General features: G+C 35.8%; 6 protein-coding genes across 12 annotated transcripts; 3 read left to right on the forward strand and 3 right to left on the reverse strand.

The window, feature by feature from the left end:
- The first annotated feature begins 23,284 nt into the window (after positions 1 to 23,284).
- LOC128265691 (uncharacterized) lies at positions 23,285 to 25,775 on the forward strand. Its single transcript, XM_053001882.1, has 3 exons — positions 23,285 to 23,651; positions 24,125 to 24,289; positions 25,106 to 25,775. Exons 1-3 carry the CDS (start codon positions 23,285 to 23,287, stop codon positions 25,738 to 25,740), a joined length of 1,167 nt encoding a protein of 388 aa, XP_052857842.1. The 3' UTR covers positions 25,741 to 25,775.
- Positions 25,776 to 26,040: 265 nt separating this feature from the next.
- LOC128265693 (uncharacterized) lies at positions 26,041 to 26,813 on the forward strand. Its single transcript, XM_053001885.1, has 2 exons — positions 26,041 to 26,172; positions 26,223 to 26,813. Exons 1-2 carry the CDS (start codon positions 26,152 to 26,154, stop codon positions 26,697 to 26,699), a joined length of 498 nt encoding a protein of 165 aa, XP_052857845.1. The 5' UTR covers positions 26,041 to 26,151; the 3' UTR covers positions 26,700 to 26,813.
- A 2-nt stretch (positions 26,814 to 26,815) lies between these two features.
- On the reverse strand, positions 26,816 to 30,346 carry LOC128265692 (mucin-5AC). Its single transcript, XM_053001883.1, has 3 exons — positions 30,118 to 30,346; positions 29,891 to 30,049; positions 26,816 to 29,190 (listed from the first exon to the last, which is right to left on the reverse strand). The coding sequence occupies exons 1-3, from the start codon at positions 30,344 to 30,346 to the stop codon at positions 26,816 to 26,818; spliced, it is 2,763 nt and encodes a 920-aa protein (XP_052857843.1).
- Positions 30,347 to 31,106: 760 nt separating this feature from the next.
- LOC128265694 (uncharacterized) lies at positions 31,107 to 32,937 on the reverse strand. The gene is made up of 3 exons (XM_053001886.1): positions 32,695 to 32,937; positions 31,467 to 32,569; positions 31,107 to 31,400 (listed from the first exon to the last, which is right to left on the reverse strand). The coding sequence occupies exons 1-3, from the start codon at positions 32,927 to 32,929 to the stop codon at positions 31,107 to 31,109; spliced, it is 1,632 nt and encodes a 543-aa protein (XP_052857846.1). The 5' UTR covers positions 32,930 to 32,937.
- Positions 32,938 to 33,961: 1,024 nt separating this feature from the next.
- LOC128265687 (calcitonin gene-related peptide type 1 receptor) lies at positions 33,962 to 53,927 on the forward strand. 7 transcript variants are annotated; one of them, XM_053001874.1, is made up of 11 exons: positions 45,744 to 46,032; positions 46,107 to 46,415; positions 48,943 to 49,161; positions 49,892 to 50,192; positions 50,867 to 50,957; positions 51,020 to 51,111; positions 51,175 to 51,301; positions 51,859 to 51,960; positions 52,233 to 52,351; positions 53,013 to 53,086; positions 53,147 to 53,927. In XM_053001874.1, exons 3-11 carry the CDS (start codon positions 48,954 to 48,956, stop codon positions 53,524 to 53,526), a joined length of 1,494 nt encoding a protein of 497 aa, XP_052857834.1. In that variant the 5' UTR covers positions 45,744 to 46,032; positions 46,107 to 46,415; positions 48,943 to 48,953; the 3' UTR covers positions 53,527 to 53,927. The 7 variants fall into 7 exon arrangements, with proteins under 7 accessions (XP_052857836.1, XP_052857839.1, XP_052857834.1 ...); XM_053001875.1 differs by having other exon boundaries at positions 46,107 to 46,368; XM_053001876.1 differs by lacking the exons at positions 45,744 to 46,032; positions 46,107 to 46,415 and adding an exon at positions 33,962 to 34,152.
- LOC128265688 (mucin-5AC) lies at positions 41,520 to 43,201 on the reverse strand. The gene is made up of 3 exons (XM_053001880.1): positions 42,927 to 43,201; positions 41,758 to 42,608; positions 41,520 to 41,690 (listed from the first exon to the last, which is right to left on the reverse strand). The coding sequence occupies exons 1-3, from the start codon at positions 43,198 to 43,200 to the stop codon at positions 41,682 to 41,684; spliced, it is 1,134 nt and encodes a 377-aa protein (XP_052857840.1). The 5' UTR covers position 43,201; the 3' UTR covers positions 41,520 to 41,681.
- Positions 53,928 to 54,130: the final 203 nt, after the last annotated feature.

Genomic DNA, 54,130 nt, shown 5'->3' on the forward strand with positions numbered 1-54,130 from the left:
TTTGACCGATTTTTGCATTTTTGATAAGGGTGGGGGTCATCAATTTTTACGAAAATTTGAAAGTATAAAAAAATTTTAACTGGGAACGCCATTTGATTGGGAATTTAATGACGAATTCACAGAGGTATAACATTCCATATTTTGGCCATTACTTCTCAGCGTTCTGATAGAAAAACTGATATTTAATGTTTTTTTTTGGGGTTTTGGAGACTTGTCAAAAAAACATAATCCGAAAGAGTCCTTTTGTTGTAACTTGGCCAAAATTAGACGTAAAGCCATAAGAGTGACAGTTTTGTAAAGCTGGCGACCTATACTACCCATCCACATTCGGTTTAGATAAATAAATTTTGTTTTGATGCAAAAACCGATTTTTAAAAATCAATTTTTTGAAAAAATTAATATTTTGACCGATTTTTGCATTTTTGATAAGGGTGGGGGTCATCAATTTTTACGAAAATTTGAAAGTATAAAAAATTTTAACTGGGAACGCCATTTGATTGGGAATTTAATGACGAATTCACAGAGGTATGACATTCCATCTTTTGGCCATTACTTCTCAGCGTTTTGATAGAAAAACTGATTTTTAAGTTTTTTTTTGGGGTTTTGGAGACTTGTCAAAAAAACAAAATCCTAAAGAGTCCTTTTCGTTGTAACTTGGCCAAAATTAGACGTAAAGCCATAAGAGTGACAGTTTTGTAAAGCTGGCGACCTATACTACCCATCCACATTCGGTTTAGATAAATAAATTTTGTTTTGATGCAAAAACCGATTTTTAAAAATCAATTTTTTGAAAAAATTAATATTTTGACCGATTTTTGCATTTTTGATAAGGGTGGGGGTCATCAATTTTTTCGAAAATTTGAAAGTATAAAAAAATTTTAACTGGGAACGCCATTTGATTGGGAATTTAATGACGAATTCACAGAGGTATAACATTCCATATTTTGGCCATTACTTCTCAGCGTTTTGATAGAAAAACTGATTTTTAATGTTTTTTTTTGGGGTTTTGGAGACTTGTCAAAAAAAACAAATCCTAAAGAGTCCTTTTCGTTGTAACTTGGCCAAAATTAGACGTAAAGCCATAAGAGTGACAGTTTTGTAAAGCTGGCGACCTATACTACCCATCCACATTCGGTTTAGATAAATAAATTTTGTTTTGATGCAAAAACCGATTTTTAAAAATCAATTTTTTGAAAAAATTAATATTTTGACCAATTTTTGCATTTTTGATAAGGGTGGGGGTCATCAATTTTTTCGAAAATTTGAAAGTATAAAAAATTTTAACTGGGAACGCCATTTGATTGGGAATTTAATGACGAATTCACAGAGGTATGACATTCCATATTTTGGCCATTACTTCTCAGCGTTTGATAGAAAAACTGATTTTTAAGTTTTTTTTTGGGGTTTTGGAGACTTGTCAAAAAAACAAAATCCTAAAGAGTCCTTTTCGTTGTAACTTGGCCAAAATTAGACGTAAAGCCATAAGAGTGACTGTTTTGTAAAGCTGGCGACCTATACTACCCATCCACATTCGGTTTAGATAAATAAATTTTGTTTTGATGCAAAAACCGATTTTTAAAAATCAATTTTTTGAAAAAATTAATATTTTGACCAATTTTTGCATTTTTGATAAGGGTGGGGGTCATCAATTTTTACGAAAATTTGAAAGTATAAAAAAATTTTAACTGGGAACGCCATTTGATTGGGAATTTAATGACGAATTCACAGAGGTATGACATTCCATCTTTTGGCCATTACTTCTCAGCGTTTTGATAGAAAAACTGATTTTTAAGTTTTTTTTTGGGGTTTTGGAGACTTGTCAAAAAAAACAAAATCCTAAAGAGTCCTTTTCGTTGTAACTTGGCCAAAATTAGACGTAAAGCCATAAGAGTGACTGTTTTGTAAAGCTGGCGACCTATACTACCCATCCACATTCGGTTTAGATAAATAAATTTTGTTTTGATGCAAAAACCGATTTTTAAAAATCAATTTTTTGAAAAAATTAATATTTTGACCAATTTTTGCATTTTTGATAAGGGTGGGGGTCATCAATTTTTCGAAAATTTGAAAGTATAAAAAAATTTTAACTGGGAACGCCATTTGATTGGGAATTTAATGACGAATTCACAGAGGTATGACATTCCATCTTTTGGCCATTACTTCTCAGCGTTTTGATAGAAAAACTGATTTTTAAAGTTTTTTTTTGGGGTTTTGGAGACTTGTCAAAAAAACAAAATCCTAAAGAGTCCTTTTCGTTGTAACTTGGCCAAAATTAGACGTAAAGCCATAAGAGTGACTGTTTTGTAAAGCTGGCGACCTATACTACCCATCCACATTCGGTTTAGATAAATAAATTTTGTTTTGATGCAAAAACCGATTTTTAAAAATCAATTTTTTGAAAAAATTAATATTTTGACCATTTTTGCATTTTTGATAAGGGTGGGGGTCATCAATTTTTACGAAAATTTGAAAGTATAAAAAAATTTTAACTGGGAACGCCATTTGATTGGGAATTTAATGACGAATTCACAGAGGTATAACATTCCATCTTTTGGCCATTACTTCTCAGCGTTTTGATAGAAAAACTGATTTTTAAAGTTTTTTTTTGGGGTTTTGGAGACTTGTCAAAAAAACAAAATCCTAAAGAGTCCTTTTCGTTGTAACTTGGCCAAAATTAGACGTAAAGCCATAAGAGTGACTGTTTTGTAAAGCTGGCGACCTATACTACCCATCCACATTCGGTTTAGATAAATAAATTTTGTTTTGATGCAAAAACCGATTTTTAAAAATCAATTTTTTGAAAAAATTAATATTTTGACCAATTTTTGCATTTTTGATAAGGGTGGGGTCATCAATTTTTTCGAAAATTTGAAAGTATAAAAAAATTTTAACTGGGAACGCCATTTGATTGGGAATTTAATGACGAATTCACAGAGGTATGACATTCCATCTTTTGGCCATTACTTCTCAGCGTTTTGATAGAAAACTGATTTTTAAGTTTTTTTTTGGGGTTTTGGAGACTTGTCAAAAAAACAAAATCCTAAGAGAGTCTTTTCGTTGTAACTTGGCCAAAATTAGACGTAAAGCCATAAGAGTGACAGTTTTGTAAAGCTGGCGACCTATACTACCCATCCACATTCGGTTTAGATAAATAAATTTTGTTTTGATGCAAAAACCGATTTTTAAAAATCAATTTTTTGAAAAAATTAATATTTTGACCGATTTTTGCATTTTTGATAAGGGTGGGGGTCATCAATTTTTACGAAAATTTGAAAGTATAAAAAAATTTTAACTGGGAACGCCATTTGATTGGGAATTTAATGACGAATTCACAGAGGTATAACATTCCATATTTTGGCCATTACTTCTCAGCGTTCTGATAGAAAAACTGATATTTAATGTTTTTTTTTTGGGGTTTTGGAGACTTGTCAAAAAAACATAATCCGAAAGAGTCCTTTTGTTGTAACTTGGCCAAAATTAGACGTAAAGCCATAAGAGTGACAGTTTTGTAAAGCTGGCGACCTATACTACCCATCCACATTCGGTTTAGATAAATAAATTTTGTTTTGATGCAAAAACCGATTTTTAAAAATCAATTTTTTGAAAAAATTAATATTTTGACCAATTTTTGCATTTTTGATAAGGGTGGGGGTCATCAATTTTTCGAAAATTTGAAAGTATAAAAAAATTTTAACTGGGAACGCCATTTGATTGGGAATTTAATGACGAATTCACAGAGGTATGACATTCCATCTTTTGGCCATTACTTCTCAGCGTTTTGGATAGAAAATCTGATTTTGTAAGTTTTTTTTTGGGGTTTTTGAGACTTGTCAAAAAAACAAAATCCTAGAGAGTCTTTTCGTTGTAACTTGGCCAAAATTAGACGTAAAGCCATAAGAGTGACAGTTTTGTAAAGCTGGCGACCTATACTACCCATCCACATTCGGTTTAGATAAATAAATTTTGTTTTGATGCAAAAACCGATTTTTAAAAATCAATTTTTTGAAAAAATTAATATTTTGACCGATTTTTGCATTTTTGATAAGGGTGGGGGTCATCAATTTTTACGAAAATTTGAAAGTATAAAAAAATTTTAACTGGGAACGCCATTTGATTGGGAATTTAATGACGAATTCACAGAGGTATAACATTCCATATTTTGGCCATTACTTCTCAGCGTTCTGATAGAAAAACTGATATTTAAAGTTTTTTTTTTGGGGTTTTGGAGACTTGTCAAAAAAACATAATCCGAAAGAGTCCTTTTGTTGTAACTTGGCCAAAATTAGACGTAAAGCCATAAGAGTGACAGTTTTGTAAAGCTGGCGACCTATACTACCCATCCACATTCGGTTTAGATAAATAAATTTTGTTTTGATGCAAAAACCGATTTTTAAAAATCATTTTTTGAAAAAATTAATATTTTGACCAATTTTTGCATTTTTGATAAGGGTGGGGGTCATCAATTTTTCGAAAATTTGAAAGTATAAAAAAATTTTAACTGGGAACGCCATTTGATTGGGAATTTAATGACGAATTCACAGAGGTATGACATTCCATCTTTTGGCCATTACTTCTCAGCGTTTTGGGTGAAAATCTGATTTTGTAAGTTTTTTTTTGGGGTTTTTGAGACTTGTCAAAAAAACAAAATCCTAGAGAGTCTTTTCGTTGTAACTTGGCCAAAATTAGACGTAAAGCCATAAGAGTGACAGTTTTGTAAAGCTGGCGACCTATACTACCCATCCACATTCGGTTTAGATAAATAAATTTTGTTTTGATGCAAAAACCGATTTTTAAAAATCAATTTTTTGAAAAAATTAATATTTTGACCGATTTTTGCATTTTTGATAAGGGTGGGGGTCATCAATTTTTACGAAAATTTGAAAGTATAAAAAAATTTTAACTGGGAACGCCATTTGATTGGGAATTTAATGACGAATTCACAGAGGTATAACATTCCATATTTTGGCCATTACTTCTCAGCGTTCTGATAGAAAAACTGATATTTAATGTTTTTTTTTGGGGTTTTGGAGACTTGTCAAAAAAACATAATCCGAAAGAGTCCTTTTGTTGTAACTTGGCCAAAATTAGACGTAAAGCCATAAGAGTGACAGTTTTGTAAAGCTGGCGACCTATACTACCCATCCACATTCGGTTTAGATAAATAAATTTTGTTTTGATGCAAAAACCGATTTTTAAAAATCAATTTTTTGAAAAAATTAATATTTTGACCAATTTTTGCATTTTTGATAAGGGTGGGGGTCATCAATTTTTTCGAAAATTTGAAAGTATAAAAAATTTTAACTGGGAACGCCATTTGATTGGGAATTTAATGACGAATTCACAGAGGTATGACATTCCATCTTTTGGCCATTACTTCTCAGCGTTTTGGGTGAAAATCTGATTTTGTAAGTTTTTTTTTGGGGTTTTTGAGACTTGTCAAAAAAACAAAATCCTAGAAGAGTCTTTTCGTTGTAACTTGGCCAAAATTAGACGTAAAGCCATAAGAGTGACAGTTTTGTAAAGCTGGCGACCTATACTACCCATCCACATTCGGTTTAGATAAATAAATTTTGTTTTGATGCAAAAACCGATTTTTAAAAATCAATTTTTTGAAAAAATTAATATTTTGACCGATTTTTGCATTTTTGATAAGGGTGGGGGTCATCAATTTTTACGAAAATTTGAAAGTATAAAAAAATTTTAACTGGGAACGCCATTTGATTGGGAATTTAATGACGAATTCACAGAGGTATAACATTCCATATTTTGGCCATTACTTCTCAGCGTTCTGATAGAAAAACTGATATTTAATGTTTTTTTTTGGGGTTTTGGAGACTTGTCAAAAAAACATAATCCGAAAGAGTCCTTTTGTTGTAACTTGGCCAAAATTAGACGTAAAGCCATAAGAGTGACAGTTTTGTAAAGCTGGCGACCTATACTACCCATCCACATTCGGTTTAGATAAATAAATTTTGTTTTGATGCAAAAACCGATTTTTAAAAATCAATTTTTTGAAAAAATTAATATTTTGACCAATTTTTGCATTTTTGATAAGGGTGGGGGTCATCAATTTTTCGAAAATTTGAAAGTATAAAAAAATTTTAACTGGGAACGCCATTTGATTGGGAATTTAATGACGAATTCACAGAGGTATGACATTCCATCTTTTGGCCATTACTTCTCAGCGTTTTGGTAGAAAATCTGATTTTGTAAGTTTTTTTTTGGGGTTTTTGAGACTTGTCAAAAAAAACAAAATCCTAGAGAGTCTTTTCGTTGTAACTTGGCCAAAATTAGACGTAAAGCCATAAGAGTGACAGTTTTGTAAAGCTGGCGACCTATACTACCCATCCACATTCGGTTTAGATAAATAAATTTTGTTTTGATGCAAAAACCGATTTTTAAAAATCAATTTTTTGAAAAAATTAATATTTTGACCGATTTTTGCATTTTTGATAAGGGTGGGGGTCATCAATTTTTACGAAAATTTGAAAGTATAAAAAATTTTAACTGGGAACGCCATTTGATTGGGAATTTAATGACGAATTCACAGAGGTATAACATTCCATATTTTGGCCATTACTTCTCAGCGTTCTGATAGAAAAACTGATATTTAATGTTTTTTTTTGGGGTTTTGGAGACTTGTCAAAAAAACATAATCCGAAAGAGTCCTTTTGTTGTAACTTGGCCAAAATTAGACGTAAAGCCATAAGAGTGACAGTTTTGTAAAGCTGGCGACCTATACTACCCATCCACATTCGGTTTAGATAAATAAATTTTGTTTTGATGCAAAAACCGATTTTTAAAAATCAATTTTTTGAAAAAATTAATATTTTGACCGATTTTTGCATTTTTGATAAGGGTGGGGGTCATCAATTTTTACGAAAATTTGAAAGTATAAAAAAATTTTAACTGGGAACGCCATTTGATTGGGAATTTAATGACGAATTCACAGAGGTATAACATTCCATATTTTGGCCATTACTTCTCAGCGTTCTGATAGAAAAACTGATATTTAATGTTTTTTTTTGGGGTTTTGGAGACTTGTCAAAAAAACATAATCCGAAAGAGTCCTTTTGTTGTAACTTGGCCAAAATTAGACGTAAAGCCATAAGAGTGACAGTTTTGTAAAGCTGGCGACCTATACTACCCATCCACATTCGGTTTAGATAAATAAATTTTGTTTTGATGCAAAAACCGATTTTTAAAAATCAATTTTTTGAAAAAATTAATATTTTGACCGATTTTTGCATTTTTGATAAGGGTGGGGGTCATCAATTTTTACGAAAATTTGAAAGTATAAAAAAATTTTAACTGGGAACGCCATTTGATTGGGAATTTAATGACGAATTCACAGAGGTATAACATTCCATATTTTGGCCATTACTTCTCAGCGTTCTGATAGAAAAACTGATATTTAATGTTTTTTTTTGGGGTTTTGGAGACTTGTCAAAAAAACATAATCCGAAAGAGTCCTTTTGTTGTAACTTGGCCAAAATTAGACGTAAAGCCATAAGAGTGACAGTTTTGTAAAGCTGGCGACCTATACTACCCATCCACATTCGGTTTAGATAAATAAATTTTGTTTTGATGCAAAAACCGATTTTTAAAAATCAATTTTTTGAAAAAATTAATATTTTGACCAATTTTTGCATTTTTGATAAGGGTGGGGGTCATCAATTTTTCGAAAATTTGAAAGTATAAAAAAATTTTAACTGGGAACGCCATTTGATTGGGAATTTAATGACGAATTCACAGAGGTATGACATTCCATCTTTTGGCCATTACTTCTCAGCGTTTTGGGTGAAAATCTGATTTTGTAAGTTTTTTTTGGGGTTTTTGAGACTTGTCAAAAAAACAAAATCCTAGAGAGTCTTTTCGTTGTAACTTGGCCAAAATTAGACGTAAAGCCATAAGAGTGACAGTTTTGTAAAGCTGGCGACCTATACTACCCATCCACATTCGGTTTAGATAAATAAATTTTGTTTTGATGCAAAAACCGATTTTTAAAAATCAATTTTTTGAAAAAATTAATATTTTGACCGATTTTTGCATTTTTGATAAGGGTGGGGGTCATCAATTTTTACGAAAATTTGAAAGTATAAAAAAATTTTAACTGGGAACGCCATTTGATTGGGAATTTAATGACGAATTCACAGAGGTATAACATTCCATATTTTGGCCATTACTTCTCAGCGTTCTGATAGAAAAACTGATATTTAATGTTTTTTTTTGGGGTTTTGGAGACTTGTCAAAAAAACATAATCCGAAAGAGTCCTTTTGTTGTAACTTGGCCAAAATTAGACGTAAAGCCATAAGAGTGACAGTTTTGTAAAGCTGGCGACCTATACTACCCATCCACATTCGGTTTAGATAAATAAATTTTGTTTTGATGCAAAAACCGATTTTTAAAAATCAATTTTTTGAAAAAATTAATATTTTGACCGATTTTTGCATTTTTGATAAGGGTGGGGGTCATCAATTTTTACGAAAATTTGAAAGTATAAAAAAATTTTAACTGGGAACGCCATTTGATTGGGAATTTAATGACGAATTCACAGAGGTATAACATTCCATATTTTGGCCATTACTTCTCAGCGTTCTGATAGAAAAACTGATATTTAATGTTTTTTTTTGGGGTTTTGGAGACTTGTCAAAAAAACATAATCCGAAAGAGTCCTTTTGTTGTAACTTGGCCAAAATTAGACGTAAAGCCATAAGAGTGACAGTTTTGTAAAGCTGGCGACCTATACTACCCATCCACATTCGGTTTAGATAAATAAATTTTGTTTTGATGCAAAAACCGATTTTTAAAAATCAATTTTTTGAAAAAATTAATATTTTGACCAATTTTTGCATTTTTGATAAGGGTGGGGGTCATCAATTTTTTCGAAAATTTGAAAGTATAAAAAAATTTTAACTGGGAACGCCATTTGATTGGGAATTTAATGACGAATTCACAGAGGTATGACATTCCATCTTTTGGCCATTACTTCTCAGCGTTTTGGGTGAAAATCTGATTTTGTAAGTTTTTTTTGGGGTTTTTGAGACTTGTCAAAAAAACAAAATCCTAGAGAGTCTTTTCGTTGTAACTTGGCCAAAATTAGACGTAAAGCCATAAGAGTGACAGTTTTGTAAAGCTGGCGACCTATACTACCCATCCACATTCGGTTTAGATAAATAAATTTTGTTTTGATGCAAAAACCGATTTTTAAAAATCAATTTTTTGAAAAAATTAATATTTTGACCGATTTTTGCATTTTTGATAAGGGTGGGGGTCATCAATTTTTACGAAAATTTGAAAGTATAAAAAAATTTTAACTGGGAACGCCATTTGATTGGGAATTTAATGACGAATTCACAGAGGTATAACATTCCATATTTTGGCCATTACTTCTCAGCGTTCTGATAGAAAAACTGATATTTAATGTTTTTTTTTGGGGTTTTGGAGACTTGTCAAAAAAACATAATCCGAAAGAGTCCTTTTGTTGTAACTTGGCCAAAATTAGACGTAAAGCCATAAGAGTGACAGTTTTGTAAAGCTGGCGACCTATACTACCCATCCACATTCGGTTTAGATAAATAAATTTTGTTTTGATGCAAAAACCGATTTTTAAAAATCAATTTTTTGAAAAAATTAATATTTTGACCGATTTTTGCATTTTTGATAAGGGTGGGGGTCATCAATTTTTACGAAAATTTGAAAGTATAAAAAAATTTTAACTGGGAACGCCATTTGATTGGGAATTTAATGACGAATTCACAGAGGTATAACATTCCATATTTTGGCCATTACTTCTCAGCGTTCTGATAGAAAAACTGATATTTAATGTTTTTTTTTGGGGTTTTGGAGACTTGTCAAAAAAACATAATCCGAAAGAGTCCTTTTGTTGTAACTTGGCCAAAATTAGACGTAAAGCCATAAGAGTGACAGTTTTGTAAAGCTGGCGACCTATACTACCCATCCACATTCGGTTTAGATAAATAAATTTTGTTTTGATGCAAAAACCGATTTTTAAAAATCAATTTTTTGAAAAAATTAATATTTTGACCGATTTTTGCATTTTTGATAAGGGTGGGGGTCATCAATTTTTACGAAAATTTGAAAGTATAAAAAAATTTTAACTGGGAACGCCATTTGATTGGGAATTTAATGACGAATTCACAGAGGTATAACATTCCATATTTTGGCCATTACTTCTCAGCGTTCTGATAGAAAAACTGATATTTAATGTTTTTTTTTGGGGTTTTGGAGACTTGTCAAAAAAACATAATCCGAAAGAGTCCTTTTGTTGTAACTTGGCCAAAATTAGACGTAAAGCCATAAGAGTGACAGTTTTGTAAAGCTGGCGACCTATACTACCCATCCACATTCGGTTTAGATAAATAAATTTTGTTTTGATGCAAAAACCGATTTTTAAAAATCAATTTTTTGAAAAAATTAATATTTTGACCAATTTTTGCATTTTTGATAAGGGTGGGGGTCATCAATTTTTTCGAAAATTTGAAAGTATAAAAAAATTTTAACTGGGAACGCCATTTGATTGGGAATTTAATGACGAATTCACAGAGGTATGACATTCCATCTTTTGGCCATTACTTCTCAGCGTTTTGGGTGAAAATCTGATTTTGTAAGTTTTTTTTGGGGTTTTTGAGACTTGTCAAAAAAACAAAATCCTAGAGAGTCTTTTCGTTGTAACTTGGCCAAAATTAGACGTAAAGCCATAAGAGTGACAGTTTTGTAAAGCTGGCGACCTATACTACCCATCCACATTCGGTTTAGATAAATAAATTTTGTTTTGATGCAAAAACCGATTTTTAAAAATCAATTTTTTGAAAAAATTAATATTTTGACCGATTTTTGCATTTTTGATAAGGGTGGGGGTCATCAATTTTTACGAAAATTTGAAAGTATAAAAAAATTTTAACTGGGAACGCCATTTGATTGGGAATTTAATGACGAATTCACAGAGGTATAACATTCCATATTTTGGCCATTACTTCTCAGCGTTCTGATAGAAAAACTGATATTTAATGTTTTTTTTTGGGGTTTTGGAGACTTGTCAAAAAAACATAATCCGAAAGAGTCCTTTTGTTGTAACTTGGCCAAAATTAGACGTAAAGCCATAAGAGTGACAGTTTTGTAAAGCTGGCGACCTATACTACCCATCCACATTCGGTTTAGATAAATAAATTTTGTTTTGATGCAAAAACCGATTTTTAAAAATCAATTTTTTGAAAAAATTAATATTTTGACCAATTTTTGCATTTTTGATAAGGGTGGGGGTCATCAATTTTTACGAAAATTTGAAAGTATAAAAAAATTTTAACTGGGAACGCCATTTGATTGGGAATTTAATGACGAATTCACAGAGGTATGACATTCCATCTTTTGGCCATTACTTCTCAGCGTTTTGGGTGAAAATCTGATTTTGTAAGTTTTTTTTGGGGTTTTGGAGACTTGTCAAAAAAACAAAATCCGAAAGAGTCCTTTTGTTGTAACTTGGCCAAAATTAGACGTAAAGCCATAAGAGTGACAGTTTTGTAAAGCTGGCGACCTATACTACCCATCCACATTCGGTTTAGATAAATAAATTTTGTTTTGATGCAAAAACCGATTTTTAAAAATCAATTTTTTGAAAAAATTAATATTTTGACCAATTTTTGCATTTTTGATAAGGGTGGGGGTCATCAATTTTTTCGAAAATTTGAAAGTATAAAAAAATTTTAACTGGGAACGCCATTTGATTGGGAATTAATGACGAATTCACAGATGTAACTTGGCCAAAATTGGACGTGAAGCCATAATAGTGACTGTTTTGTAAAGCTGGCGATAATGCCCATCTTTATTCGGTTTAAATAAATAAATTTTGTTTTGATGCAAAAACCGATTTTTATACCCTTGCAGAGGAAACAATCATTTCAGTCAGAAGTTTGCAACGCAGTGAAGTTGACTACTCCGACCCTATAAAGTATATATATTCTTGATCAGCATTACTAGGAGAGTCGATCTAGCCATGTTTGTCTCTCCGTCTGTCAGTCTGTCAGTCTGTCCGTCTGTCCGTCCGTTTCTACGCAAACTAGTCTCTCAGTTTTAAAGCTATCTGTATGAAACTTTTCCAAAAGTTGTCTTTTTATTGCAGGTAGTATATAAGTCGGAACAAGCCGGATCGGACGACTATAGCATATAGCTTGCATAGGAACAATCGGAAAAATAAATTTAAAAAATATATAACTTTGCTGTTTCTTAATTTTTTTTTAAGTTCTTCGAAATATGGTAATGGTTAATTATTTCAGAATTACGATTTAAATTTCCTCAAAATCGGACGACTATAGCATAAAGCTCCCATAGGAACATTCGGAAAAATAAATGAAAAAAATTATAACTTTGCTGTTATTTACTTTTTTTTTGCAGTTCTTCGACATAATGTAATGGTTAAACATTTCAGAATAACGTTTTAAATTTCATCAAAATCGGATGACTATATCATATAGCTCCAATAAAAACAATAAAAATATGTTCAAAAAAAATTTTTAAAAATTTAACTTTTTTATTTTGTAATTTTTTTATAAATTCTTTTTGATTATTTAATTATTTGACAGTTCAGAATTACGCTTTTAATTTTATTAAAATCGGAAAACGGTATCATATAGCTGCCATAGGAACTCAAATAAATGAGCAGCAAATCATCATAGCTTCAATGCTTTTAAACATACACGCAAGTAAATCATAATTTTAATGTCTAAGAATATTTAATGTTTGCAATAGCTGCAAGGGTATATGAACTTCGGCTTGCCGAAGTTTGCTTCCTTTCTTGTTTAGCTTATTATTAATATTGTTCCATAAATAATTTGTGTCGTTTATATACGAGATATCATATTCTCTTACATTGCATTTTATCAAATTTTGTCCACATTGATTGCCTCTGACAGAAGACGTGGTCATAATTTAAATTCATTTTATTTCGTTAGATCATGTTTGTTTTTATAGACTTTTCTAGCTGCCCTCATTTTGTCAATTTGTGGCCTTTCAGCTCCACTGATGCTCACACTAAAGAAGGGCACATAAGTAATTCCACTTATATTCCAAAATATAACAAATAATTGTTTAAAACAACTTCCTAAAACTTGAATATCGCATTTATTTTGCACTGTAAATGCAATAATTAAATAAATGCAATTTAAAAATACGTAATAATTGGAAACAAATTTCTTTATTGAGGTAAAATTCCAAAGAAAACAGTAAAACATGAAGTCTATTTATTTGATTTATTTTTTCCCGAGTACTCCCAGAGCATGTCAAATTCGGGGTATCTCCCGTCGGCGCTAATCAAGTTAAAGCCTGCATTGTGATGGACATGAATGGCGATTGCACAATGGAAATTGAATGCTAGTTTAATTCGCGTGTCACAATGGCGGAGTGTACCATGTCATGTGGTCATGTCCGCTGACACAAGACAAATAATTAACTGTTGTTACAATTTCAGTCAGTGGAAGTCCTGCGACCCTTTAAAGCCAAACAATTCCTGGGAACTCCACGCCTCATTTACCGTGTGCTACCTCTAATGAAGTCGGAATTATCCAAATTGCTCAAATTGGAAGGCATTTGCAATTAAATCTGCGTCAGAGAAGACCCTGAAAATCGCTTTATGCTAGGAATCTCTAACATCACAACTCGGTTTAGAAATTTCCGCAAACAATAGTTGGCCGAAATTTCATAAATAAATGAGGAATCATGTGAGCGGTTTTAGCTGGAATTTTTGTTTGCCAGTTGTGCTTATCAACTATTATGCTCCTCTTGCAGTCGTAACAAAAAATTGTGAATTTTTTAAAAACTTTTAAGTTCAATAAAAACAACTTATAAAAATGATTACAATATTAAATTGTTCTTGTTTAGGATAGAATGCAAAATAAAATAGTTTCAACAATATTTTTGTTTACATAAGACTTACATTTGTTTATTAACACATTCTTACAGCAAAATGTTATTTGTATTTATATTTTAGAACAATGTAACTTTTACCACCAACCAAAAGTTGATATTGTCTTTTTTGCCTTTCTTAAATTATAATGAAGTTATAAAATTTGAGTTGCAAGGTGTTGGTAGTTTGTGTTTACATTTTATACCCTGGCAAATATAGGTTGACGCATTGGAACATTTATAAAAAACAAGAAAATAAATTAAATAAATTCCATTTGTTGTAACATTCTTCAAGGTAAATATTTCAGAGTTATTGTTTTACTTGTATTCAAATCGTACGACTATATCATATAGCTCCCCTAGGAACAATAGGAAAAAATATTTAGAAATATATAACTTACTCTCCTAAGACAGAGAAAAATGTAAAATTTAAGAACCTAGTTATTATATGCATTTGATGTTAGTTTACTTACTTTTATAACGTAAAACTCAAAATGTGTCCATGACATTTTATTTAGTTTAGAAACATACTTTTATGACATCTAAATGATATTATAACTTCCGACACATGATGGTCTGCTCTGCCGAACATGAAAATGACGTCCTAATGCACACAGGACCTGGTCCTTCCATGGCATCGTGGAAAACCGCGGTCAGTGTATCATCACAAAGCACTAATTGGACACTCTGTCACGGGCAAAGACACAAATTCGACACCAAAATAACAGCAGAACCTTCGACTGCCACGGTCAGGGCCATAATTAATTGGATTTCGTAATCAATTTGTACAGTTTCGTTTTCGTACTAAACTAAGTTAGTCGGTTGCAAAGTTTTCGCAGAAACACTAAACAGGAAAGAGCAGTTTGTGGTCAACTGAGATCTCAATTTTTCACTAATAGCTCATTTATCTAGGTTTTCCCGGAAATAAAATGGAGCTTGGTATGCCCCTAATTGGTTCATAGAAAATATGGTTTCCCCACAAACTTGCCGCTAATAAAGTTCATAAGTTTAATGTGCCTTACAATGGCATGCAAAGAGCTTTCAGTTGCGTCTGATTTTCATATTCCATATTTAAAAACATTCATGATTTATTGCTGTAGCATATTTAAGTTGTATTTTTATTTTATATTCTAAGGATTTTTACAATTTTAATTTTTACTTACAGAACATGAATATATATAAAAAAAAAACAAAGTATAATCTGCTTTTTGCTTATTTTCTTAACTCCATTAATTTAACTTAATAAATAAATGTTCAGTTCAGCTGGTGTCCCAAATATCAATGAATAGAAATATCTAGACAAATATTTTTCATTTGCTTTTTATTAATATTACGATTATTATTGCTAATAAATAAATAGCACATTTTTTAAGAAAATATAATACGATTTTTAGATGAAATTGTGAGCTGGAAACTGAACAAAGAACACAATTGAGTTTTTTTAATGCCAGCCTAGATGAATTTTCTTGTTTAGTGTAGCTTCAAGTAAGCACAAGGTTTTCTCGAAATTGAAAATTATTATGGCCAGGACAGGCAACTGGTTGCTCCTCTGCACTTCAGCCGTTCCTAATTGGCCACAATGCAATGTTTTCTATTTGTCAGATTCCAAATAATGCATAATAAGAGTCTGCCTGGGTATGAACTACAATTTGGCGAGGGTTGTAGCATCGTGGGCTTGTTTTGCTTATTTGAAGCCACCAGCAGCAGCTGCATTCCTGGATCCGATTTCGAAATGGGAGGGCAATTCCCCACCTGGGAGCCAATTGCACAGGGTGCAATTCTAAGGAGCAACTAGTACAGTTACCAGTGAATTTGCCTCGAAGCTTCTTTGAGGCAAGGGTATTTCCAGGACCCGGATTAAATTGAGTAGAGAAACAGAAAGCAGTTGCCTGTTTATACATTCTCCTCCATCTGTCGCCCAGATAAAAGAACAGCTATGCAGCTTATTAATCAGTGAGCCAATAATATCCTTTGTGCCAGGATGCAGGTATTATCTGACAGTCTGCCAAAGGCTGTAATACAGGCAGCTGTGGAAATTGCGCAGTATTTCAATGCAAGAAAAACCAAAGCAAGTAGGATTCACCATTCTTTATTTAATAACGTCAATAATAAAATAATGATGAAATTAAATTATTCTTAATAAATTGTCATATATATATATTGTTATATATATATACATATATTAAAAAAAAACAATATCAAAATTTTTGGTTTTACTAGTAAGTAATTTCTACAAAATGATTTTGCTTTTTAATCTGACAATTATAGTGTATTAAAAATATATATAAATGTGATTTTATATGCACTTTATAATAGCTGGCTTGTTATTATTGTCGGGCTAAAAATACAGTTTATCACAGCTTACTAACAATAAAAATTTACGAAAATAATAATACTATTTTGTTTAAGCAATGGCTTCAAAAAAAAACAAACTTAATGTGTATCATAATAAATCTTAATTTAAATCGATACATGAAGAAATTTAATTAAATTAAATCAGTACTTATATGCATTGTATTATTACTGACGCAATATATTTTATACTACACAAATTATTTTCTTATTGAGGCTGAGCAATTAGGGGCTTGACTTAGTTATTGCACTTTTAGTAGGCAATGTGCCACAGGCAAATCATGAATATGGTTATTGGCCGCCGTAACTTTTATTTAACATTAATTTAAAGCATTTAATTGCTGTGACTTTTGCAATCCGGACTGTCGGCTTACCAAGGTGTGCGAAGATTCACATGAGCTTTATGCTCGGGACAATATAGAGAAAAATAATAAAAAATATCCGAATAAATTGTGTGACTCCTCTTTTGTGGCGGTGGCACATTATTTCCCCAAGCCAAACACACAAAGTCGAGCACATTGTGGCGTTTTAAGCGGAAAATATGCCGCACTTCCGCTTTCCTCACACACACACATAAACAGTTGACTGGGTTACCGTTATAAGACTGCCACCAAGATGGCTGCCTTTTACTGTATGTATGTGTTTGTGTGTGTGCGTGAGGGGGAATTTACTGCCATTATATTTATATATTATTATAATGCCAGGATGGCAAACAAAGTGTTGACAGAGCGACAGAAGCAAGCAACAAAAAAAAAAAAAAAAAACATTAAGAAGAGTGGGGGAAAAGCAGAACGACCACCACCGCATTACATTAACCAAAATACGTTTGCGTTCCGTTTCACATTTAATTGCCTAATCGCACTTAAGACCGCCGATTCCGGCATAGGCTTAAGACCCCATTTTGAGCCCAAAATCTCAGATTTCCCCTGGCCCCATCACCACTTTAAAATTGAATTTCAAGTTGACGCCATTTCCACTGGGGGCTAGCTGTTTACATTTTAAGCTAATTGATTACATTTCGTTCGATGGTATAAACTTATTTGCCTCGACACTTGTGCATATTTATGAAATACAATTGAAAGGTCTACAATTGAATTCATATTTCGCATTATATAACTTCATTTAGCGGATTTCACTGGAATTTGCCATAAAAACTTTAAATTTAAATAGCCATGATATTTTTTCTGCAGATTGGGCATTATGTTAATGATAATTGTGCGTTAAAACTATTTTAAGTTATTCCGTACTATCAAAATAATACACATTCTTTGACCCGAAACAATTAGAAAATACCAAAGAAATTGTTACATAAAATGTATTTTTTTTAAATTTCAATTCATGCTATTCAAATGCAAAATTATTATACATATTTATTTTTTTCTGTTTTTAATACGATATATACAAAACTAATTTAAAATCTCCGAAAAACAAAAAAACAGAAACAAATAACATATTTCTTATACTATAACTTTAATTACAAAAATAATATATATATAAGCATGCATATAGCGAAAACAAGAAAATACCTAAGAAGCAGATTGAACTAAAATAAATTTCTGTATTTAAGTTCAAGCTATTCAAGTTAAATACATATTTAATTCAAACAAATATCAAAAAGTCCTCGGCACCAATTTGATGTACAAATATAATCAAAAGAGAACAGATAAAACAAGAGAATACTTTCAATTTAAACATTGAACATAAATGTTAAGTTATTATGAACCAGTAATTCAAACCAAACCCCACAAACACTTTTTTGCCGAGCTCGACCTCGAATTGTTAGTTTAATTGATTTGATGTTGGAATAGCCCTTGGCAAAATCGCGAACATCATCGGATGGCGGAAAGGATTCATTACATGTTCTTGCCCTTAATTATCGGGATGAATGCAATGTTTTATTTGCCCACCTGGCCGCAGTTATGAGGTCTTTAATTGGACCGGGTTCTTTTGGGGAAATTCAAGGGATTTATTTAGGGGCTTGGGCTTTGAGGTCATCGAAATGAAATGCCCTGGCAAACAATCATTATCATTCACCGCAATCGGAACGACAGAACACGACACAACATGGACAGGAGAAAACTTTCAAAAGAAAATTACAACAGCGGGGATGATGGGAGATGATGGTTAAGGAGGGGAGAGTGGGGGCTTAGAAAATCGAGGGACAGAAACGAGGCGGAATAGTCCTGGACCAAGAAGTTCCAGCCAGGACCAAAGTTTTGGTGTGAAATTAAAATTGGAATTAAAAGCACAATGAAGCCAGCACCATTCAGACATCCGTAGAAAAAGAAAAACAACGACAAAAATGAAAGAGACGGTATGTGGGGAGGGGAAAAGAGACGACAACACGGTAAGGGAAGAAGGGGCGGATGGTGAAAAGAGACGGGGCGAGTCTGGGCATATTGGCCAGGGGTCTTAGTGCTAAATGATTTATGGCTGTTTGCATGCCCTGTCCTTATGCAAATTGTTTTCGAGAATCTGACAAAACGATGAAGTTTTCATTAGGGTGCCATTAGAAACTCTGTTTAAGTTTATGGCAAGATGTCGGCCGGCTCCTTTTTCATTCGCTGTGACATTCATAAGCTGGACGCATGGGCTCCGACTGATAGATCGTTGGCCAGGGAAAGTGGGGTTCACTTAAATAATCCAAGGGGAATTAGAGCAGGCCTGAAAACAATGTGGAATACATTTTTGATAACACATTTTAAAGTCAATAAATGCATTTGGAAAATGTCTTTTGTTGCAACGAGATCGTAACGAGATCAAACAGGTATGACATTCTAGTATTGGAATATTATTTGCAATGCTGTGGCTGCAATACAAATAGCTGATCTAGAAAATCTTAAAAATCAGCATTCTACCCGAGAGTAGATTAATAAGCTGATGTTATCGAGCTTTAAATTCTTAGTAACTTTTTGTTTTCTAATTCAGTTTTTACACTTATATTTAAAATGTTAAAAAGTATAAAATAACTGAAAAAGTTTCGTACAATTTTGCTGCGCGTGCTGGTGAAATGTTTTTACTCGCCACTCAGAGATTCCGCTGTGAATTACTCATCAATCCAACTCGTTTTGACGCACCTGCGAAAACTAATTCGAAAGCAATTTGTTTTCGCATAGATTGCATATTCCCCTGTCAGGCAACCACACATAATAATCATAATAACATAACCCCCCTCTAAACAAAAAAAAAGCCCCAAGCAATCAGTCGCTGAAATTGTGAGAGCAACCCCAAAAATACAACAAAAAAAAAGAGCAGTAATCGATCATCATGGGGGAAACCCAGGAACATACCTAATTTGTATAAATTATGTAAATATTGATTTATTAGTTGAAAATTTAACATCTAATTTAAGACGGGCCGCTTCAAGTTGGAGTAAATTTATGCGGCACAGCTAACGAATTTATCATTATCCTTGGTAGCATAAATTGAAAAATAAATGCGGCTGCTGGTTCTATTTATTATGTTTTTCTTTTTCGTCCCTCTCGATAACCCTTTGGTAAAATCTGAATTCTGTTTGTGTTTGTGTAAATGAAAGTGTTGTGCACGTGTGAGTGTTTGCAAGAGTGTGAGTGCTAGTATCTGAGTATCTGTGTGCCAGTGAGCTTGTTTTTTTACCTGTGTGTGTGGCTTTTGCGAACCGAAGAGGCCGTAACTCAAAGCAAACTTCCCTCCGAATGTTCCCATCCCTTTGCTCTCACGGTCAGCCTGGGGGCGGCTCAGCCACGCCCACCGACAGCTTTTCTAGCACACACACACACATTCCGACATGCCTGCACAAACACTCACACCCACACACACCCACACAAACACATGGACGACACATTCAAAGTTTATCCAGCGCACATTAATTTACTGACCTTTTTGCACTTTTTCCATAGTTTTGCAACCGCACCACCGAGCGCTGCCGCGCCGACTGTTCCACCCACCACACTGCACTGGGAGAAATGTTACTTACTTACTTTAATAACCAATTTAAGAGATGCCTATGGTTAAATAATTATTAACAATTACCATTGCAACTATGAAAAAATTTGAAGTTAAATTTTGAAGTTGAAACAGAAAATTAATGTCAGAATTCAATTTTATGCTCATCTACCAGTACATATAAACATATTTTTATATATTGACAAGAATTACAATTTAGTAACTACTTTTGCCAAATTCACCCGAATCCATTTTATAAGCTAAAAATTGAGAAATATATTTAAACTTGATTTAACCATGTTTGCAACGCAGTGAAGGAGACATTTCCGACCCTTTAAGGTATATGTATATAGTCTTGATCAGCATCACTAGGAGAGTCGATCTAACTACTCTATTAGTTTTAAAGATATCTGCATGAAACTTTTTCGCTTAGTGTGGCTGCGGCTTGCAATTCGCTATTTCCTGTCTTTATTTATTTGCCACCGCCATCTCTTTCGGTTTTCCAACTCTAGAATCCGGCAATGAAAAAATACCATGGCCATTAACCAGTGACCGGTGATCAGTGACCAGTGACCAGTGACAGTAACCAGTGACTGGTTACTGGCCAAGTCTGGCAGTAGTTGGTATGCAGGATATTACGGTCGTGTCCACAGGCATATTACAATGTATGATGAATGTGTGACACTTTAGCAGCTTGTTTGTTTGTTTATTGTTTGGCCCGCACACACACTCAAACACTCAGGCAAACCCTGCCCATCGTCCTTCGCCCCTTTCCACCCCTTTCACCCCCTTCGCTTTGTGCGCGGCCAAAATAGAAAGCAAACTGAATGGCAAAAGCAGCAGTCATCAAGGGGCAGCATCGAAGTTCGAACTCTCTATGTAGTCCCAGCGCTTGATTAGCATATATTTTTATAAAAACTTATCAACGTTTAAAATTGGGTATTTGCATGATGACTCTTATTTTTGCCATTTTAATTATGTATACTCTTGGTACATTTTTTTAAGTTTAATCCTTAATAAATTATACATTTTGCATATTTTGTTGACCCTTTTTTTGTTATATAACTCCAAGTTTATTATGGCATACTTCATACCTCATACTTAACACTAAGCAGATCCATTTTTTTGTTGACTTTTGGCAATAAATTGGAACACACTGTCTTGATTATCGACAGTGTTTATTATTTCGGTATACATTGGTATTATTATCTTGTCGAAATTCAAAGTTTGTATTTTGACGCTGCGTTCTCCTATTCGACCTGTTTCCGTTCCATGACTTCCGTTTTCTCCATTGTTGCCGTGCCGCACAGCACACCGATTCCATATTGGATTTGGTTTTCTTAGGACCCTTCGTCCTGTAAGGGAATCGGAAACTTTTGTTGTTTGTTTTGGCCATTTTTAGCTGTGTATGTGTAAGGAGAGTTTAATAAATTGTATCTTCTGGTCCCCACACATAAGCATATGCAGATTACTATACGAATGTGTGTGTCTTTGGGGGTGTAAGTGTGTGGAAAGGATGTTGCAGGACGTTCAGAGTGGTTGGAGGGGAGAGGGGTGTGGCACAATGTCTGGGGGCGGGGCTGGGAGGGCAGACGCCCTTGCTCTTTCATTTTCAATAACGGCAAAGCAATAAACTTGCCCAAATATAAGTTGGCTGTTTGTTGACGCTCAAAAACTTTGCACCACATCTGAAACTGTGCGGGGATTTCGGACCCAAACATCGATTTCAAGGACAACGTAAAAGCAGCTGTGTTATTCAAATAACTATTTTTGCCTGACATTGTACATAGCTTAGAATTTTATAGGAAAAGTTTGTGCAATAAACTAGAACACGATGATAAGGTTCCTAGGAAATTTAATAAATCAAAAAATAAATAACCTATTTAAAACGTAAGAAGTTGCAAAAAAAAAAAATATTTTTAACTTCTTCAAAAAGAAATTCAGAATGACTTTTAAAATGATTCATTTTTTGATTTGGTATAGCGGATACTTGATGACAAGGTTATTAAAAAGTTGTCTGACCCAATTTCGATTTAATAAATATTCAAAGAAATAATTTTCAAAACAAAGTGTTTTTTTAAAACCACTTTTCACATTTCTGTTTATTTAAATATCACAATATTTATCAATACAAACAATAAACACTCGATTAAATGATTCTCTTAATTAAAAGTCTTCTTTATTTTATTTAAAAAAAAAAAAAAATTTTCAAAAAAATTAATTCTTTTTGTTATACTTCTTCTACTTGAATGGCAAAAATGTTGGCAAGACCTGTATCTAAAGTGAACTGTTATTTTTTATCTAAATAATATTCAGGCAACAGTAAATAAATTAGTTTTTATTTAAGAAAAACTTAGAAAACACAAATAAAAAGTTATATTTATCATGAGCTTTAAAACATTCTGGTACAGCTTAGTTTAGCTTAAAAGTAAAAAGTAAGGTAGAGAACCCTAATAAAGTTCTTTCAAAAACTTGTAATTAGCTTTTAAAGCCTTCCAAAAGCGTTTAGGCTATTGCGCTTTTAAGCTTCATATTTGTACGTTTACTAAGTAATAACTTTGTTAATAACTATACTATGAGTTAGCTATCTCTTTGTTAAAATTGTTAAAACTATATCATGAACCATGCCTTAAATTAAACTTTGCAAGTTGTCAGAAAACTTAAAAAGCTAGTGAAGTTACATTACAAGTTAAAAATAAATTTTAGAAAAACTAAATACCAATAAAATAAACAACACAAAACCAGCTTAAATGTAATCTTTTTATTTGTTGTGATGCCAAAAAGTTTCATGAAAATCAGACCTTTTACTATACTATGTTAATACATACATACAGGTGGTGAGTTTTCATGACCTGAAAGTAGCTGGCACGTGAATGACCCACAGTTCAAAGAGCGATAAATAACTATGAATGGTTGTGCAGTGAACCACCTGCTGAGTGGATTCTTATCGCATTGGCATAAGAAAATATGTTGCTAAGCAGCGATAAATGCAGCGTCAGTGTAAAAATGCAGAGCGAACTGAAGCGATAAGTCACCCATATCCAATATAAAGCTCTGGACGCGATCCACGAAGGTCACAAGCAATTCAAAATGCAGTCGCGGCAAGTCACCATTATGGAATCAGTAATCCTTATCCTTTTATCGATCCTAGGAGTCTTTGGCGGCGGAGTGACGTCCAAGGCGACCTCACCCATTGCCAACTGGCACCTGAGCGAGCCGCATTACACGAGCGACCAGTACGCCAAAATCCTTGGCGAGGCGGGAGTGGGACAGGATCCCGATGAGAAGGACCACAAGGGCCTGGGTCCCATGCAGATCGAGTATGTCGACTACCAGCCAAATTGCCAGCCCGGCGGAGTGCCGGTTTGTGCCACAAATGGCACGGATAACTTCTACTTCGAGAACGATTGCCGCTTGGAGGCGGCCAACATGAAACTACTTTTCCAGTATGGCACAGGTGAGTTGGGAAAAGATTATTTTGCTCAGCTAACAAAAACCATCACAAAATTCCTTTGGAGAAATATACTCATTATCACACAAAAATTAACCCAATGTATTGTTTCAAAACATTAAAAACTCTTTACTTCAAAAATTATTTGGAAAAATATATATAAACAGTAATAAAATTAAAAGTGAAACACAATAAATTAATAATTAAAAGTTGAAAATCGTGATGGAAAATAAATGATTTTCAAATTTTTGACTAGATTTTGGAGTTTAAAACGAAAATTATCTTTCTGTAAGTAAATGCGTTAATTTGTACTTACAATTGATAGATTATTTTCAAATAAATGATTTTCATTTCAAAATAAGACTAAAAAGTTTGAAAATGATTTTCCATTTTACAATTATTAAATACCTTCTTTTCCTGTGTTTATTTTATTATATTTTGAAATTATATAATTTGTGTCTCCGGAAATTGCCATGCAGAATTGGAGCCCACGGAGATGGAGCGATGCCTGCCCACCTGCCTGACGATGAAGTGCACCCAGGTGGGGCGACCAGTTTGCGCGCTGGCCGAGATCGGAGGAGCCCTTCCCCAAACCTTCGCCAACGAGTGCGAGATGCGACGACGCGAGTGCCACACAAAACAAGGTCTGTTAAACATTTAAATAAAATAATTTTACTTACTATATTTAACTTAAAGAACTTTCCTGTTAGTAGAGTTGGTTAAGAAATCGATAGCACTATCGATACTATCGTTGGTCGAAAAATTCAGCAAACATCAAACTAGAAAAATATTTTGTATTATGGTATAATTCAAGGTATTCTAAGAAGTTAAAAAACGTAGTGAGACAGTTGGCCTGCAGATCATGGCAAAGCGTTATTTAAAAATTCCATTTTAAAAAGTTGATATAAATTTGAATTTGTTTTAAAAATGTTTTGATAAAAAGCGTCAAATAGGATAAATTTAAAATTTGGATTTGCTTTTCTTTGTTTTACTGACTATTTTTTTTTTGAATGCTGAACTATTTTTAATTCAAAAGTAGTCACTATCAATGTTTTATCAACCTGTTAAATAATTAAAAAAAACGTCCTATCGAAATAAATATTTTTTTACAACAATTATGGTGTCTAAAATTATGGTTACTAAAATAACTTGTTAATCACTTTCAATTCTTTAGAATTGACAACGGTCAGTTTTAAAAATAATCCATTTTTCAAAATCACAAAACAATATGCTATCTCGGTAAAACATTAAAAAAAAAATTAAAAAAAAGTGCAAATAATATATTGTTTCTTATGTAAACAATTTCTATCCTTGGCTTACCACCAAGTAATACCACCAAGATAAATAATGACTATGAAATAAGACATCAAAAAAAATTTTGTTAACGAGACTTTAAATAAGATTTGGTTACCCACGTCTCATTTGTTTAATCCCTAATATAATTTCTTCTGACTGTCTAGTCCTGCGGATTCTGCACCTGGGTCCTTGCCAAACGCCCACAAAAACTGTACGTAAGAAGAATCGGCGCCGCAACAAAACTAAACGCATTGCTACAAAAGCCTCCGTTGCGAAGTTTTCTAATGAACAAAAAAAGGTGTACCTTATGCTGGCCACTCCAGATCCGTGGATCACCAGCACCGCCACTCCGAGGACCACCACACCAACCGACATTGGAATCACCACAACGGAAAGGACTAGGCCCACCAATTTGACGAGTACAAGTCCCGCGCCCATGCAATTTCAGCAACTGATGAAACTGGCCAATCCCATGGTCTCCGTTTCCCGTGCAGTGGATGCCTATAATGTGTACAATATTCCCGATGTGGGTCACGATTACGCCGAGATCACCGACTCCTCGCTCTCGATGTTTCTGCCAGAAGTGGGTCGTGTCACGGAATCGTATTCCCGCCGAAGTAGCAAATCCACATCCACCACAGCAAAGCCAGTTTTGTTAACCACCATAGCAACCAGGATAAGTCATTTTCACGGCACCAGCACCTTTAAATCGAATCTAAGGGCCAGCCCCACTGAGATTAGTGACGCATCCACCACTGACGATCCGCATGCGATGACACACGCGATCAGCACCACTTAAGAAACTACGAAAAATCCACGATAACTCTCTGGATTCAGCTATTAAATATTTATTGAAACCTATTTTTAATGCCGGTTAAGTTGAACAATAAAACCATAAAAACTTAAAATCACTTCGATTTATGTATACAAAATACAAGGCCAATAAAACTAAGGATTTGAAGTAAAGTAAGTATAAGACTTAAAGTACTAAATTAGAATTAGAATAACAGAAATTCTTTCTGTCAGTGGTGCAAATTTTTTCGTCAGTATTTTCCCTAGATTTAGGCTTAGGAACTCAAACCTAGTCAACTGTTTAATCAAAGTAGGCATTTTCAGTGTTGTCTGAGCATTACCGACAATTTGTTTTAGTAGCGCCACTGATTTATATTAAACAAGAACAGGAAAGGAAACGAATAGAATCAAAAAAAAAATGGAGTACTCCAATTTAATGGTAAGCATATTTTTGGAAAAAAAAACCAAACTAATTGGACTGAATCGTAGCTCACCTTTATTTTTGGATTGATTATGTGCGCGGGAATCGTGACCTCTGGCGAACCCAAGTGCATGCTGAACGAATCAAATGAAAGTGCCACTACTTATGATGACAACAAAGACTTGAAACTGCAGACGATCACTTCCGTGGTGTCCATGACTTTCAAGAATTTTGTTGTTCAGTTGAAGGGAGAGTTGGAACGACTGCGGGACAATATGGATGTCCTAACCGACATCCATATACGTAGCCGCAAGATCATAAGACGTAAGCAGAACTCTCTCCAAAAGGAACCCAATGGAATACCCCAAGATATGCAGAAAACGTCTAGCCGTGCATTTGGTCAGTTTAAGAATGGGAAGAACAACAGCGATTTGATGCCTCTGGCTGATCTGCGATCTCTGGTGAATCAACCGACTGGGTCCAACTACATTGTGTTTTTTAAAGCCTACAGACTGGAAAATGAAACATTCTCCGCTACCGCCTAAGTCAACGGAAAACCAAAAAACTCTTTTTGAACACAACAATATGCAATTATAATTTCCAAAACTTACACTATTAACATTAACATCAACATCAATATTATCTTATTTGGTACATTCGATTATTCAATTAAAACTATCAAAAATATAAAAAACACATTGCTTGATTTGTCGGAGCTATTTGTGTGTAGATTCAACTTCTTGGTTCCCTGTTTGCCGGTCAGCTCTAAATTCACTACCGTACCATTCAGACCGACACTCTCTGTCTTCACAACTTTGGGAATATCTGCTGATTCAGTTTTTGAACTATTGACCGCACTAAATCTTAGTCCCTGTGTGATTGCTGTTAGAGTACCAGATACTATGCTCGGAGAAGCAGTCGTTGTGGAGTTTTGGCTGAGTTCCGTAGATGATTCGGTAACCGTTTCCGAGATCGCATTAACCTTTATGGCTCTATCCAAAGAACTCTTAGTAGTTGCCCCACTATCTTCATCCAGTGTAGTTCCAGAAGATCCAGAAGTCTTATAAGTTGGATATGATGGGTAGGTAGGAACGGCGTTAGGAGTGCTAGACTCCGGACTTGATTTCTTCTCAGTGGTCTCTTCAGCTGTAATCGTAGTACTCTTCTGCACTGCATTTATTTTGAAGACCTTGTCTAAAGATATCTCAGTTGTCTCATCGTCCTCTGCTTCAGTCTCTGGAGATCCATAGTCAGACGATTCTTTATAGACACTTGATGAATAAGCTGGATACGTTATGTAGGTAGGTTGGGCTTTAAGTGTGCTTGATTCTGTGCTAGCTATCTTCTCAGTACTCTCCTGCACCGCATTTACTTTGAAGACTTTGTCTAAAGACGCCTTGGTGGTTTCTCCGTCCTCAAAAGCTTCAGCAGTTGTGTAGACTGGATATGTTGGGTAAATAGCCTGGGCTTTAGGTGTACTTGATTCTGTGGTCTCTTCAAATACCTTCTCTGTACTCTCCTGCACTGCATTTATTTTAAAGACCTTAACTAACGATATCTCAGATGTCTCTTCGTTCTCCTCTTCGGTGATTGGAGAAACAGAAGATTCTTTATACACACTTGGGGATGAGTAAGTTGGATATGTTATGTAGGTAGATTTCTTTTCAGTGGTCTCTTCCACAGTCTTTTCAGTTCTTTCCTGCACAGCATTTATTTTGAAGACTTTGTCTAAGGCCAACTTAGTAGTTTCTTCAGCCTTAGGAGCTTCTGTAGAGCTATACACTGAATAAGTTTTAGAAGCGCTTGGTGATGGATATGCGGGATACGATGTGTAGGTCGGTTGAGCTTTGGTGGTACTCGATTCTGTGCTAGTTTCGTTGACAGTTGTCACTTCAGATGTATTTTGGGTAATCTCCTGCACTGCATTAATTTTGAACAATTTGTCTAATGATATCTCAGTTGTCTCTTCATCTTCTTTTTCAGTGATTGGAGTCTCAGTAGAGCTGTAGACTGGAGTTTCCTTATAGACACTTGGGGATGAATAAGTTGGGTAGGTTGGTACGGCCTTGGGAGTGCTAGTTTTTCTCTCAGTGGTTTCTTCAGTACTCTCCTGCACTGCATTTACTTTGAAGACTTTGTCTAAAGACGCCTTGGTAGTCCCTTCAACCCCAGGAGCATAAGTCGGTTGGGTTTGTGGAGTACTTGGTTCAGTGCTTGTGTCCTGCTCAGTGGTCTTCTCCGCTTCCCTTACGGCGTTTATCGAAATAGGAGGACCTGCCATTCTCGCTGTGGTCGTTGCATGCTCTGGAGAAGCAGTCGTTATGAATTTTTTCAATGTTGTAGCCGTGACACTGGATTCCGTTGAACTGGCTTCCGTGGAGTATTTCGAAATCTTGTTCGCTACAAGAGGCTTCACAGTGGTTGTGGCTTTTTCGGGAGAAGCCGTTGTGAGGGACTCCTGGGTAGTTGTATTTGCTGGTCCTTCCACCACTGCATTCACCTTTATATTCTGTCTAGGGTTTTGAGTTGACGCTTCTGTTGTGTCTTCTGGCCCTGGTTGTGGTGTGGTGGTAATTGCAGTGGTTGTTGTGTCTTCTGTCCCTGGTCCGGTAGTTGTGGTGATTGTGGTGGTGGCAGTAACCGGCGAGGAATCGTAGCTTGGAGTTGGATATGGTCTGGAGGTAACGGTGTACTCGGTGGGCAGGTTCTCCCACGTAATCTTATAAGGGTTATAGACTGGCGCCTCATAAGCTGGCTTTGGCGAAGCAAATGACGTGTGTGGATAGCCCTGAGGTTGAGATTGCGACCCATAGGGACCGTATGGTCCATAAGGTCCGTGAGATCCTTGAGAGCCATAAGGTCCTTGAGAGCCATAAGGTCCTTGAGGTACATATGGTCCTTGAGAGCCATATGATCCAGAAGATCCATAGTTCGACTGGGATGGCCTGATCGCATAGGGATTGTAGCTTTGAAGGCGCGGCGACTGGTCGACTGGATACCTACTTTCACAGGGACCATCGTGATGTTTTCTCCAAGCTGTAATAAGAAAGTATTGTTGAATAAAAATATATGCTTGTTTAAAATCTAAAGGTTTTAAGCCATATAATTTCTCTAGCTTAATATAACTAAGGTGTAATTTTTTTATTTGCTGTTAAAGTTTAAAATTCAATATCGGTTTTAAAATGTTTATACCCATGTTTGGGCGTAATTACTGTCATTTTCTTGTTTACTTAAACGTGCCGTTAAAATGAAGAATACTAAAGCGTTGTTTAGTTTTATCAGCTTGCGCTTGACTTTTGCGCGTTTGGTTTATATTTGTTTTAAAAGTAAAAATTAATTCATTTTCTTAATTTATGATCACAAAGTGCTGTTTACGTCACATTAAAAAAAAATTAATATTGATTAATTGATTAATTGACATGGTAGTAGTTTGGTATTCGGGGTGAAATAAAATGTTTCCCATTTTGTATATTGAATTTCTTAAATCGAACTGTTGCTTATAAAACCAGTCGAAGTTCTTTAAAATAAATAGATATTTCTTGAAAGACTTTTCTGAACATTGCTTTTTTGAATAAGTTTCTTCTAATATATTAAAAATATTTGAAGCCTTGCCTTTGCATTACAAAGCTCATTGAAATATGTTTGATCTAGGGTAAATATTTTATTATATTATATATTTAGTGTTTAAGCATTGTAGAGTCTCTAGGAACTAACTTAATATTCTGAAAATACTCACGATGTCCCGTGCGGCACTTCACCAGCTGCAGTTCGCACTCGCTCCTGTAGTTTCGCCTGGTGTCCTTGTATTTTCCGCAAACGGGACTGTACTGATCCTGGCAGTTGTCCGGACAGACCTCCAGAGTTTCGCACCTGTTCTCATGGATGATCTCCCAGTCTGGAGAAATAAATATGGGTTCGATGAGTACCAGGAGGTGACTTATAGATCCAGGTGGTAGAACTTACCTATTCCCGTGAGGGCTCTGAATCGTCGAACTTCGCAGGGACTGGGAAATGTGGATGGCTGGGCACCTGGGGCTCCGGCACAAACGATACTTTCGGGACCAGATGGTGGACATGGGTACTCATAGGGCTGCTGGTCAAAGTAGTGCGGAGCTGGGTAGTAGGGTGCTCCTTCATCCCATGCCTGAACGGCGGCGAGTAGTGCAAAACCAATTGCAAGTGAGACTGTCATGCTGAATACGATTCAAATGCGACTATGCCGTGACCTCGATCGCTTCCAGTTTTTATACTCCCGGACAGTCCTAACACTCGGTGCTCTCATACTCTTGCAATGTGTGTGTACGTGTCGCGAACCCTCTTTTGGGTCATATAATTTTATTATTTATATTGCTTCTTCATTGTTATTATGTAGTTCATATCAATCGGTTTGCCAGACGCCTCTTCTCTCGCTTTCATTCTTGTCTTGCAACTCATTATGAAATTTATTGGCCATTATCGCGGTGGCTTAGCTCAACCTTGAGTCATGTGAAATTGTCTGCTGCAAGCTGCAATTCTTCGGAACGGAATGAGCTAAGGCATGAGTAAGCATAACGTAGATGCACTTGAACTTGATTTCGACGATGGGTTGAAGGGCAGTACGCAGTTCACGTGTGGAACTTTTCTAGACAGCGATTATCACGTTTCCTATGATATAAGACACTAGACTTTAACGCTATTTACTTGTATTGTGGCTTAAATGAAATACCAAACATTTTAAAACAAAATTTGTCTGTTTTATGGGCTATTATTATTTTGTTGTTTTTTTTTTTTTCTTTGACTTATATATTAATTCGAACCATAACAATTTGAAAATGTGTAGCTGATACGCCACGGACTTTAGTTCTTGAAGAAAAAACTAATTAATATACAAAATTTGTGAATTTTCGTTGTTTCTTTAAAGCTTTATGTTTTCTTTATTTTTGCCGGTAAGTAAGAACATCCATTATTTTCCATTAATAGGTATAAATGAAATGGGATTCATGGCCCGTTGATTGGCCAAACCACTGGTAGTAGGGGATTTCATGTGGGGTTTCAGTGGTGCTTGTCGAGGTTGTGGTGGTAGCTACAGTTGTAGAACTATTGGAAGTATATGCCACAATACAGCCAGTGAACTGGAAAACGATTCTTGATCCTGTTGTTATCAGGACATTGGTGACCTCTTCACAGTTTGCGTCTGCCATGGCTGCCAAATCGAGTTCTTGTAAACGACCGTCAGCATTTCTGATCGTAATAGTTGACGATTTGGTCTATCAAATGAAATAAATCATTAATTTTATTTTATCATGGTAATATATATTGATTATTATACTTACAACCCCGGCGTTATTGGAAGATTCAGTCGTTGTTGTTGTGGGGGCATCGGTTGTTGTGGGAGGATCTGTGGTGGAAGGATCTGTGGTGGATGTTGTTGTGGAAGGATCTATTGTCGTTGTTGTAGAAACCTCAGTGGTTGTTGTTGTGGTAGAAACCTCAGAGGTTGTTGTTGTGGTAGGATCATTTGTCGTTGTTGTAGGTGGATCCGCTGTCGTTGTTGTAGTTCCATCAGTGGTTGTTGTTGTGGTAGGATCTGATGTCGTTGTTGTAAAAACATCAGTGGTTGTTGTCGTGGGAAGATCTGTTGTCGTTGTTGTAGGAACTTCAGTAGTTGAAGTTGTGGTAGATTCTGTCGTGCTTGCCGTTGTAGATTCAGTTGTTGTTGTTTGTGGGGTCGTTTCTGCTGTTGTTGTTACTGGGGTTTCTGCTGTGGTCGATTCAGTAGTTTTTATTGTTGGTACTGTGGTTTCTGTAGCTGTTGATAATTCTGTCACCTCAGTTGTTATTGGATCTGTGGTTGGTTCTGTGCTTGTTGTTTCTTTTGTTGAATTAGTGGTTGTTGTTTGTTCAGTGGTTGTCGTTGTTTGTTCAGCGGTTGTTGTTGTAGAAGGTTCAGTGCTTCTTGTAGTTGTTAAAGGTACTGTTGTCCTCGTCTTTGTAGTTGGTTCAGTTGTTGTGCTGATTGTGGAATATTCAGTTGTTGTTGTTCTTGTTGGGGTCCTTTTGCTGGTTGTTGTTTTCTCATAACAAGGCCGCTTTGTTGATTCGGGGCGCCTGGACGGATAGTACCAATAAGGAGGCCTAACACTCACTGGGGGCCTTGTCGGCGGTGTTTGAGGTCGCTTAAAAGACCATTCCGGATACGGCAGTACATAATCCAGAGCTGGACTGTAATCATCTGGTGTTGAAACTATGTCGTAACGTCTATAATAGTCCGGGTTAAGGGAAATACTAGGCTGAGGAACGGGCGGCGAATAAGGCGACGGTGGCGGTTGGCCCAACAAGAAGCTCCGGTGATTAGTGTTATAATAGTAGCCTACATTTATAAACTTTGGCGGTGGTGGTGGCTCTTGGCAATAAATGGGGTTAGTCCGATCGAATTCTGGAAGAAAAAAGAGTATGTACATATTTGTGTTTTATTTGTGTTAATGGAGAATCCACTTTAATTGAATTTTCTTTGGTATATTGGTCTATCCAAATAAATTAGATAACTTTATTATATTTTACCGTCTTGGCCACTGAAGATCATCTTTAAATTATATTCGTTTAGCTCGCAAATGCTCTCGAAACTCCGATAACAAAGCCCACTTTTGCCGCAAACTCGGGGGCCACAGGGTCGATGATTGTATCTCGGAATATTCTTGGGTCCGTCGGCACGAAGAAACCCCAGGTAATCCTCCCGACGACCTTGCGACAAGGTCAAGGCTGGCAGCAGGACAATACAAGCAAACACTCTCCACATTTTGAAGGTTGGCGTGTAACTGATGTCTTCAGCTCACCCTTCGACAACTATTTATACGACCAACTTGTTCTTTGCTAAAGTAAATCTCCAAAGAAACAACAATGACTACATATGAAAACCAGACGGTTTCCATCTATCACAATTATACGTGCCAGTCCCCCGTTTCCATTGTAAGTGCGGCTAGAAAGCCAAAAAAACCAAAGCAAGAAACATGAAAAAACCAAATCCAGCAGCCCCTACTCAGATTCTCTTTCTCTGGTCTCGTCTCGGTTGCCTGGCCATGGCTCAGATATTGAGTCCCCATATTCTCGTAATAATAAAAGGTAAAAACTGAAAACCACGCAATCTGAAGTTTAAATGACTGCTTGACATGAACACCAATAACTGCTTGTGATGCTCGTGTTTCTTACACTGCTTGTGATGCTTTCTTTAAGCTCTTTTAAGCAGTAAAAAGCTAAAGCTTATGGTTCAAAACTTGATAAAACATATTGGCACATTTTTGGTAAAATTATTTAGCTGTAAAAAATTATTGAATTTTTTTCGAAACTAACTTTAAGGGCAATGTCTACTTTTAGAAATTTCACTATTTTAATTTGACCATTTAATCCTCGACCTATTTTTTGTTTTATATAACTAGACTTGTTGCATTTTATTTGTTTCATTCAATTTTTTGCGTTTTTAATCCTAAAATACAATTGGTTGGATTAATTTTCCATGTCACCGTTTTGTGTATGATTAAAAAAAAACTTTTTTACTGGTAAGGGATACAACAATCTTAATAAAGTAAGAAATAATAATAATAATTAGAAAATAAATTGAGTGATACATATTTTTTTGGCATTTTTTATTAAAACAATTGAATTTAATTAGTAAAAATATGTTAGTAAATCTAAAATAAAACATGTCCATACACTTTTGCCGTATAACAGTTTTCGACAAGCAGTCGTGCCGAACTGCTTGCCCATTTGAATCCTCCGCATCGGTTCCTTTCGATTCGTTTTGGAATTTTGTATTCACTTGCCAACCGGTTGCTGTGGCGAGCACAACGGTCGCGGATTTCGGAATCTGCCTTCAAATTGTGTGTTCCTGATTTCGAGTACGGCGTTTTTTTTTTTTGACGCTCGCTTTGGCAATTCGATCGTTTAATATACGACAATTGGAGGCGCCAAAATCGAACCGCGACTTTTCGATCCCAAAAGTGCCAGAGGCATCCCGCTGTCGAGGTAAACAGACCACATCAAATTACATTTAATTGCACCCGTCATTCGCTAAGTTTCCCTAATTCGTGAGGCTTTTCGTTGTGTGAATATTGTTTATTTTACGCGCGAGACATATTGGAAATACAGGCGGCCTGTCAAGCCCGAAAATTTGTCACACAAGGCCACACACGCGTTAGAACCGTATTTACTTTGGGCAGGAATATAAAAACAAGATCGAAATGTCCCTGCAAACAGATGATTTATTCAGGAATCGCATAAATGTATGCTCCGCTCTTTTTTTTTATGTCAGAGAGGGGGATTTAGCAATCCGGTCAGCAATCCTTTTGCTTGCTTTAGGCTCTAAAATAGTCCCTTTTCCATTTCGCATTGCGTATGCGCCGCGTGGCCCGTTTGTAGTTGATGCCATGCTGCGGTTTCTGATTTAATTAGCCACTGGCCAAAGGAACATCCTGCGCACATCTTGGTGGCATATACTCTATATCTATGTACATGTTACGGCCGGCTTAAGACTAAGACCCAATACAAATACCCGCAATGACTGGCGATTGTGTAGCGAAATAATTGCAATATAGGACTGGAGCAGCCCCCAAAGTGTGCAATAAGTTATGCACAAGACGCTGTCAGCTGACTTATGTGCTGCCATTGCGAGGGCTTCGACGGGTTCCACTCCGCCACCCTCTTTTCGAGACGTTGCTGGAGCGTGCTTTCCGGCAAATGTCTTGCTGAATAGTTACGAATTTAACATGTCCATTATTGTCATTAACTAAACGAACTGTAAGCATTACAGTTTGTGGCTTTCAACTTGAAATAACAAGAAAAACTACTTAAATACCAGTAGAAACTTAGAAGAGCGTATCTTAAGTAAAATTTTACACCTTGTCTACTTTGATCGAAAGTCTGCTCAATTATTTACGAATAAAACTGGTTTTAATGTACATAAGCAACATTTATATATTTTATTACACTTTTAAAATATTTAAATCAAAATTAAATGGTACGACATTGATCAGGCGTTGAAATTCAAGATTTTAACCAATAAGAAAAAAATTTGCTTTTGCTGTTTCGAGGTCAGGGTGCATTCTTAGGTGCCAATTTTGTACATTCATAATAACATTCTTATTGTACACCCTACTTTATTGCACATCATTTTAAGCTTTTAATACTATTAAAAACGAAATTTCTTTTGGTATCATCAACGCTTGGCTGATTTAGTTTTACACTCATATGTAACTATTTACAGCCGTTACTCGAAGAGTAAAAGGGTATATAGAATTCGTTGAAAAGTATGTAACAGGTGGAAGGAAGCGTTTCCGACCATATAAATTCTTGATCAGGATCAATTGCCGATTCGATCTAGCCATGTCCGCCTCTCTGTCAGTCTGTCTGTCTGTATGAACGTCGAGTTCTAGGAAACGATAAAAGCTAAAAATTGGAACTTGGCATGCAGATTCCAGTAGTTCCTAGTTTATTTTAAACGGAGCCACGAGCACTATACCTCTGCGTTTTTTTTTTCTTAATTTTGACTGCCGCAGGATCGTTGTCTGTTCAAATTCCTATGCCAGCTAAACGAGGACTCATTAGTTGGTGGCCGTGTTTACATGACTCATACAAACTGACGCAAACATTTACAGCGTCTGCGAAGGGGTCAAAGGGCATTAAATGTGGTTGGGGGCGAGGGTCAAAGGGCATTAAATGTTGCTGGAAGGGGGTTCAAATGGGGGCACTTGTGTACATGACAGCTGTCATCCCAGGGCAAAAGAAGTCGCGTCCAACCGCATATACATTGATGTCAGGTTCTTCATTAAAGGACTCACAAGTGTCGACATGGACCACCCAAGCTGACGTTTCACTCAACTAATGTTTCCCACCGCAATAGACAGACCAACCAAATATTAGATTTTCCGCAAAAAATTCGGAAAATGTCAATGGTTAATTAAAATAAGTACCTGACCTTCATTTTCTATACATAAGTGATAAACTGTATTCTAATTGCTATTCGTGTTCATCCTAGCTTGTCTTGTAATAAAACCACTGGCTTAGGAAATCTTTTATAAACTTTTCTGCCTACTCATTCCCTGAGAATGCTTTGTGGAGTTGTCATCTGATAGGACTAATATAAATCAAACTTATTCTGGCAGAATTTATTTGTTTGGGGGTAGTTTGTACATTTTTGAAGTGTTTTTTCTTAGGATTTAAAGGAGTGGTTTTAGTTAAAAATAACTCAAAAGAGGTCTTTTAGAAAAAGAGTATATACACTGGTGCAAAAACATAATAAATGAAAATATTTTGTTCTTATTTTTAATATTTTTCGCTATGATTTTAGTTCATACCGCAGTATTTAGTTATTTTAAATATGAAAATATGTATTACATTTTTCCTTTGAAAGTGTATAATTTTGGTTAGGTTATCTTAAGGAATTTTTTTGTCAAACATTACTACAATTTATTTTTACATTTTTTGTATCGCACACAAAGACTTCCTTTTTGAATTCGACTTGAAGTTGTTCGATAAGCCTGAAAGTAAGTTATGAGTGGTTTCAGCCGAAAACGACCCCCAAAACGGGTATGCATATGTTTTGTTCCAGACCTGCCCATTTGAGATGCAACCTCTATAACTCACACACTCTTTAGACGAGACCCTCTGGGTTTTTGGACTTTTTTCCGCTGACCGCTGACCGGTGGCCTAATGAGGCGACTGTCTGCTCTTCTGTTTCCGTTTGTCTGTCTGTTTGCCTGCTGCCCGGGGGAAAATGTGTGGGGAAATGGGATCTCAAGTGTCGCCATTTGCTTGTTTTTCGCCACTATTACAACATAATTTGGGGGAGGTTGGATGTGGTCAAGGTCTGGATCATGGTTTATGATTCCACATTGAAGTTACTTCCGCCACTACAAGTCTGTTAAGCATTTTATTGCAGCCGACTTCTGGGCGCATATTAAATTTTTATATTGCCCCCGGAACAGTAGGCAACAAAAAACACGGAAAACAAAAAGGGAAATGGGCAGTGGCAGAAAATATACATGAAAATTGGATTCCATTTTCATTGCTACAGACACACAGCTTTTCCCTCGCTTCTAATGCTGCCGGGTTTTCTCCCTGTTTTTTTTTTTTTTATTTTTTTTTTTTGTGCTTCCAGTCTTGTCTTCGCTTTGCTTACAAATTAAATGTACCAAATTTCGTAATTGAGCGCTTTATGTATTTTTAATTTATTTTCCTTGCGACGCTCCCTGAGCTGTCAGAGGCGCTTTTGATTAATTTTGCAAACATGTTCAATGGGCGCCTTCTGCTGTACTTTTTTGTGTCCATTAGCCTTGGACATTTAAATATTTTAATGGGGCAGTGACTGCATCCATCCCCTGTCATTGCCCATTAATAACCAATATTCGTTGAACTGAATAAACAGTCGCTTGGCAACCATCTAATATTACCACACTCAGTCGAAAGATTAAAATAATAAATGTCAAAAAAAAAGGTGTCACTTTATAATATGACCCATTTAATGACATTTTTATGTCCTGCATATGAACATCACTGGAACAACTACGTTATAAAAACTCATAGAAATGAAATTCAATTACATTTTCTCTGCCATTCAAATTGTATTCAATTTCATATTGTTGTTCCTAAAGAGTTTATAATATAAAGGGAATTTGTAACAATTCTATTTCACATTCGTTTCCCAATTCTTAATTTTTAAACTCATTATAGAATTTAGTTAAATTTTATGCATTTAATTATGGTGTACTTAATATGGATTGCTTATCTTTGCTTGCCTTTTAATTCTTTTCAACATTTTAGGACAACAAAAAATAAATTTATCATTTCAACTTACTTCCATAACATTTTTAAGATGTTTTAAGTTTCATTTCATGACATTAAAATATTATAGTTTTATGAACTCAGCCTCAGCTCCCCAAACTTAAACACTATTAGTTTGGAAAAAATTAATATTTATCATAGTGCAAAAATGGCATTATAGATAATTAGGCATTCAACAGATAGCAGTTCCAAATGTATAAATATTTCTTTTGCCAGCGTTTAAATTATATACCTGTACAAAAGCTATTTATAAAAACGAGTGATTAAACTAGCGTAATACAGATTAATAGTCAGGTGGCTAATTAATTGATATCTATGAATATTGGATGCGAGCTGTCAGTTAAGTGGAAAAACTGCCCGAGATTCTCTCAATAAATTTAACACAAATTGGGAGCGTGTTTATTCCCAAGCTGATGGAATCCAAATTTACCCCCCCCCCCAAAAGAATCAACGCCCGTCTATCATTCAATATTTGATTACTCTCGGGCCAATTTTATTTTCCCTGGTTTTTAGGCTTCCGGCAGAGACCTTATCCCCGAGTTTTCTCGGCCACGTTCAAGTACTCGCAATTAAATCCAATAAAAATAACCAACACATTGTTCTCGTCCGTAAAATGCGATCCGATTTCGTGGCAAATTTCGGCTGAATTGTAAACAACCCGCTGGCTAAGCGTTGTATATATGGGCAATACATATAGGTTAAGTGGAGTGGGGGAATGGGTAATGCTATAAGCCGATTTCACGGCCATAAATATCAATTCGAGCAGAGCGGCCAAGAAAAAAATATTTTTGTAAAAAAGATGAGAATCAAAAGGAGCGGTATTTGATTTATGCCGCGTGGGCGTGGCAGCACGGCATCTAAATAAAATATTTGCCCGCGACTAAGCCACCACAAATCTTATCCCACTTCAAATTTATTAAAAAACGAGAGCTGTGATTTATTGTAGTGACGCGAATGTCAGATACTTTGTACTCGATTTTGCTGCACCCGAATTCTTTTGACTTTCAATTGGTAAAAGTTGTACTTTGCTTAAATTTCATTATGTGTGTGTTTTAATAATGAGGCAAATGTTCTTTAAGGAAATTAAAACTTTGAATTGGACCTTGAAAATATTTAAACATAAAAATTTAGGAAAAGCAGAAATAACTATTTAATAAAGTTTATTTATATAAATAATATAACAAATATTAATGTAATTCTTTAACATTTTAAGTATTTTAATATCTTTGCAATCCGTAATAAGCTGTGAATCTTATGTAATAATGAAATTAAGTAAATTAGCATTAATTTATTTTGTTAAAAAACAATTTTTCGATGGACTCGCGAATTCAAGGAGTACTCAGTATTTAAATCCGCTAACAGCTCCTCCAACTTAATCCCCTTTCCGAGTTTTTCCTTATTTTCCGAAGTTCCTTTGTGGGTTTTGTGCAAATTTTGATTTATGCGAAACTGCCAGAGAATGTCAATAATTGGCTTAGGATGCTGGCACTGCCATCTGCTATCGGCCATCAAAAGTTGGGGCGGATTGGATTTTACGGACTTGGGGCAGCTGTCTTTCAAGATTCACTTTCACTTGAGCGTTTTCCATTTTTCTGGGCCTGAAAGAACGGCGCCAGTTTTGAAAAAATAAATAAAAAAAAACGAAAATAAAAAGAGTTCATTCAATTGTGCCGAATATTTTTGCCTGTTCAGCACTTTTCGCACTCTCTCTCTCTCTATTCGCGGTGAAAACTTTTAATGAGCAAAGCAAAAAAACAAGCTGCCGGTGAAAAAAACAGCATTGCTGGTTGAGTAAATGAAATCAAATAAATGAGATTTTACAAATTATTTTACACAAAATATGCGCAAGTTTGTGCACTGCTTTTGCATGAATTGAGGGGGCAAAATTATCATTTCGCGAGACTCCAACTTTAATATAAAAGAAATGCTGCAACAAAATTATTAACAGAAAGAAACCCTGTAAAATCGAATCTCACCTAAAAGCCTGACCTGAGATAAGTTAACCTACCTTTAATGCGATAAATTATAATTATTAATAATCTGTAAAGCAATCTTTCTCTTTTTTGTATCGCTGTACTTAATTTTAGTCTGGTTTTGATTACAGTTTTTTAACAGCAAGAAAAAGCGTCTGAGTCTGCGTTTAACTTTTTCACTGAGTTACATTTTTTTTCTGCTTTTGCTTATAAGGTAATAAATACGAAACCACACCCAAAGGTTTTGATATTGTTACATTTGATCAACCCAATTATTAAATTTAAATATTTTATTAGTTATATAATTTTATATTCCTGGTGTGAAACAAAAACACACATATGTATTTCATTTTTAATAATTTTTTGTCTAACCAAATTGTTAAGACAAATGATAATGTAATAAAAAACCCTATTTACACATATCTTATATCTTAACTATTACAAAAAAAAAACAAAGTGTTGACTAAGTTGGCGTCCCAAATTAAATGTTTATCATTTAATTAAGCAGATTTCCCCATTAAACTTTTGGCCAACCCCAAAGGCAGAAAAAATACAAATACTGGCAAAAAAAAAAGATGTCAGCTCGTGGGTACAAAAATCTGTGCCAAGTTAAGACAATTTGAATATAAATGGCTATTTTAGCCAGGCTGTTGTCCTTGTGTTGTTTGGCATGCCAAGTGCTGCCTGGGGCATTTGTTAATTTCCGTTTCCGTTTTCCAGCCAGAAATAGGAGACCCCAACTCACGGCCCATTGTGGCCCATTGTTTCGACCCTTCCGCCGCCGATTTCCGTCCCATTTTTAATGCCGTTTTATTGTCAAAAGATAAGGGCGGGCACAAAAGCGGAAAACTGCTTAAAAAAATCTATTAAGCCGCAGCGAAAATAATTCACCGAGCAAACAATGCCAAACACCTGTTAGCGTGTGTGGGGCAAGAGGCGCTGATAAGTGCCGCCCACTCTGCATCAGCCAAACACCTCAACACCACATTTAAAAATCTAACAATATCACCCTCAATTTTCCATTGAATAAAATTAACCGTAAACTCATTTTAATAATAATGCAAAAACAACGATGATACGTTTAAACATTAAACATTTCACATAATTAATAAATATTTTTATATAGATTCAAACATATCCATAAATACATTTATTAATTTTCAACTAAAATCATTTTATTTACATTTCCTTTTTTAATTTAAACGTTCTAACATGTTCAGCAATTGTTTTTTATATACAACATGATTTTAGATCGAAATAAAATTGATCTCTATAGAAAATAACTGTAGCAAAACCAATGTCTTATAGAATCAATATAAAAATAGTTCATTATTTTATCAACATTTAAATTAATAATAATTTAAGAGATATACTTTTGAAATATTTCGATTTTAAATGCATTTTTCAAGTACATTTTATCAATTAAAGTTTTGCATTATAAAGTATTTCACAATAATTTGAAAATTTAATAATTTTCCCTTTTATTGCCAAGTAACACCCAAACTGATGCTAAATTTTCTCAGTGCCCACAAAAATCAAGGGCCATATGCGATCAACTCAACTTGTTAATGTGCTGTACTGATTGCTTTATTGGGGCTAAATGAAACACTCTACATATTGCTGTGGTAAAAATTATGATTTCGATTGGTGATGCCTTCAAGTGGTTGGCCGGTGGTGTTTCTAGACATTTTGAGGGGATTATTTTGTTTGCGGTGGTACCGATTGCTGCCTTATCCGTTCCGTTTAGGGAGTCTAGAACGAAAGCGAAAGATTTATAAGATTAAATGGTTCAGAGATCGCATAGGTGGTTTCTACTTACAGTAGATGCTGCTGTGGTTGTGGCTACCGTGGTTGTTGCTGCTGTGTTTGTTGCTGCTGTGGTTGTTGATGCTGTGGTTGTTGCTGCTGTGGTTGTAGCTGCTGTGGTTGTGGCTGCCGTGGTTGTGGCTGCCGTGGTTGTTGCTGCTGTGGTTGTTGCTGCTGTGGTTGTCGCTGCTGTGGTTGTGGAAGCTGTGGTTGTTGCCGCTGTGGTTGTAGCTGCTGTCGTTGTTGCCAATGTGGTTGTTGCCGGCGTGGCTGTTGCCGCTGTGGTTGTAGCTGCTGTGGTTGTGGCTGCCGTGGTTATTGCCGCTGTGGTTGTCGCTGCTGTGGTTGTGGCTGCCGTGGTTGTTGCCGGCGAGGTTGTTGCCTCGGTGGTTGTTGGATATGCGGTGGGGTACCCAGGATACCTAGTGGCGAGGGTGGACGCGGATCCAGTCGATCCAGTGGATGGCGCCCTGGTGGTGTCGGTATAGCTATTAACAGCGGCATAGGCGGGCACATTTTTGGAATAAGCGGGATAGGATGAGGGCGGGGAAGGATATCTGACAGGCGAGGAAGGATACTTAGCAGGCCTAGAAGGATACTTGGCAGAAGGCGAGATAAAGGCAGCGGGACCGGAGGAAAAGGAAACGTCATGAGAGGGAGGGGCCACAGGATATGGACCCGGAGCCTCGGCCGAAGCCTTGGCGCCATAAGGACCACTGGCGGCGGCATATGCATAGGAATTCTTTGCAGAAGATGCGGAATACCGAACCGGACCAAAGCTCTGAACTGGCGAGCTCTTCGGATAATATTGCTGTGCAGGAATCGAATACGATTGACAGTAGTCCAGATCAGTACGGGTTAGCTCTGAAAAAAATAATGAATAAAAATTGGTTTAATACAAGGAGTGTTCTATTCAATTGTTTATCTCTATTTTTTGAAAGAGAATTTATTGAACTGCTTGAAAAAAAATATAAACAATATTATGTCTTTCATAATTCTCTCTTTTAGTTGCCAAAGACTCAAATTTTTTTTTGATTTTAAATTGGCCAAAAAGCAGTAACTTTAATAGTTTAAAACAAAATAGTACGTTCTTTAAGGGAACTTGCAGTTAATCAAAAAATATTAGATACATTGGTTAGACTTGGAGAAAGTTAAAATTTAAAAGATGATACTCAAACATACCCTTCTTGCCGGCGAAAAGCTGCTTCAGATTGTGCGAGTCCAGACGGCACTTGCTGGCAAATGGGTGGTAAGTGTAGCCATTGGTGGCACAAACAGGATAGCCACCCGGTGGGCACACGGCATCGTAGCTCGCATCCGCGAAGATGTAGTCCAGCTCCGAGCCCGAATAGTCGCCATACCAATCGTAGTCCCCCCTAATCCCGACAAAGGCCAGGACGAAAAGGATCAGCAGTAGACCCGATTCGGACTGACACTGAGACTTGGAGTGGAACATGTTGCCGATGGCACTGATGGCTCTGGCCACGGAGATCCCCGCTTTTATGGGTCAGCGACTCGACGGCAAACGAAGTCTAGAACGTGCAGGTGATAGTGGTCTTTACATCACTATTGTGTTTGTTTATTTTTTTTTTTGGTTAAGACCCCGTCTCTCCGGTTTTTATCGACCCGGAACGTGCGACCGGAGAGCGATGACGGTGACATTATACCATAGTACTATGGCATTACCTAACAACAAAAAAAAAAGCGTTGTCTTCTCCGCGGCTCAAACTCTCGAACTACCACATTAAACTCTCTCAGCTGGCGCCAGATTGTTGTTAACTCGGGTAAGTGGATTAAATTTGATATAAGACGACAGCATGCGATAATGGTGAAGAGATTTACCAGTGTTTTCCGATTATATAAATACTCTGAATCACTTAACGTTGCACTTTTGCTGTTAAGAGCAATTCATTTAAAATTGTTAACTATTGATAGATATAACAATTAATATTTAAATAATTTTTAGTTTAAGTCAAAAACTAAGAAGACGTCAATTTAAATTAAAACAAATTGGTATTTTAATAAAGAGCGCACACTTTAATCATTAGGCCTTTTTAAATTACTTTTCAACCATTATAGCCCTTAAGACTTCAATTATATATTTTTCATCATAGCCATTTCCTAAACCATATTGACCCATTTTTAAATTTTTCGGTGTTTAAAAATAACTGAACAAACACTGTTTTATGTTCATAGCTTTTTGTTACCAGATTGACTTGGAACCAAATTGTAGGTCCAGAATAAAGCAAATTGCAGACTTACTAGCTCCTTGAATATTAAAACACTGAAGTAACTATATAAATATATCAAATTAATAAGCTTAGCCAATTACTCTTAAGCCATTTTAACTGCAAGCCAAGTAACCAAGAAAAAGTGTCTAATAAACAAACAATTAAAAAGTGTAAGCCACTTACGTACTTTTCCCTGAGCATTCATAAAAGAGCAGTGTAAGAAGATGCAAGGGAACATGCACATTCATATACATATATTTGAAAGTGTGCAGAAAATAAAAAACTTTATGGAAGAACCAGTTTCTTATAATCTTGCCCTTCTGAACAAGAATTTTTTGAGGAATTATGCTTAAAACCCCAGAATTTTCACTCCACATTCAACGTGTGCTAATTGCAAAATACATTTTATACATGTTATGTTTTAAAGAATTTTTGATCCATTCTAAGTTGGTTGCATTTCCTCAGAAGAACAGCAGAGAATCGCATAAAATATTTATACTCCTTCACTATGCAGGGTATAAAATATGTATGAATAAATTTTATGGAAGTGGTTCAAGGAAATAGTTTACATGAATGAAGAGTTGAAGTAAAGTGAAACGAAGTATTCACTAAAGCTGAGTCTTGAAGGTTACTCGTTGATAAAACAAAAATTTGCCCTGCACTCTCATCAAATGTTCTTAACTACTACAGTTCCAAAATGAAACACACACCAGTGTCTGTGTATTTGAAGGGTTTTAAACCTTCCTTTTCTCTAGCGACCAAACTGTATCAAAGTAGAAAATGGTTCGTTGAATTTCATTTTATTTTGTATTAAAAATGTTATTTGGAGATTTAAGTCAATTATTTTAAAGAAAAATGAAATCATTTACAATTTAAATAAAAACATTTAATCTTGGCAATAAATATAAAATAAAACAATAGAAAAAAACCATTAAAGTGGGATTGGATTGCCTTAATATACAAAATATGTATAAATTTTAATTTCGAACAACATATAACTTCACTATCCTTAAAAGTTTATTAAAGTGGTAGGTTTCTTTAGTTGTGTTTATCTAAACAATACATTTCAAGTTTAGAAACTGCAATTTTCTATTTTAATGTCCTAGATATATCCTCAAAAAAAAAACAATAAATGTTTTTTTTTGTAAAAAGCGAACGTGCCAGCTGGGTTAAATAAATACCCCCGCTAAATCCAAAATCTTTAACAATTTGTGAGTTCCGGCTGTGTGGGCCACGCCCACTGGGGAAACTGTTATATTTGCCCACAACAAATTGTGTGCTGGGCACACAAAGCAGTGCACAAGCCACTTGTTGCTGGCAAGCAGAGCTCGGAAAAGCAGCATTTGTGCACTGAGAAAAACATATGGTTCAATTAATTGCTTGCACTTTTATTTAAAACTATATAATAATAATTTTCTTTTATATTATAATATTTACTCAATACAGAATTAAGTCTTTTTAAGAAGCAATTCAAGTCAACTATTTGTATATCAGTTATTTAAGTTTTTGAGATGCTTTTATTTAAAAAAAAAAACCTTCTTGATGAATTCAATTCAATATTACTTTTCGAAATTAAGCCTGTGCATTGCTTAAAATATATTTATGGACGTGATAAAAAAATGTGCCTATACTCAGAGTAATTTCTTTAACCATTTTTTTCAGTGAAATGTGGGTGAAAATGGGCGGGAAAATGGAGAAAATGCGATGGCAAGGCCAGCAGCCTCGGCAGGCGATTTTCGCCGGATGCCGTGCCACTTGCCATCGAAACGCGGAGCAGAGCGGTGCAGAAAGCGGAGCGGAATTATTTGGCCGCCGATAACAAACCGCGTACGAATTTCCATGTGTTTTGAATGTACTTTTTGTTTTGTTTTGTGCCTAGTTGTTGTACGTGATGAACGCGGTGAACTCAAACATACGGTCGATTGTTTAAATTTTCAATGAATGGCAGCGGTAGTTTTAAACAATTCAATGAATTAAATTGACTTGGTGCCCCAATGTAAGTGATCCGTTGGCCCCTGTTCTTCAATAAATCTCGACAATAATTAAGTGAATATCAGGTGAAAAATATTTTCGAAAATATTTCGCATAATTTGGGCGCCGCACGAAACTTAATTTTCGCTACTTTAATTAGGTAAACAATCGAATTAAATATTTTGCGTACACAGTACAAATAAATAATTCGATTTCTGGCCTCCGCCTAATTGTACTTGGTTTATGCGAAAAGTTTTTGCGCCATACAGGAAAATTCGAGCCGTGATTGGCCGGAAAATGAGTGCAATAATTCGCAAGCTTGGCAACTTTTATGCCCAGCACCACCAACACGGAACTCTGGATTATTCGTGGCCAGTACAGCGTGGGTAATTGCATTTGGTGACCCAGACGCTGCGGATGAAGTAATTTGTTATTATAATTGATCCGACAAGAATGGTCGAATAATATGGTATTATTTCGCATGTTCACTTCCATTTTGGCCTGGATGTTTGTGTGTGTGTGTGTTTGTCGGCATTTCCGTTTCCGGCCTGCGAATGCCGCCAGCATCATTAACCGCACTGACGGCTTTGCTCTCCTCTCCCCAGCCTCTATTAATTTCATTCTTTTGTTTCCTCGCTGCTAGACAAAACAATTCATCATCAATATTCAGCATGTGTACATATAATTATTCCTTGGCCAGCTTTTTTTTCCCCCCACTAACAACCCCCGCAATTGATTGGCCATTTGTATCTATTGCAGCGGGAGGTCCTCTGCACGAAAGTCCTTGTTCTTTTCTCCTTCCGTTTGTTGACAATAAATTTCGATTTCTTGCATAATTTATGCAAGCAAACGTTTTCCAATTATTTGTGTTTTATGGATGCCTCAAAATAAGAACTTTGCAAGCAAAACAATTTGGCTGAAATGTTGCAGATGCTTGCGACTTTCTTCTAGGGCTTTTTTAGTTTAGGGCAAAGTTGTATGTGATTTGTTTGTAACTAGCGCCAGGATTTCTGTACAAGTATAAAGCAAAAAAAAATAATAAAATAACAGAGCAAAGGAACATATTGTTTTTTTTTATTTCTGTTAGAACTGGCATTAGACAGCAAAGAATCGTTGAGAAAAAATGACATATCTTATGTTCAAGGCAGCGTTTATTTTGTTATTGCAAAGGAAAGCAATACTTCCTTCTTAAGTTTATGCAATTGACAACAAAGAATAACTGAAAATAGTCAAAGCAAAATAGTTAGATATATTTTTTTATTTCACTGAGTAAGTGAATGAATGCAATTTATTTTTACATTTTCTAACAAATAGCTTTGATAGTTGGTATCGACAAAAAATAATTTGCGGAATCTCAGGAACATTCCGTTTTATTATTATTTCTGCAGAACATTGTTACAAGCAAGTTTGCATGGATTATTTGAACTTTTGGTTAAGTATTTGTAGGCTTATTCCCTTCTTATTAATTATACTAGATTGTATTTATAAAACTCACTGTTCTTAATAGTGCCTGCGGCAAAATGGCATGACAAACGGAAACAGTGGATTATGCTCCGAATTGTTTGCCATTTCAATTACAATTATATTTTGTCTCAAAATAGGGATGATAGAGCTGAAATATTGCAATGGTTTTAATTCACTGAGACAGTAAATGCAATTAACACTCATTAGTTTCTGGAGTCCGGCAGTTGAATTGATGGCCAACAAAGGGCCTTCCTCTCATCCTTTCGTCCTTTCGTCTTTTGGCCATCCTTCGTCCTGTCTCTTCTACCTGGGACTAATTGCCTGGCCAAGGCACTTGCAAAAATAAATAACATGCAAGAATGTTTAGCCAGCGCCATTTCCATCATGGAAACTGTCCCAAGCTGTGTAATAAATTAATGCCGCAAATTAAAGTTTTGTCTGGGGCCCGGGAAAATCCTTATACCATAGCTCGTGTTGCGCTCGTCTGCAGGCTTCTGTGGAAACTCAATCAAGTGAAACGAGTTTTGATTAAAAATATAACCAAGTTAGGCAAGAACTTTGCAGCTCATCCCGTTCTACATGCACATGTGTGTGCCACCAACTGCCTTCTGTCGTTTAATTTTGCCCGCACTCGATCGATGTGCATTTCATTTGAGTTTTTACCCCGTGGCATTTGCTTTGTCTTTGTGACGAAATGCAATTAAGTTCGCCCCCACCTCTGTTGCAAAAACAGTGTCACAGTTAAGCACCGCCATTAATTAGACAATAAACTGATTTACAACATATGACTAGCTGTGCACTACGGTTGGAGATTGCTGCTCCAATATTGATGGTGGGGTCCCAGGGCCAAGGGACACTATATATATTCCGGACGAGGGACTTTCTATTCGCTCCGGGTCGCAGCAGATATCATCACAACTCAGTCAACTCTTTGAAGCCTAACCAAATTAGAAATGCACACACGAACGGACAGCCACCAGCGGCTCGAATTCCCTTCGTGGTGCGCGCTAGACTTAGAGAAATAAATACCTAATCTAATAATAATTTAAGAAATATTTAAAATTTGAGATATTTTAAAAATATATCTATTACTTAAAATTTGGTATGATGTCCCATCCAAATTTTGCTTAAAGTCATTCGCAAATTAATTCGTTTAAGAAACCTAACATATATTAAGAAGAAAGTATTGGACTTTCAATTAGTTAGGCAGTTATTTAAAAAATTCAAAAAACCAGAATCCTTTTTTAAGGATATCAAAATTTGAGGTTGAATTTCTAAATATGCTGACGAATTTGACACAAAATCAATGTACATTTTTATACTTTCACTTAAAAAAAATTACAGTTTAAATTAAAAACTACTTATTTTCCATTCATTTATTTTTAAACCTTTCAAATATGTTGAAAGCTATGTATATGAATGTGTTACCAAAAATACCAGAAATTCAGTGAAAAATTCCTCCCAAATTTTCCTTACCCCAAACCTAAATTTATTTTCCCTTTCTCATGCATACTTTATAATACTTTTTTCAGCGCATTAACCCATGACAAGAGTTACCCACTTTGACACACCCACGATGGGGACAGTCGCTTCAGATTCAACGTCGGAAAATGTGGAAACGGCGAACCAGTCCCAAACGCAGGATAATCTGCGCATATTTTTGAAGCGTTTGTATGCCGAGTGCGTGTACCGATACAAGAATGTCACATACTATGCGGCCGACCCATCAGTTTCACTCGGGGCAGCAACAGGTGAGTGGCGGCCACCAGGCGTATACGTGATTTGCCACATGCCGATGTGCATACAGCAAATAAAACGGAAAGCAGGCGCATGAAAACAAAATGTAATTAAATTACGGCCCATCTGATTCTGTTTATTTAAAAAAAGTATATATCAATGGTTTAAAAAGCTTTTTTAATTGGTTTAATATTAGGTATAACAAAGCAGGAAGCAAACTTCGGCAAGCCAAACTTTATATACCCTTTCAGTTATTCTTTAAAATTCTTGAAAACATCTCAATTTCGATTTATATACGTGTAAGTTTAATAATTCGATCGTTTAAATTAAAAGCGTAATGCTGAATTATTAGGACATAATTATATCCAAAAGAAACAACCAAATAACTGCAAAATTGCAAAGTTAACATTTACAAATTTTTTTTTGTAAATAAAAAATGTTTTGTCGAAAACTGATGGTGATAGCTGCACGGAGCAGTAAATATTTGAGCTGTGCGGCAAATTTTGGTCAATTTAAAGCAAAAAAAACGCATCACAATTGTATTTTAAATGCTGATGATTTTAATCAATTTTTAGTATTGACCGTACTGCTATTTTATGAACCGAAAAATTTGTTTTATAATTATTGTATAAAACAATAAAACGTTAATAAAACTGACGACCTAATACCTAGGGTAATTCCATAGCTTAAAATTCAATATTAGTATGTAACTTAATTAGATTGTAAATTTTTTGCCGTGCATAGACTACGAGTCGGATTTGCCGGAGAATTTCAGCCCCGTGCCGCGATATCTTGAGGACGCTGTATTGAACGAGGGCGCCATTGATATGCGGAACGTGGACGAGGAGGTGGCGGAAAAGGAGGAGCTAATGGCCACCGTTCTCAGTGCAACGATGGCCACAAATCAGCGGGAGCCGCTGTTCTTCTGCCCCTTGAACTTTGACGGATATCTCTGCTGGCCCCGGACGCCGGCGGGCACCGTGCTGAGTCAATATTGTCCCGACTTCGTAGAGGGATTCAACAGCAAGTTTCTGGCCCACAAGACGTGAGTTAAATGCCCAAAATGGCTAAATATTACGCCTTCGGGGAATGGATCGATTTTCAGTCATCGCATGGTTTCGAATCGCATAAACATTCTACAAATCGCAATGTTCTCCCAGGCATAAATACGGAAATTCCTCGTATTGTTTAGTATTTATTTTAATGTTTTCTTTGGCCTAAACAATACAACATATATCTATTAAATAACGTTTGTTGTGTAAAAACTCGCAACATATTTTATGGCTTTCAATTTTGGGATGATTTATACAAACAACATTTATGCTAAATTTAAATAAAACTACGAAATTATTAAAAAGGAATTCAACCCTTTTTTAAAAAATTTGTTTAACAATTCCACTTTTATTACATTAACCACACTACCTAAATTAAAAAAAATAAATAAATAATAAATAAAAATAAATAACAACAACAAGTCAGCAATACACCAACGTCTCTGCAAAGTAGCCCTTATTGCGGGCAGCGTTATTATCCTAAGTTTACCCGTTAAATACTTCGTTTTTCTCGAAACGAGAACATGCGCACCTTAATTTACAATTAAACTCGGTTGCGTTTTGGCCAAGTTAAGTACCTTGTTCTTGGTCAGGCACTTTGTTTGAAAATCCCCTTGCACTCGTCACATATGCAGCCACAATTATCGTAAGCTTTTTGCATTCACAGCTGTCTGGAGAACGGCTCCTGGTTCCGTCATCCGGTAAGCAATCAGACCTGGTCCAATTACACCAACTGCGTGGACTACGAAGACCTGGAGGTAAGTGTACCGGCGGCATCATGGAAAGAATCGGGCATTAATCATGAAACTTGCCAATGCAGTTTCGCCAGTTCATCAACGAGCTGTACGTGAAGGGCTACGCCCTCTCCCTGCTGGCCCTGCTCATATCGATTATTATCTTTCTGGGCTTCAAGTAAGTGTTTGTCGCCGCTTCCACTTCCATGCTGATACTGATGGGCGGATATCCCGTTCGCAGATCCCTGCGCTGCACCCGGATTCGGATTCATGTTCACCTGTTCGCCTCGCTGGCCTGCACCTGTGTGGCCTGGATTTTATGGTACCGCCTGGTGGTGGAACGAAACGAAACCATAGCCGAGAATCCGGTAAGCTAAACAGTGCAAGAAAACAAGAGTTTTACCATCATACTTTAAAATGTGTCATTGGGTTTTAAGTTTGCTTTGCTTAAACATTTTTAATAAGAATATTACATATTGTCAGTCAAACAAACCTTCATTACCTAAAAAATTCTTTAACAATACTCCAACATTATTTGCTCTGTTTAACTACACATAAAATTTAAAGGATTATCCTGCAGTATTTGAAAATTACACCCATAATACTTTAAAAATACTTCAATTCTTTGACAACACTCCAACAATGTGATTTCTGTTTTGTTGTACTTCTGACAGTTTTCCAACATTATTGTTTTATTATGACTCCAACAATTCCTACACAAACCCACAATATAACTCCAACAACATTAAAATAACACACAAAATTTTTTAATAACATTTTTTTAATATAGTCCTAATTTTACTAACCTTTAACGAATTTACATGATTTAAGGACTTTTGTTTTTTTTCATAAAATTCTGTTCACAATGGCTGATATTTTCTTGAAGTGTTGCCAATTGCCTAACTACTTTACCGTGTACTTTCAGCTCTGGTGCATTGGCTTGCATCTGGTGGTGCACTATTTCATGTTGGTCAACTACTTCTGGATGTTCTGTGAGGGGCTGCATCTACACCTGGTGCTCGTTGTGGTAAGTCAGTTGAGACCGTGCTCAAGTTATCCCTTTATCCATTCACATTGGCCATGCAAATCTCTGTAATTGCCGTGTAAGTCTGCATTCTTTATGAGAGAGTTCTGTGCATGACAGGCGTGATTTGCTGCAGCCGCTACTGTGGCATTGGATTTCCCCTTTCAATTTGCCAGAGTGCAAATCGCAACTTTGGCCAACTGCTTTCAGTCACCGTCAAGCTGAGATGCCAGTAGTGTCCGGTAACTGACTCAACCCCCTTCTTTTTTCACCAGGTCTTTGTCAAGGACACGATTGTGATGCGGTGGTTCATTGTCATCAGCTGGTTATCGCCGATTCCCGTTGCCATGGTCTACGGATTGGCCAGGCATTTCAGCGGCCCGGATAACAAACAGTGAGTCCTTGTAAATTAAATTCGATAAGTTGGTTCTTATACAAGCATTCTTATTTCATAATAAATTCAACGTTATTCCTTTCATTAGGCAATCGTCATTATGCTTACAAAAGTTGACATTTTCTCCAAACTTTCCTTTAATCTTCACCCATGGAAGTCAACAACTTAATAGCACAATTTTTTTAATTTTAATTAATTTCATTTGTAGTTGATTTGAAGCCTCGATAATAAATTAACAAGCAACTACAATTAAACTTAATAAAAATAGGCCAACGTAATAAAGGGATATTGCAAAGCAGAATGTTAGAAAATTAAAGCTTTCAACAATTTTCCACAAAAATAATGTCTAATAATAATGGTCCTAAAATGGAATGTCGTACCACGCCGAACTTGTTGAAAAAATGTAAAATCGAATGGCATTCAAACCTCGACATTTTGAATTTTAGTACACTTGACACACACACACAACACTCTATAATGTTTTCAAAATTTCCCTAGAATTTCTGCAAACCACTGAAAAACATTTGAAACTAAATTAAAAATCACTCCAAAATTACTATAAAATTATTTCAATTAAACCTTAAACTTCTGCTACTACAATTTTAGCTTTGCTAGCTTCTCCCAAACTTACCATGCATCTGACTAGCTTAATTTCTTTCAGCTGCTGGATAAATGACAGCCTTTACCTGTGGATCTTCTCGGTGCCCATAACCCTCTCGCTGCTGGCTAGCTTTAGTAATATGCGATCGGTCACCCAAATAATGTGGAAATGCTAACCACCATTGTCTCCACCAGTTTTCCTGATCAACGTGCTGCGGGTGATCGTCCGGAAGCTGCATCCCCAGTCCGCCCAACCTGCGCCCCTGGCCATCCGCAAGGCGGTGCGGGCCACCATTATCCTGGTGCCGCTGTTCGGCCTGCAGCACTTCCTGCTGCCCTATCGTCCGGATGCGGGCACCCAGCTGGACCGCTTCTACCAGCTGCTCTCCGTCGTCCTGGTCAGCCTGCAAGGATTCGTGGTCTCCTTCCTGTTCTGCTTCGCCAACCATGACGTCACCTTCGCCATTCGCACGCTGCTCAACAAGTGGCTGCCCCGACTGGTGACCGCTCCGCCGCCGGGGAGTAATACCGGGCAGATGGCCACGACCACGCCCAGCCGCGAATTGGGCGTTTAAGAATTACCACGCGAGGGTCGATCGAAATATTGACCGCATCGCCGAGCAAAAATTCTGAACGGAGTTCAAGCAAAAGCATTTCTTTTTTTCATTATCCTGATACAAATAACGCAAGAAGTCAGTCAAAAAGTCAACCTTATTTTCACTTGCTATAATTTTTATTTAAAGCATCACAAAAAACATGGAAAAAAGCTAACTTCGGCAAGCCGAAATTTATATAACCTTGCAGCTATTGCAAAAATTAAATGTTTTCAATTAGAAACGTATTTGAAAACTAATATATTTTTCACAGCGCACACTGGGCCAGAGGGCCCGAGTTTTGGCCAGATGTCCGTTTTTTTTTTGAGAAAATTAATAAAATGAGAATGAGGCCCTTTTTAATATACATTTAGCTAACTCATGCCTAAATTTCACAGAATTTTATTTGCTATGTTTTTAAAAATGAAATTACATTCAAAATTTAATAAAATGTTAAATAATCTAGTGCAAAGAAATGAATACTTAGCTGATTGGAATTCTTGTAAAGTCATTGAAATTGATTTCTTACTTGTTTATAAATTTTATAAGTCTTGAGCCACTTAATATTTTTTAGTGGCTACATTTT

The sequence above is a fragment of the Drosophila gunungcola genome, unplaced genomic scaffold, assembly GCF_025200985.1.
Source record: "Drosophila gunungcola strain Sukarami unplaced genomic scaffold, Dgunungcola_SK_2 000147F, whole genome shotgun sequence".
In the NCBI taxonomy this organism is placed as follows: Eukaryota; Metazoa; Arthropoda; class Insecta; order Diptera; family Drosophilidae; genus Drosophila; species Drosophila gunungcola.

Bases quoted from the DNA above. Each gene is read 5' to 3' on its own strand.
- LOC128265693 (XM_053001885.1), top strand. From the start codon at position 26,152: ATGGAGTACTCCAATTTAATG. The intron at 26,173-26,222 runs GTAAGCATATTT...ACTGAATCGTAG, and splicing joins TGGAGTACTCCAATTTAATG to CTCACCTTTATTTTTGGATT.
- LOC128265688 (XM_053001880.1), bottom strand. From the start codon at position 43,200: ATGTTCCACTCCAAGTCTCAGTGTCAGTCCGAATCGGGTCTACTGCTG. The intron at 42,609-42,926 runs GTATGTTTGAGT...TATTTTTTTCAG, and splicing joins GCTTTTCGCCGGCAAGAAGG to AGCTAACCCGTACTGATCTG.
- LOC128265692 (XM_053001883.1), bottom strand. From the start codon at position 30,346: ATGACAGTCTCACTTGCAATTGGTTTTGCACTACTCGCCGCCGTTCAG. The intron at 30,050-30,117 runs GTAAGTTCTACC...TTATTTCTCCAG, and splicing joins CAGAGCCCTCACGGGAATAG to ACTGGGAGATCATCCATGAG. The intron at 29,191-29,890 runs GTGAGTATTTTC...TTCTTATTACAG, and splicing joins GAAGTGCCGCACGGGACATC to CTTGGAGAAAACATCACGAT.
- LOC128265691 (XM_053001882.1), top strand. From the start codon at position 23,285: ATGCAGTCGCGGCAAGTCACCATTATGGAATCAGTAATCCTTATCCTT. The intron at 23,652-24,124 runs GTGAGTTGGGAA...ATTGCCATGCAG, and splicing joins ACTTTTCCAGTATGGCACAG to AATTGGAGCCCACGGAGATG. The intron at 24,290-25,105 runs GTCTGTTAAACA...CTGACTGTCTAG, and splicing joins CGAGTGCCACACAAAACAAG to TCCTGCGGATTCTGCACCTG.
- LOC128265694 (XM_053001886.1), bottom strand. From the start codon at position 32,929: ATGTGGAGAGTGTTTGCTTGTATTGTCCTGCTGCCAGCCTTGACCTTG. The intron at 32,570-32,694 runs GTAAAATATAAT...TTTTTCTTCCAG, and splicing joins GATCTTCAGTGGCCAAGACG to AATTCGATCGGACTAACCCC. The intron at 31,401-31,466 runs GTAAGTATAATA...TTCATTTGATAG, and splicing joins CTTCCAATAACGCCGGGGTT to ACCAAATCGTCAACTATTAC.
- LOC128265687 (XM_053001876.1), top strand. From the start codon at position 48,954: ATGACAAGAGTTACCCACTTTGACACACCCACGATGGGGACAGTCGCT. The intron at 50,193-50,866 runs GTGAGTTAAATG...TTGCATTCACAG, and splicing joins AAGTTTCTGGCCCACAAGAC to CTGTCTGGAGAACGGCTCCT. The intron at 51,961-52,232 runs GTAAGTCAGTTG...TTTTTTCACCAG, and splicing joins TACACCTGGTGCTCGTTGTG to GTCTTTGTCAAGGACACGAT.